This window comes from Pan paniscus, chromosome 16 (assembly GCF_029289425.2).
Source record: "Pan paniscus chromosome 16, NHGRI_mPanPan1-v2.0_pri, whole genome shotgun sequence".
NCBI lineage: Eukaryota > Metazoa > Chordata > Mammalia > Primates > Hominidae > Pan > Pan paniscus.
This window is the reverse complement of record NC_073265.2, coordinates 34,255,714-34,327,802: the sequence shown is the minus strand read 5'-3', so window position 1 is coordinate 34,327,802 and position 72,089 is coordinate 34,255,714. Positions and strand designations below refer to the sequence as shown.

The 72,089-nt window shown below is 45.0% G+C and overlaps 1 protein-coding gene and 1 pseudogene across 2 annotated transcripts; both read right to left on the bottom strand.

Moving 5' to 3' along the window:
• Nucleotides 1-12,502: 12,502 nt before the first annotated feature.
• Nucleotides 12,503-64,682, bottom strand: SORD (sorbitol dehydrogenase). Of its 2 annotated transcripts, none has more exons than XM_034938679.3 (9): nt 63,852-64,682; nt 46,901-46,934; nt 43,932-44,096; nt 26,127-26,286; nt 21,961-22,079; nt 19,091-19,156; nt 18,286-18,461; nt 14,905-15,026; nt 12,503-13,978 (listed from the first exon to the last, which is right to left on the bottom strand). In XM_034938679.3, the coding sequence occupies exons 1-9, from the start codon at nt 63,915-63,917 to the stop codon at nt 13,813-13,815; spliced, it is 1,074 nt and encodes a 357-aa protein (XP_034794570.1). In that variant the 5' UTR covers nt 63,918-64,682; the 3' UTR covers nt 12,503-13,812. The 2 variants fall into 2 exon arrangements, with proteins under 2 accessions (XP_034794570.1, XP_034794571.1); XM_034938680.3 differs by having other exon boundaries at nt 14,927-15,026; nt 63,852-64,400.
• LOC100974394 (14-3-3 protein zeta/delta-like) lies at nt 27,853-34,597 on the bottom strand (annotated as a pseudogene).
• Nucleotides 64,683-72,089: the final 7,407 nt, after the last annotated feature.

The window sequence follows — 72,089 nt, the reverse complement described above, 5'->3', positions numbered from 1 at the left end:
CAACACCCAGTGTGATATGGAAACAACACCCACTGTCGTTCTGGAAAACAAGAGCCGCACCTCATCAGGACTCAGAAGAGGCTGACATCTTTGGAAGGCATAAGCTTTGGGGAATGTGCTGGAGTGGCCCCAGATGGGGAAGGGAGGCATTTAGGGCTGAGTTCTCTGACGGACAGGAAGCCCATTACCTGGAGTGGTTGAAGCAGGGGCTAGGCAAAGGAATAGTAATGAAGATTTCCTCTGTGTCAGACCCAAGATCTGGTTTCCTAATAGCTCTCTCGTGTAATTCTCTCGGCAACCCCAGGAAGCCATAATTGTCTGGATGTCCAACAATCAGAGAATGATTAAGTAAACTATACAACCAAATGGAATATTATATAACCATGTGCGATGAAAATTATTAGATGAGCAATCTTACATTCAGGAAGTTTGGCAAAATATCTCAAGAATCTTAAAAGGTTTGTTCCACTAATTCCTCTTGTAGGAAACTGTCCTAGGAAAATAACCAGAAATCCAGACAAATATTTACTTTTATAGATGAAAATGCACCAAAATGGTAAGAGTGAGTATTTCTAGGTGATGATATATTTGATTTTATTTTCCTTGTTATACTTTTATACATTGTTCAAAAATATAAAATATTCATAATAAGAAATAAAAAATATACATGAAAAATTTGTTTTAAGTGTTGGGTATTGTGACTCACACCTGTAATCCCAGCACTTTGGGAAGCTGATGTGGGAGGACTACTTGGGAAGAGGAGTTTGAGACCAGCCTTGGCAACATAGTGAGACTCTCTCTCTACAAAAAATAAAATAGTTAGGTGTGATGGCGCGCACCTGTGGTCCCAGCTACTCAGGAGGCTGAGGTAGGAGGATAGCTTGAAACCAGGAGCTTGAGGCTGCAGTGACCTCTGATGCTGCCAATGCACTGCCACCTAGGTGACAAAGTGAGACCACGTCTTAAAAAAACAAGATTCCAATCCAAACAATAATCTTTTTGGAAAAACTATAATTACAAATATTTTAAAAGCATATAAGAATGGATAAGGGTGGCCCAGCACCGTGGCTCACACCTGTAATCCCAGCACTTTGAAAGGCCAAAGTGGGTGGATCACTTGAGGTCAGGAGTTCGAGAACATCCCAGGCAACATGTTGAAACCCCGTCTCTACTAAAAATACAAAAATTAGCCAGGTGTGGTGGCATGCACCTGTAGTCCCAGCTATTTGGGAGGCTGAGTGGGGAGGATGGCTTGAGCCCAGGAGACGGAGGTTGCAGTGACCCAAGATCATGCCAACTGCACTCCAGTCCGGGCGACAGAGCCACACCATGTCTCAAAAAAAAAAAAAGAAAAAAAAAGTTAAGATTTATCGTTAAGTAGAAATAGTACTTCTATTTCTACAGTATACAGATACAAATTGTATCTGTATTTTGATTATGACTATGAAAATATTTACTTATATATCATTAAGTAGGAATAGTACTTCTATTTATACTGTATACAGATACAAATTATATCTGTATTTTGATTGTGACTATGACAATATTTACTTATAAATTGTTAACAGTATTTATCTCTGTGGGTGGAGTAGAACTAAGAGTGACTTTTATTTTCTGTGTGATGCATTTCTGAGATTTTAAAATAACAAGTATATACTGCTTTCATAATCATGGATTAAAAGTAGAGATTTTTAAGATTTTGATTACACATGCATAAAGACTGAAGGCCAGCAGAGAAAAATCCAAAGTTGATGTGTTACAGTGATGACTGTTGTCAAAATCAAACTTTTATTGCTTTTTAATTTTGATGATTGTGTCAAAACAAAATTTAAAAGATCAACGTTTCACCATCAAAAGGAAAAGGGAAGCCAATGAAGGAAAAAACAATGGGACAAATACTGAAGAACAAATCTCCAACTCATTCAGTAGCATTTATTCTGAAAGAAAAAGAGAAAAATATTTTTGCCTACCCCCAAGGAAGCATAGGAGTGATGCTTGATAATTGTGTTAATATCATTCAGCATAATGGTCCTACTTCTAAGAATCCTATAGAAAAATTTGCACTTATATGGAAAGATTTATGTATAAGGAAATTCATTGATTTATAATAGCAACATATTGGAAGAAACCAAAACACCCTAACAGGAGAATGATGAATGATGCCTGATGATACATGGTGCATCCATACAACAGGTGCTATGTTATGTGCAATGGCTGTTATGTTGTATACATCCATTCAATATGTTGGCATGAAAAGGAATAAATATGATTCACATTTACTGACATGGAAATATATATGGCAATTTCTTGGTATCCATGGGGGATTGGTTCCAGGACCCCCTAAGGATACCAAAATCTGTAGATGCCCTTATATAAAATGGTGTAATATTTGCATATAACCTACGTACATTCTTCCATATATTTTAAATCATCTCTAGATTACTTACAACACCTCATATGACACCAACACATCACTTCGTTTGTGTGTATTCAACATAGTACTCAGTGCACAGCAAATCCAAGCTTTTCTTTTTGGAACTTGGTAGAATTTTTTTCTGAATATTTTCAATTCTCAGTTGGTTAAACCTATGGTTGCAGAACCTATAGATATGAAGGGCTGACTGTATAACCAGGATATAATCCCATTTTTGTAAAATTAAATTAATGTGTATGTATATGTATGTATGTGTAGTGTGTGTGTGTGTGTATATATAGAGAGATAGTATACATGTGTGGGTATAGTGTTTGGGGTATGTCTGCAAGGATATACTCTAAATTGTTAACAATGGAGTCCTCTAGGAAAATGGAGTTTGAGGTAAGGTAGGGACTTTTTATTTTTCCCTGAGTTAAAACCTCATTATAGAAGAGAGCAAATAATTAGCAATGCCAAGAACACCAGCATAGAAAGTCTAAATAGAGCCAAATTAAACAGAGTTGATCATAATGCAAAAAGAAAAATCCCTGATGGGTATAGCAGCTAAACAAAGAGATTACAAGGTACAAGGGCAACAGGGTGACCAAGAATATCATGAAGAAAATACAGAGTCATTGTGGTTGAGGGAATGGCCTTTGGAGCAACCAGCCTGGCGCTCAAATCCTGACATGCCAATTATCTTTATTTAGGTTCCATTACTACAATGAGCCTCAATTTCCTGCCGAATGTGGGGTAAAATGAGAGAATGTTTGTAAAGCTCAGAGAGCAATATGATCCTCCACGACATTTCTCTACATATCTACTTGCCAACTCTGAATTCAGAGATAAGATCAAATAAGATAATATAAATGTGGGTGTAGTATTTGTGAGTGGTTACAGGGGCTAAGAAGGAGATATTTTAAGAGGCTAGAATAAGATGTCTTTGGACATTATTTCTCAAGCCTTAGAAATGAGAACAGTTTGGCTGGGCATGGTGGCTCACACCTGTAATCCTAGCACTTTGGGAGGCTGAGGCGGGCAGATTGCCTGATCTCAGGAGTTTGAGACCAGCCTGGGCAACACTGTGAAACCCCGTCTCTACTAAAATACAAAAAATTAGCCAGGCGTGGTGGTATGCACCTGTAGTCCCAGCTACTCGGGAGGCTGAGGTAGGAAAATTGCTTGAACCTGGGAGGTGGAGGTTGCAGTGAGCCGAAATCGCGCCACTGCACTCCAGCCTCGGCAAGAGAGTGAGACTCCATCTCTAAAAAAGAAAAGGAAAGAAAAGAGAACAGTTTGAAAGGAAAGCCGTACAACCTGAAGGAAAATAAACTAGCAACATAAGGTAAGGACCCAAGTTTATTTTTCCCCTTTGGAAGAATATTTGAAGAAATGGAAGGCTTGAAAGAATTAATCTACACAAGTCCTCAGGTACAGAGCTAATCATTATGAACTGTGGGGATATGCACATGGAGAAGTGATTGGAAAGACTAGCTGAGACATGTCAAATGGCATGAGGTCTGATTAAACAGTGTTATCAGATATGATACTGTGAGAACTACCCAGGAGGTAAACAGGGAGATTCAGCAGTTTTTAGACAGGGATATAATACCACAGGGTGAGTAAGGCTGGAGGAGAAAACACTCACATCTACATTTCCTTAAAACAAAGTCAAAAGATAACCTACTTATTAATAGATGTCAATAGTAGGAATGATAAAAAATAGTGTATTAAAGCTTCGTAGGTTTTTTTTTTTTTTTTTTTTTTTTTTGAGATGGATTCTAGCTCTCTTGCCCAGGCTGGAGTGCAGTGGCGTGATCTTGATAGCGGCTCACTGCAACCTCTGCCTCCTGGGTTCAAGGGATTCTCCTGCCTCAGCTTCCCAAGTAACTGAGATTACAGGGGCACACCACCACACCCGGCTACTTTTTGTATTTTTAGTAGAAACAGAGTTTCACCGTGTTGGCCAGGCTGGTCTTTAGCTCCTGACCTCAAGTGATCCTCCCACCTTGGCCTCCCAAAGTGCTGGGATTACAGGTGTGAGCTACCGCACCCGGCCAAAAAATAGTCTGTTAAAGCTTCTTAAGGTAAAACCAGTTTAAAAACTGAAAAGATAAAATAATGTTTCCTTCTGACCTAATTTAAAAGGACCCAGGAAACAAAGTCCTCTACAGAAATCACAGGGGGTGATACAGAGGGAAAGAAAGCAAATGAAGGAAGTAATAAAGGTACATCCAAGGCAGGATGGACGTGTAGGCATCATAGTCACAGCCATAAACCAGATGAACTCCTCAGAAAAGTGGAAAGCTCGTAATCTTGATTCGAAAACAAAACTCAATGACTCAGCGTCCACAAAACATGGCTAAAACCAAAAATACAGGCACACAACCTAAAAGGAGGTGTCAAGGACTGCCCTACTGTTACTCTGCTGACCATCAGATAAAGTAGGTGGTTAGTTAAAAGACTGAGCGCCAGTGAAAGGAAGCAGCTGGCTTTTCGGAACCAGCGCTTTCGGGATCTGTTTAACTGTCCTCCCATGGTCCTTGAGGCCTCATAACAAACCTATGCGGTCTCTGGTATCACAGATCGCCCTGCCCAGGCTGCCCAGGGGTCTGCTAGGGTTGTAGTGGTGAGTGGGTTCTTCCCTCCCTTCCACTGCTCCTAGGAAATTGCTGCAGTCAAGGGCTTTCTGGAATGAAAATGTTGTAGGTGAGCCTGAAAGCCACAGCAAGGTGTGACATTCTTATTAGTTTTTCTTAACTTACAAAAATGATACATGAACATGCTTTTAAAAAATTTTTCAAATTATAGAGGAATTTATACAGTAAAAAATGAAAGTCCTCCTGTCCCCAACCACCCCACTGGGCAAACAACACAAAACCCCAAAGTGCTTTCTTCCAGAGCTAACTGCTATTAATAGTTTGGTGTCCATCAACCTGGACATTATTTTCTGCACATATTCAAACATATGTATGTAGGAAGTAGGCGAGATCTGGGGCAAATCATTTAATCCCTCTGTACATCAGTTTTCTCAGCCTTAAAATGGGGGCAATGATATTACTCTCAAAGGGTTATTGTGAGGGTTATATGAGTTAAGATATTTGGTATTCTCAGAATAGTGTCTGGTCTATAGTGGCCACCCAGGTTCAGCTGTTGTGATTCATTCCTTATTCTTGTTCACAGAAGCTTAGCATTCTATTGTAGTTGATAACAATTCTGAGGGGTTTCACCCACTCCTACCTGGATACTCAAGTACATAAACAAGGCCGGGTGTGGTAGCTCATGCCTGCAATCCCAGCTACTTGGGAGGCTGAGGCAGGAGGATTGCTTGAACCTGGGAGGAGGAGGTTGCAGTGAGCTGAGATCACACCACTGCACTCCAGCCTGGACAACAGAGCAATACTCTATTCTGTCTCAAAAAAAAAAAAAAAAAAAAAAAAGAACGTACTCACTATTAGCTTTCCTAAAATTAATGGGTTGGGGACCCTGGCCCAGAACTCAGAACTCTGCCTCTGGTCCGGTATTGTTTTCACCACACCACAGGGTCCCCCACAATTCCCCCTTAAAAGCCAAAACTGTCTGGATGCAGCAGCTGGTCCTACTCCTTGTCCCTCAGCGACGTCCAGCTCTGTTGTCTTATTTGCACCCTAGGCTGTCTCTGGTGGGTTTCTGGGGCAGGGGGCTCTAGGCAAGGTGAGCCCTCCTCTTGCTGCAGTCTCTGGACGTGCCTCTCCTGGTCCTTGAGGTTTGGCTTCCCCTTCCACACAGTGAGTCACTACATGTTGAGACTGCCGGCCTGAGGATTCCCAGCTGCTCTGGGTTTAGCTCAGGCTAAGGGGCACGATGGAAACAGCTGGGAGCGGGGAGTGAGGTCTGGTTGCTTATGAGGCTACAGACATTTCCAGAGCTCCTTCTACATGCCAGGCACTGTGCCAGCCAGTTAGGGACACCTCCATAATGTAGGTGTGAGACTTGGTCATAGCTTCTAGGGGTCCCCGTTCATGTGAACCAACCACCCAGAGCTCCTGGGTCCAGCGGCTCTTCAGGGGGGCATCAGGGGAGCAAAGCAGAGCAGGCCAGTAAGAGGCAGCTCCTAAGTGCTGACACCTGGTTCCTCTCCTCCTCCCTGCCTGGCCTCCAGGTCTGCTGCCAACTCTCTTTCCCTGGCAGGTTTGTGGAATTGCTGAGAATGCTGGGTCAAGGCCAGGCTGAGGCCTTTTCTGCCACCCTGGGAACTCTTCACGTACCTTCAAGCACCTTTGCAGACTCAGGGCTCAGAGCTGGAAAAGTCTTGAGGGTCATTCATCCTACTCATTTAACAGGTCAAGAGAGAAAATTTGGTGAGACAAGGGCAGGGGTACAAGCACTTAATAAACATAATCAGAGTGCCATTCACCAGGGGAAGAGCATCAAGCTTCTTTATTCTGTCCCTATGACAAGGCTGAGGCTTGTTTTAGTTTTCCCACTTGAAGGATGAGGAACCTGAAGCTCGAAGGAGTCAAGTGAGTTGCTCGAGGTCATCAGGAAGCAGAGTAGCCTAACGTGTACCCACCTCTTTCTTACTATAGGGAGCCCAAGACATCTACACAAGCCAGTGCCTCTTCCAAATGCCTCTTCCAGTGCCTCTTCCAAATGCAGCAGAGCTGTCCCTCCAGTCAGCCACAGGCCCATGGCCAGACACAGACTGGATGACAGAAACTTCCCCAGCCAACCACCTTGGCAATGTCTGTCTTCCCTTCAGAAGCATCATTCCCTCTGGAACCCCATTCCGGAGGAAGGCAGCATGGCAGGAGCAAGGGCCTTCCTCAGGTCCTAGTTTTGTTGGGTGTTCAGCAAGGGGTGGGGATTTAGTATGTGGTGCAGGGGAAGGCAAGTTGGGGTTGGCCCAGGAGAGCTCTGGCTAGAGCCTGTCTGTCCCTGTGCTATGCTGAAAGCCCAGCTGCTCCCCAGAACCAGCAGCCCCAGTCCCCAAAGGCCAGAGCTGAGTCACTTTCTTCAGTCTGCCCTGGATGACTAGTTCCTTGCCTCCCAGCTTTTTCCGCATTCACCTTCTCACAGACCATGTGTTGGACTCCTTCTGCTTACTGATAACAGTTTTTCCAGAAGTTCCTGAGAATCGTTAAACCTTAATACTGTCAGTGCTGGCAGCCCTATCCCATCTCACATGATGAGTGGCAAGAGATATGATTCCCTTTGGTATTCCTGAAAGCAGATAGCGCAAATATGCAAGAGCACTCGAAAATCTACACAGTATTGTTAAGCTATATAAGCACAGCGTTACATACACATATGTGCCCACAGAATGAAACAGCAATGTGACAAATGCTTTCAAATCACTCAGAAGGCAAAGTTCCTTAAGGGTTCTACAAATTGCCAAGTTTCTTGGGGTCTGAGCATCTAATATCTGCATATTAACACCTGCTATGGTTTGAGTTTGTCCCCACCAAAACTCATGTTGAAATTTGATCCCCAACGTGGCAGTGTTGGGAGCAGATGGCTAATGGGAGGTGTTTGGGTCATAAGGACAGATTCCTCCCAAATGGCTTGGTGCCATTTTCGCGGTAGTGAGTTCTCACTCTAGCAAGACTGGATTAATTCTCTCAGGAACGGATTAGATCCACAAGAGTGGGTTGTTACAAAGCCAGGATGTCCCTTGAGTTTGGCCTCTTCACATGTGTCTGCTTCCCCTTTGACTTTCTCTGCAATGTTATAGTGTAGCACAAAAGCCCTTACCAGAAGGCAGGGCCATGCCCTTAAACTTCCCGGCCTGCAAAACTGTGAGCTAAATAAACCCCTTTATTTGTAAATCACTCAGTCCCAAGTATTCTGTTATAGTAACACAAAATGGACTAAGCCAGTACCCAATCCAAGTCATTTTATGCCACATGGATTTGCACCTACTTGGAGAGGTCAGAACCAATAAGGAACATTCTACACACACCACCCTTACTTCTTCCTGGTGATTTGTTAAAGTTTGGTGAATGGGCCGGGTGCGGTGGCTCTTGTCTGTAATTCTAGCACTTTGGGAGGCCGAGGCGAGTAGATTACCTGAGCTCAAGAGACCAGCCAGGGCAACATAGTGAAACACGGTCTCTACTAAAATACAAAAAATTAGCTAGGCGTGGTGGTGTGTGCCTGTAATCCCAGCTACCCAGGAGGCTGAGACAGGAGAATCTCTTGGATCTGGGATGTGGAGGTTGCAGTGAGCTGAGATCACGCGACTGCACTCCAGCCTGGGCGACAGAATGAGATCCTGTCTCCAAAAAAAAAAAAAGAAAACTTTGGTGAATGGCCTTTCTTTAGAGTTGCAGGGGCTCCTGCTCTAAACTTCTCAGTGAAACAGATCTCAATCGTCTTATGCTCCTCCCTCTCCCCCATTGTTTCTTTTGCTGTTTCATTGCTGACAGTGTTCAACAGCAATATGCCCCATCTTTATATATCGTAAGAAACACTAATTCTAGGTTATTACAAGCAGAAATATTTTTGTCCTGAATAACATTGTTACTGGGCCAAAAGATAGATCAGGAGTCCCAGACTTTAGTTTCCTGAAATCGCCAGGTCAGGCACAAGGGGAAGGGGCTCCTGGATATTGACTAACTTGGGTGGGCCTAGCCAGGAGAAAGACAGCAACATGTGTTCTGTACTTTCTGGGAAGATCCCTGAAGCCATCACGGAGGCTCCCCAACTTCCGAGTCGCCCATCTGTTGCTGTGGCAGTGGGAATGGATTACTTAAGGAGAGGGCATTTTGCTCTCTGTAGGTGGGCAAGTTTCCTGGGCTCTCTGTTTTGCCTCCCTCTGGCTTCTTCCTCCTGTGCCCTCTGCTGTGTGCCACAGGGGATCAGGGATTCTCACCTTCCTGAGGACCAGTGGGGAAGAGTGAACATGGCAGCCTCAAGGTTAGCTGAAGCTGCCATTTGCCCAGCCTCTTCCATCCCAACCATGTCAGTGAGCTCAGGTCTGGTGTAACTATTGCAGAATGCCTGAAGTAGGGAACTCTGGAAGTGTATTGGGCTGAGGTGGGATTTTTCCCTCCCCACAATGCCCTGAGCAATGGAAGTGGTGAGGGGTGAGGGAGCCATGCTGCTGAATTCTGTTGGCATTCCCCCCTTGTGTAAAATGGGGTGTTGGGGTGGGACAGCCTCTGCTTGGATTTGGTTGTAAGATAAACCTGGAGGAGAAAAAAAAAGTCTGGTGAACGGTACCCAGTGTCCCCTGGAATTGAGGTGGAGGGGCAGGGGTAGGGAAGGCTTCCAGTATAAGTTCATTGATGGCGGCTCACTGCTCCACAGTATCTGGGCCACACTTCCCTGTGAATTCTGTGCCAGTCCTTTACAGGAGCTGTTTGTTGTCATGTCCTGGCAGTAGTCCCAGAGCTAAAAGGGACCACCAATTTTACTAATAAGGAAACTAGGGCCTGGAAAATGGCAATCTGTCCAAGTTTATGGGTCTAGGCCCCTGCTTTCCCAAGGGTGGCCTGAAGCCAGAGAGCCAGTGGCTTCATGGCCTCATCCTCAGCAGCCCCTGTGAGCTACCCAAGACCCCAGAGTCCTCCCACATCACACAAGGCCTGGGGCACCCCCAGAGATTTTCTTAGACAGTCTGAATGTCAATACTGTGTTTTCTTGTCTAACCAGGTCACCTTAAAAATGTGTGTACCCTTAACCCCAGCTATTTTCATTCTAAAATATAACTTCAAGAAATAACATATTAATAACTTCAGGAAATAATGAGTCAGGAGCACAAAAATATGCAACAAGGGTTGTCATTGCAACTTTATTATTAGAGCAAAACTCTGTAAACTATCCAAACACTCAAAATACTGCAATTTGCTTTATAAATGATAGTCTATCCACACAATGGGATGTGGTGATTTAAAATAATGATGTGTATAATTATTGACATAGAAAGAAATTTAGCCATTTATTAAATGAAAACAAGTACATTTGTAAAATGGTATCCAGAAGACAAAGGACCCAGTTTCTTCAACATAACAGTGGCATGTAAACCAAAATGTAGGGGGAACTATAATAAAGAGGCTTAAGAAAGAAGAAAAAATAAAAAATAAAACAGGCTTAAAATATCAACCACATGCAATATGTTTAGATCCTGATTCCAGAAAAGCAAGTATAAAAAAGTAAAGTTTTGGCTGGGCATGGTGGCTCATGCCTGTAATCTCAGTGCTTTGGGAAACTGAGGCAGGAAGATTGCTTGAGGCCAGGAATTCAAGAACACCCTGGGCCACATAGTGAGACCTTTTTAAATTTTTTTCTCTACAAAAAGTAGCCAGGCATGGTGGTGCATGCCTATAATCCCAGCTACTCCAGAGGCTGAGACAGGAGGATCACTTGAACCCAGGAGTTTGATATTGCAGTGAGCTCTGATCAAGACCCTGTCTTTGGGGAAAAAAAAAGTAATTTTTTCTGTTTTTTAGATGAGGGAAAATATGGCATGGATTGACGGGGTATTAGCTATTATGAAATTATTATTAGTTTTGTCAGGTATAGTAATGGGATTTAATAATTGTGATTTTTTTCAAGTCCTCATCTGTTTACGAGTAAAATGAAAAAAGTAAAGTACACTCCCATTAACGTTTACAAATGCATGCACATGTTTGATATGTATAGATTCATGGAAAGGGGCTGCAGGAAGCCCAGGAATTCATTCCTACCACCACCACAACCAACTAAGTTCTCAATCAATATTGATTGACTCAGTGAATCAGTCCCGGAACCAAGAATGTGAATTCCCCACAAGCTCCCTGACCTTGGGAGGCCCAGCAGCCTCTGTGTGCTCTGTCACCAGTGCCTGGCACTTGATTCACGCTTTCAGTCAACACTGAGGTCCCCACCCAGTCAGCACCACGAGTGCTAGGGAGTGAAGACGTGTCAGGGCGGAGAGCTGGGAAGGACCCTACAGGCAACCTGGAAGGTAGAAAGCAGCGGACTGCTCCATGGACCCTAAAGGAGAAAGGGGACATGTTGGCTCCACTAATTCCCTCTTGCAGCCCACCTCTGGCTACAGCAGATGCTGGTGTGAAGTCACCTCTGCACTCAGTCACTGCTTCTCTGACATCTTCCCCGCCCAGTCTCCCTTGTGTAGCACAGTCCTGCCTCCTCCCTCCTGGCTCCTATTGTGTGTGCAGGAGGCCTGTTGGGGAGTTGGTGGAGCCAGAGGTTAGGAGAAAGGGAGGCAAATAGGATTTATGGGATATTTGCCTTTCCTAAGAACTGTCCTCTGCTCATGATGTCAACCTAGGTTCAAGGTACAGAGGCCAAATAACAGGGATGCAATGCTCGGAAATTAGCAGCCAGCTGGGACAGAGGCTGGGTCTGGCTACAGGCGGTGGGGCCTGGTCAGGGTCATCTTTGGGTGGCCTCCTCCACACACTGACTTCTACCTAGGGCTCAGGGAGGAGGAGGATGAAGGGGCAGCAGTGAAATGGCTTCACAAGAAGTGCATAGGCTGCAGGAAGTGCCTCCAAGACACCAGCAGACATTCTCTGGTAGAGCCTCTGCCCCTCACTCCCAGCTTCCTTCTCTCTTAAAGCCCTGGCTGAAGCAGACACTGAGCTCCTTCTCTGGGCACCTAAAAGCGGGCACAGGGCGTGAGGATGATGTTCCACCAAGACTGCTTAGGGCATCTTCTCATCAGTAGGAGCTGCTTGGTGGGGGTGGTGGCATGGGGAGCATCATTTGTCCTCTAGGACTGGACACCTCAGGCCTATGAGAGGCAGCATGTTGTAAAGGATTTGATGTCAGGATTCCTGGGTTCTGTCTAATCCTGGGCCATTGACTAACCCACTGTGTGATTTGCCAAGTCACTTCCCCAATCTGAGCCTCAATTTCCTCTCTTGTTAACTGAAGGGTTGTGTTGTAAGACAATCTTAAGGTCTCCTCTGGCATTTATATCTTCTTTATCTACAAAATGTGTATGTGGCTTGTCATGAGGATTAGAGATAATTCATGTCAATGAAATTATATTTGGTACAGAAAATATGTGACCTTCAAAAATCCTGGGATCCCTCCCTCTGGGAAATGGGTAACCTGAGTCCATTCCCCACTAAACAGGGCCATAAACAGCAGCATGAGTCAGATACCACCACCAATATTTATTACCCAAAGCAATCTGAAAGAATCGGGCACAAGGTCATGGCTTTCCCAGGTTACAAGAAAATCAGAACCTCTTCAAACTCACCCTCCACCCATAGCCAAAGTAAGGAATTAAAGGCTATAGCTCAAGCTATGTCATGGCTACTATATCCTCATTCTTGATGAATAGTCTCAAAGTCACAAGTTGGCATGATGCGACTTAGGTCCAAATCTTACCAGAAAAAAAAACCCACCATTAAAATAAGACAAGTTCATAGAATCATTCCAACAGAAAGATACCAAGAGCCTTTAGTGGTAATGAGAAGAGGAAAGATTTTCTGTTTATAATAACCAGAAAGAAATGGAATTATCTAATACCATCAATTGAGTATGAGCCTAGTTGAGTTGAGTATGAGCCTAGTATGGGATGCTAATCTTCTGGGGTGGGGGAAGTCTTGTGAGCTAACCAAACCCTCCTGGTCTCTGGTGAGGTCCACAGGTAGCAGTTTCCTGGTTGCCTGGTGAGAAGGGACCGTACTTAGGGGTGGGGTGGGGCATGTTGGGGAGGGGGTCCTTCACTTGGCAAGTGAAATAACACAATTCTCAGGAGCTGAAGAAGAGGCAGTCTTCAAACAGTGCTGAGAAGTCCTCTTACTTTTTCCACATTAGGGGAATGCAAACTGGTTTAACCTCACATGACATTTCCTTTTTTGTTTGTTTGTTTTTTTCATTTGATTGGTTTAAAAATTATCCTGGATCCAGGAAAGTGATGCCTTTTCTTATTCTCCTTTTATCATCAAAACAAACAGCCAATATGTCTCTAGAAACACTGCGTTCTAAACTGAAAGTGCTGACAAGCCTTCATCCCAGACCCTGAGTGGCAGATTTTCATGAAAATCAGCTTCTGGGCCAGTTAAGTCTTCATGAAGTTATCTTTTCATAACTCAGCTCTTATTCCCCTCTGGGTCAGTAGCAGTGGAACCAGGAAACCCAAGGGCCAGATTTCCTTCTTCAATGAAGGCACTCCAGGAAGAAGGGGAGTTTCTGGCACCTGCCTGCCAAACTCTGCTCTACTTGCTGAACTTTGCTCAGCATGAACAGGGCATTCTGGCTACAAGTTCCCCCAAACTATCCCAGATTGTATCTTTAAGGCACACCAATTCCTCTGCATAAGGACTTCTGTTCACAATGAATTGTATTAGTTATTCTTAACATTCAAAAGAGAAAGTTCTGCATCAGAGCCCACCCGTGTCCAGCCATTGTGCCCTGAGATCCCGAGACTGTGGGGATGAGGGCAGAGCCCATTAACATCAGGGATTCTGGTCACTGGGGTCACACTTGATCATGATTTTCAACCCCAATCCCTTTTTAAATGTTTCAAAGGCCTCCAGAGCTTTCTCCAGAGGAAACCTATGGGTGACGAGGGGTTTTACGTTCACAGACTTGGACGCAAGCATCGAAATCGCCACTGGCCACCTGTAAAAGAGCACGAGCATTATATTCAACCTTCAAGAGGAAAGAGCCAGGTGCCCCAAACTACCAAGCACTAGATCAGCTTGGCCGTATTTATTGATAGCACTGTGGTTCTGCAAAGCCAATTTTACAGGCCAACAACCCAGGAAAGGACCTTATGGCTTATGATTCAGGGGTACAGAGCCTATTTCCAATTGCCCCCACCCCTCACCCACCCGCTCACTCTGCCACGTCTGCCATGGAGCCTAGAATTCCTGTGGCATGAAGGTACAAGGCACATGGTTGAGGCCACTGGGAAAAGGCAGAGAAGCCGTGGGGAGGCAGCCCAGGACAATCCAGTCACACCCACTAACAGCTCAGCTTACGGGAAAACTGGCGCCCTGATGAGGGCATAGAGTTACAGCCTCTAAAGCCAGGAGTAAGGGACACTGCTGGGGAGAGGGGTCCCAGCCAGAGGGCCCCAGCAGGGGAGAGGGTGGAGCTGCAGAACATGGGTGGGGCAAACTAAGACCCTTTCGCTCCCCAGGGTGGGCCCTAGGGCTCAGAAACGGAAGCCACAGGACTTGATTTCTTCCTTTTGTCCTCCTTTCTCTCCTTCTTCCCTTTAAAGGGAGAAAATGGAGATCTGGTAACTTAAGAAAATGGGGGGAAAAAAGGGGCCTGGAGGGGATAAGCAGCAGACACTCAGTAAGAGTATGCTTCAAAATCCCCTCCTTCCTTCCCTCCATCCATCCTTCTGTCCCTCCCATTCTTTAACTGGCAGTGAGTGTTCTCTCTTTGGATCCCTGTTATATCACACAGCTATCAGTGTGGCCAGGGAGTGCCCCCCATGAACAAACAGGCAGATACTCATGGGCCCAGAGGCTGAGTGGGGCCTGCCATGGTCTTGCTGGAGGCTGGGCATCCCGGCTCACCCACAGCATACTCACGTGTTGCAGTATCGAAACACACCCTTGATATCCACCTCCCGGACGGCTGCATGCAGTAGGGGTACGGTGGTCATCTCAGAGCCCAGCCCCACAAGCACGAGGGTCCCACCAGAGCGTGTGGCCTGTAAAGGAGGTAAAAACAAGAAAGCTCAGAAGATAAGAAATACTGACTTCCCACTTACAATAACATATTGTCATCACACAAGTATCTTCTGGTTGCATCAGCTGAGCATCCAAAAATTCCTGAGAATGTGATTTGTGTACACTGCTGAACTGCTCAACCTGCCAACCAAACTTAACTGAGCGGGAGAGTAAACACGGTTTTCTTTAAAGTGTATTCTGAAAAAATACACTTAACCCATGGAGAACCAGGCACAGTGGGAACATCTTCCAAAGCTTTACAGATTCGGGACCCAATATTGGCTTCAGCCACCTCCACAGTCTAAGCACCTGTTCCTCCCCCAGAGCGCCCCTCCACAGGCAGCACTTTCATCAGAGCTGGAAGGAACCACTGGCCCTCTAAGCTCACCGGTGGTGAGAAAACTATAAACATGAGACAGATGGGCCACTTGTATTCTGTGGCTTAAAAAAGGCTTCATACATGCGTGCAGGCTGGCAGTTAGAAATCTTTTTGTTCCAGAGATGTTTACCTCAACAGTATGAGCCATAATGGGTTTTGTCTTCCTTGAATGTTTATCTGCCTTATCAGTTCCCCACTTGGAGTGGGTCACAGGCAGCAGTGAAATTTCTCCTGAAAATTTCCCCAGAACTCCCTGTGAGTGCTGTGCTTGTTCCAGAGCTTTCTGGGGATCACTGTGCTCAGTGCGGTGAGAGACAGAACAATGGATAATTCAGTCATGCTGGTTGTTCATTATAGTCAGCAGCAAGCATTTATTGGGACCATTCTAGGGCTAAACAGTGGAACTAGAGAAAGGCACACGTTACAGCCTCCAGTTCTGAGATGAAGGATACACCACAATCACAGCCTCCACTTCTGAGATGAAGGATACACCATGGAGAGAGGCCTGTGGTGCCGTGAGCAAGAGGTGAACCCAGGGTTTGAGTGGTGTGGGAGTGACTCCCAGCGCTGCTGCTTCAGAGCTGTGGCACCCTGGACGTGCCCTCTCAGCCCATTTTCTAGGGAAACTACTTCCTCATCAGCACTTCCTCTCTACCTGGTGGTGAGGAGGAACACCAACTGGCCATTCCAAGCTGCCAAGATGCCAGCAGTTTGCTGACCCCAGGTCAAGGAATGCTGGAACCACCTGGACACTATCCTGTAGGTATGGCATCTGCACCAAGGATATGACATCAATTCTACCCCAAGGCATCTGCCACGTCTCATCACAAACACTATCCAGTCATAACCTGGCAGGAAGGCGATGCTCAGATTTGTCCATATTTGGTCCAGCCACCTAGCCTGCTCGTTGGCGGGGTGGCCTATAGCATTCTACAGCACCCGTCATGCGTGACGTCAGGAGAGACACTGCTTCAGGCCTGGTGAGGCCCATGGGTCACATTCACCTCCATGCCTGCCTCAGGTAGCCTGGCAACCAGGCCCCCACCATCAACAGCTGGAAATGCCAACTGTTCCAAATGCTCTAAGGGCAGGGCACAAGATGAAGGAGAGCCATGTCCTTTAAGTCCCCCAGCTTATACTGCCTCTCTGTGGGGTGGAGGTCACTTACCTGCTGACAACTTGAAGACAGCAGATGCAACCTACTCATGTCTTAGCCCTCAAAGTGCCCAGCACAAAGCCTGGCACATGGTAGGTACCCAAGACGTACCATGGGTAGATCAATCACACACAGATCCATTGTTCCTCTCTGAGCTTCGGCTTCTTTTTGCCCCTTCCCACATGGTGACCACTGCCTATGACAGTGAAGCAGAGGGCTGGCCGACTCCCGCTGAAACTCAGGACAGTGCCAAGGTGGCACCCGCTCCTCCCTCTCCCCTACTGCTTCCTCAGCTCCCAAGGCCACTGGGCAACTTAGTAGGAGGAGGTCTAGGCAGCTCTACTACTCAGCTTGGTGGGTCAGCCTTCCCTAGAATGTCTCATGTGATGCAAAGTGCCCTCCTGCTGTGAGTCTCAGAAGGAAGGAGGAAGCCCACGCTACCGTGGGGAGGCTGTCTGGGAGGCAGGGACAGGAGTCCCCTGTGGTGGCGGCTGCCTGCTACCCTCTCCAGCCCTGGCCCTGTCCCCCCACCCTAGCATGGTTGTTCGTGCCCTCCTTCCCTTCCTCTCCTGAGCAGCGGGGCAACTCAGGCACTGGGGCCTGGCAGGGCTGGGCCTGGGCCTGACTTGGCTTGCCTCAAACAAACCACAAATCCCTCAGCATAAAACGGTAACTGGTTTTCAGGGCTATTGTGCAGATTAGGCCTCATGTTTATAAAGTACAGCAGAGAACCTGGCATACAGTAGGGCTTGGAACCTGGAAGTTGTTATTTTCCCTTCGTTTCCTCATACTTTGATCTGTCAATGCCACTCCCTCCCACCACCTCCAACTTCCTGCCAACTTCCCATAAGTGGCTGGTGGGTCGCTGAGGGGCGAGTTGGGCACTGGCAGCTTATCTGTTCCTAGGTCTGGGAGACAAAACAAGCAGTAGTCAGCTGTGACCCTGGAAAATCACCTCACCTTCATGACTAACTAAATGACTGTTATTTTATATAAGTGACTAAAGACTGCAGTTTTCCTCAATAAAATAAGACGGGGATTTCCCACATGCAATTAAGGCATGGTTCCCTGTTTTTCTTCTTGATCTTTTTACCAAAACGACTGCACTTTTAACACCACAGATATGATCATGAAGCCAACCCCATCCCCAAAGTGTGTGTCCTTAACATTTTTCAAGGCCCGTGTATAGCTGTTATCTTGTGTGAACCTCAGATGGCCCAATAAGGATGTAAGGCAAGTTCAAGTACAGTCTCCGCACTAGAGATACAAAAACAGAGATAGCGCCTGTAATCCCAGCACTTTGAGAGGCCGAGGAGGGCGGATCATGAGGTCAGGAGATGGCGACCATCCTGGCTAACACGGTGAAACCCCATCTCTTCTTAAAAAAATACAAAAAAATTAGCTGGGCATGGTGGCAGGCGCCTGTAGTCCCAGCTACTCGGGACGCTGAGGCAGGAAAATGGCGTGAACCCAGGAGGCGGAGCTTGCAGTTAGCTGAGATCGAGCCACGGCACTCCAGCCTGGGCGACTGAGTGAGACTCTGTCTCAAAAAAAAAAAAAAAAAAAAAAGAAAACAGAGATGGCAAAAGATGAATAAGTTTGGCTTGGGGCTCACACAGCAAGCTGGTAAAGAAGTTTGACTCCATACTTCTGCCTCCTTCACTCCCCTACGCTGATTCCCCAAAGCTGCCCTCAGCCCACTCACGTAGATGCCCGCCTGGATGGAGGTCTCTGCCCCCGTGCACTCGATGGTGACTTCCGGCTTGCACCCCAGCAGACCTTCTACTTTCCTGGCGATTTCCTGAGGGCTCTCCTTGGAGATCTGGAGGACTAAATCAGCCCCAATCTCCTTGGCTTTGGACAATCGGGTAGCAGACAGATCTGAAGGTAAAAAAAAAAAAAAAAAATTCTTTCAAACAAGAGAAATCTGATGACTCATTAGGAAGAAAAGAAAATGGAGATGTAAGATCTGATGGCAACAAAGCTCTCGTGCAATGGGTGGTGGTGTTGAGCCCAACACACATACTCTTCACACCAAGCTTGTCCAACCTGCAGCCCACATGCAGCCCAGGATGGCTTTGAATATGGCCCAACACAAATCCATAAACTCTCTTAAAATATTATGAGATAAAAGAAAATTTTTTTAAGCTCATCAGCTATTGTTAATATTAGTGTATTTTATGTGGGGCCCAAGACCATTCTTCCAATGTGGCCCAAGGAAGCCAAAAGATTGGACACCCCTGCCCTACACCCTCATACACCCCCATATCCACCATACAGCTACACACACACACACACACACACACTCTCTCACACAAACTCTCTCTCTCTCTCTGATAGCTTCTCCTAACACAAAACACACACTCACACTCTTCTATATCTCCACAGTCCATATGACACTACACACTCACCCCCTCCACACTGTCACAGATAACCTCTCCTCACACATGCACATATAGTAGGACCAGCTGTTTCCCAGTCAAGGAGATTGATAAAGAACAAAGTCTTACCAGTCACCACTACTTGAGCTGCTCCCATTGCTTTGGCCACGAGCAAAGTGACCATCCCGATTGGCCCTAAACAAAGCAGAAGATGGAATATGTTTGTGAAATATTAAACATCTGCTCTCCCACTTGTCCAGGCCATGGATAGGAACCATATCTTTTGTGTGTCTCTAGCATCTATCCCAGTGCCTGGCATGATAAGACCTTAGCGGCTGTTTGTTGAATGAAGAAGTGAATAAATCCATGAAGAATTATTCTCTACATAAAATACGCTCCTAGTGCTGGGTTCTATTTAATCCTCTCAAACCTCAGAGCTAAAATTTTCCCACTTACTCCTGGGCACTAGTGGAGATAATCTCAAAGAACCACGGGATTCAAGGAAACACAAACTTACTCAGAAAATAAGAAATCTCAGAAGGTCTGGACTTGTTTTCCTGTTCTTTCTTTGCCCCTACCTTCGTGAGAACCCATCACACCTCCCCCAGAGAGAGACATATTCCTTTTAGGTGCCCTCTGAGGGCCACCTGGAGAGGGTCGTTAAGTGAGCTGGCTCCCTGGGTTGGCCCAGGTGCCCAGATAGCCCCAGGATACTCAGGTATCCAAGGATTTGCCTGAGACACCTGCTTCCCCATGGTATCTGCATGCTATGTGACACTATGGTTTTAATATAAAAATCAGACCCACAGAATGAAAGCAATGCAGACTATCTTTGGGGATTTACTTTTTGTACACACCCCCGAGAACAATTTTGTGAGCTCCCTCAGAAAACAAAATACTGAAAAATAATACCTGAAATGTCCAACAAAGCATGATTTAAAAACTACATGGCTACTAAAAATTACACCATAACTCTTTATCTATTGACATGGAAAAATGTTCACAGTATTTTTTTTGAGACAGAGTCTCGCTCTGTCACCCAGGCTGGAGTGCAGTGGTGCAATCAGCTCACTGCAACCTCCGCCTCCCGGGTTCAAGCAATTCTCTCACCTCAGCCTCCTAAGTAGTGGAGATTACAGGCACCCGCCACCACGCCTGGCTAATTTTTGTATTTTTAGTAGAGACGGGGTTTCACCATGTTGGCCAGGCTGGTCTCAAACTCCTGACTTCAGGTGATCCAACTGCCTCAGCCTCCCAAAGTGCTAGGATTACAGGCATGAGCCACCGTGCCCAGCCTGATTTTTAAAAAAGAGTAGGTAAAGGAAGCGTATTTAGCATGGTCTCAGAAAAAAACTAACTAACTAAAAGATTCTATACCCAAATATTAACAGTGGTTCTCTTGGGCTAATCGGTGACGGGATTGCAGGTGAATTTCTGTGTGTGTGTGTTGGGGGCAAGGCATGCATGTGTGTGGTATGTGTGACTTATTTTCCTTTTCTATGGTAAAAAGGTACTGGATCCATGCAGATTTTTATAAGAATCTGTCACCTGAGTCCCGCAGTCTGCTAGCCCATTGTGGCAAGTCTATTCTACATCCATCACCCCTCTTAGGAAGCCGTGTGATCACTTCTTTGGCCAGCCAAAGAAAATCACAAACAAGTATGAGGAACACCAGATCACACCCACAAGGAGTGTGAGCGTACTGTCTGGGTCACCAGAATGATTTGGTCTGAGGCTGCTAGGGCCTGTTCCAGATGGCTTGAAACAGGGGATGAGAGAAGGCAGCTAGCTACAACCCTACTGCAGGCAGATTGCTGGCTCACAGTGGTGTGGGAGCAGACCACTGCTCACTCCTCCCACTGGCCAGGAGCCGGGTCTACCTTATTCATAGATGGGACTAGGCCATCACTTTGCTGGTATAATATGAAAGTTCCAAGAGTTGCCCTTCCCTTTACTATCAAAAATATTTCTCTAAGGTGGAGGTTGCAGTGAGCCAAGATCGCGCTGCTGTACTCCAGCCTGAGCAACAGAGTAAGACTCTGTCTCAAAAGAAAAAAAAAAATTTCCCTAGTTTCCCATCAAGGGTTCAAAAATAATCGCCAGATTAATTCCTTTTTTTTTTTTTTTTTTTTTTTTTTTTTTTTGAGACAGAATCTTGCTCTGTCACCTAGGCTGGAGTGCAGTGGCACAGTCTTGGCTCACTGCAACCTCTGCTTCCCAGGTTCAAGTGATTCTCCTGTCTCAGCCTTCCAAGTAGCTGGGACTACAGGGGGCGCACCACCACGCCTGGCTAATTTTTGTATTTTTAGTAAAGTTGAGGTTTCATCATGTTGGCCAGGCTGGTCTTGAACTTTTGGCCTCAAGTGATCTACCCGTCTCAGCCTTCCAAAGTGCTGAGATGAGCTACCCCGCCTGGCCCAGATTCATTCTTTTTGTTTGTTTGTTTTGAGATGGGGTCTTGTTTTTTTTGAGACAGGGTCTTGTTCTGTCACCCAGACTGGAGTTCAGTGGCACAATCATGGCTCGCTGCACCCTTGACCTCCCAGGCTCAAGTGATCCTCCCACCTCAGCCTTCTGAGTAGCTGGAACTACAGACACACACTACCACACCTGCTAATTTTTGTATTTTTTTGTAGAGACGGGGTTTCACCATGTTGCCCAGACTGGTCTCAAGCTCCTGGGCTCAGGTGATCCACCGGCTTTGGTTTCCCAAAGTGCTGGGATTATAGGCAGGAGCCACCGTGCCCAGCCAATTCATTCTTTAAATGAACAAAAAGGGCTATGTTGCCTAGGACATATAACCCTAGTTAATATCATGTCTGCAGATACTCATTTATTTAGCAAAGTGCTAGTCACTGAGGGAATGGGACACTGCAATCCTCCCTTACCCAGAAGGATTCTAGAACAAATCTCAAGCCTTGGAGGGGGAATGAGATGGGCAGAGAGGTCCCCACATTCCCAGTCAATGAACCCGCAACAGGGTGGCTTCTGTTTCTTACCAGCTCCACACACAAGGACCTTGTGTCCCAGGGTAACTCCGCCTCTCCTGCAGGCATGGATCCCCACAGAAAGTGGCTCGATCAGGGCGCCTTCCTCAAAGGTGACATTGTCAGGAAGCCTGAGGAGTCAATTGACACACAGAGATCCTCTGAGTTAACTACAATGCTAACAATAGTATTATATATGCCCAACGTCACTGTAATAACAACCATAGCTAGCATTTATCGAGCATTTATTTATGTGCAGAGCAATGTGCTAAGCAATTTATATACATTAACTCATGTAAATCCCTGGAATAGTTCTGTGGTAGGTACTATCATGCCAATTTTACAGATGAGGAAACAGGCGTGGTGGGTTAAATGACTTGCCCCAACCATCCAAAGCTAGTGAGGGGCCCAAAGGGTTCAAATTAGAAGCCAGATATGTTCTCATCACAGAACCCATGCCACAATGTCCCCATCTGAAGAAGGCAACATGGTTTTCTTTGGAGAAATCAATTCAGTGAAATGAACACATTATGTTTTCTTTAATGTGCTATCCAAGCTATGGTATGGTGGTTATCATTAATAAATGAAAAGTTTATTTAACAAGGAGTTAACATGGCCACGTTCCAGCATCTCATCTGCTTCTCAAACTTACAGCCTTTTTAGTTTCACTTTAGCAAACAATCCTGACTATCACCAGTTTTGTAGAACAGTGATTTAGCAATGGGCATCACTCTGATAGTCGCCTCCCATATTATACATTCCAGAAGAACCACATCTGAGGACAGTGGCTGCCCTGCTGACCCAGGACCAGTCAAGAAGAAAAAAGGACCTGTTCCACACAGCTGATTAAATGCAGTGTCACCTTCACTCTGGGTTCTAGGTTTTCACTTCCACTGGTATCTTGACCCTATCAATAATACAGCTGATGACGACAGCAAATATTTGCATAAAGCTTTACAGATTAGGAAGCACGCTCATCCATTATCTCATTTAATCCTCATGAAAACCATGTTAGGCAGGTAGGGCAGGCTTTTTTAGAAAACCTTTAGTTTACAGAAGAGGAAACTGAAACTCACTGACATTAAGAGAATTGCCAAGGTTATGAAGCTAGGGAATGAAGGCCAGACTTAACCAAGGTGTCCTGATTCCACATCCTCTGCCTGTCCCATATCAGCTCCATCCTGGTATGAGCAGCTGTGTAGCTAATATTAATATCCAATTTCTGCTAGTTCCTCACTGCCCAGGATTTACCCAGCACCCCAAATCTCCACTCACAGGAACAGAAAAACCCTCAAGTTCCAGAAAGAAATAAATGTGGCAGCCAAACCATGTGCTCATCCCCATGATCCTTTCAACACTGTCTCCAATCTTCAACAGAATAACTCGGAGTCCTCCTGTCACTGTCCCTGATCCTTGACAGAACTACTCACCAGGCCAATGGAGGCCCAGCTGCCACCCACCACCCCCTTATCCCTTCCCCTCGGCTTCTTTCCCATCACTTCCCCTACTCCAATCCACTCTCCTGCTCTGACTGCGGTCACACTCCTTCTACTCCCCCTAGAAGTATCCCTTCCATATAATAGGAAAAAGGTGAAAATGAAATCATGAAGATTCCTAAACTCTCTCAGGGACTCCACAGGTTCCTAGACACGCCTGCCCTTCCACATCTGGGCCTCCTGAGGAACTTATAAGGGCTCTATGCAGAGGGTGGCTTGCGTGGAAACTACATCGAGGAGAGATGGGATTGGGGAAGGTGATGAGGGAAGATTGTTATCAGGAAGAATACTCTATTGATTAAGCAGATGCTGCCTCATCCGCCTGCACCCAACACAGCCAACCATGTTGGAAAGCCACCTGGTGTGGAGGCAGAAGCATGCACAAGGAGTCCTGCAGGCCAGCCCCGCTGCCACTGACCTTGGGAAAACCACTGACTCCACCCTCCCCAGTCTTGTCCAGTGGGGGTTGATGGAGAACAAGGATGAGAAGACTCCAAGTTTCTTCCCAGCCCCAACCTTTCATGCTTTATAAACACCAGAGAGTGATGAGGCAACTTGGTAGTTTTTACAATGCGGTTCAGGGAACAGTCCAAATTGGGTAACGGATGATCAAGAAGCCAAGGAGAAGCAGGAAAATAGAAAGAAAATAGATACAAAAATAAAGAGGCTGTGGTAGTATGGGAATCCTAAAAAGACATCAGAGAGGAGGGCTTGGGTCTAGGGAAGAACTGGGGACACAGGCAGAAAGCCCCCTGGGAGGAGAAGAAAGGCAGGGCTGTAGGACTCCCCAGAGACCTTCCTCAGTACCCCCACTGCCACTGCCACTGCCAACCAGAGCCCCATCATTCCCTATAAACCACCAGCACAAGGCTCTCTTTCAGGCCTACTCCTGCACCTCCATGCCCAGACCACTAGGCCATGACTATGGCATAGCTTGGTACCATTTACTGAGCATTTACTATGTGCCAGACCTCATGCTGGAGACTTGATATGCTTTTCTCATTGGATCTCATCAGTAATTCTGTGAGGGAGGTACCATTACTATTTCTATTTTACAGGCGAGGATATTGAGGTTACAAAATTTAAGTGACTTGCTCAAGGTCACACAGTTGTAATTGGCAGAGACCAGTGGGCTTCACCACTATGCTCTTCTGCCTTCCATGAAACTTTTGTTTGGTGTCTTGACTTGGAAAGGGCCCCAGAAAGATGGGCCCATTCAGGAACCACTTGCTGAAAGGTGTACTCTGCACATGTAACCTGCTTACTTCTAGAGCAGGTTCAGGTGTTGACTTAAACCCATTACAAGGTCTCTGGCCTGTGACTCCTCTCAAGGCTCCCAGTGGGCCCTAGAAAAACTCAGATCTGTCAGACTGCTCCTGTGACTGGCACCTGGCCTCCATCAGACAAGCCCCATCCTGGCTGAAAACCACCACTGGGGCCAGGCTGCGGTGGGAGAAGAATGCATCTGGGTTGGGTCAGGGGGAAAGCGGCACTTCGGCACCCTAGAGCTCCATGGCTGGGGCCATGGGGGGCCATGCAGAAAGGGAAGCACTTTGCTTCCTCCAGACTCAACTTCACAATTTCAGGGGTGAGAATTGGAGTAGGATAGGGGAGTGGGCACAGGGCAGGAGCTTGAGACTCACAGAGACCCCAGTTTGACTCTTGGTTGTGCTCTGTGCCCAAGTCAATGAGCTTCCTTCTGCCTTGGTTGACCCAATAACGGTGCCCACCTCACCATTATTCTTGTGGAGATTAAATAAATTAAAGCATGCAAACCACTTATTAGCACAAGGGTAGGCACATAGTAATAATAATTATGACTCTCCATGCATCACCTTATTTAATATTTTGGCGATTAAATGAAACTGAATCAGAGAAAAGTGAAATAATTTCTCCAAAATCACTTGCCAGGAGGGAGTAGATCCAGGATCCCAGAGCTCAAGCCCTGGCAGCACACCACGACACCTCAGGAAATGTCAGCCGTTGCTGTCATGGTGTGTTGTTGTTATTGTCGAGGTCATTGTTGTTGTTTTTCTTTTTGAGACGGAGTCTCGGTCTGTTGACCAGGCTGGAGTGCAGTGGCGCGATCTCGGCTCACTGCAACCTCCACCTCCCGTGTTCAAGCCATTCTCCTGCCTCAGCCTCCCAAGTAGCTGGGACTACAGGTGCCTGCCACCAGGCCTGGCTAATTTTTTGTATTTTTTTAGTAGAGATGGGGTTTCACCGTGTTAGCCAGGAAGGTCTCGATCTCCTAATCTCATGATCCACTGGCCTTGGCCTCCTAAAGTGCTGGGATTACAGGCATGAGCCACCACACCTGGCCGAGGTCATTGTTGTTATGACCTTCCTGGTGGTTGCAGTGGAAACTAATAACAGAGGATGAACCACAGGAATTCCCTCCAGGATGTCTGCAGAGGGTGAGTGATTTCAGCAATAATTTTCTATTATTGCTCTAAGTAAGGGAAACTGAAACTGAAAGACTAAAACCAACCACTGTGAGTCAGTCTTATTCCTAGGGAGGCTACCCTCTCTCAATGCCACCAAGAAGAGTAGCCTGCCCAGGTGATGCCTCATGTTTGGAATTAGGAGCTGAAAAGAATAAAGAAATAACCACAGGAAACAGCACCAAGCTAATGAAGGGAAAGAGGTCCCAGGTGACCCAGTGGGACTGTGGACACTAACTTGTAACAAAAGGCTGCATTGTGCTTATAGAACCGGCAGAGGTTCCCGTCATCGGGGGGTGTGGCACAGAAGAAGATGGAAGGTGACAGATTGTATCGGCCCATCTTGCAGAATTCATCATTTTCTCGGGGAGCACCAGGCTCGATGGCAACACGATCACCTGGAGAGGAAAACAAAGATGGCACCATGTCCGAGGGTGGGAGCAGAGTCTGCCCGCTCTTTGGTCTGGTTCTTTGTTTTCCAACCTTTGAAAACAGCAGAAGCAGAGATGTTATGAAGGCTTGCATGCTCATGGGCAGATGCCAGATGAGAGAATCTAGCTTAACGAGCCACCCTCCTCCCTGGGGACCCAGGGTGTCCTAGGCAAGTGAGGAAACTTGGGATGAAGCACAGAGTCACTCTGGGGGAAAAGGACCAGCCCCCTCCTCCACAGCCCAGTGTGGCCTGCCCTTTTTCCAGCTCCTGCAACAAGCCAAGCCACCCCTCTATCTCCACAGCCACTTCCCAGCTAAGGCAAGCCAAGTATATTCCCATCTCACACTGCTGGAAAAGGGGTAGCTAATACATGGAGTTTGTGGGCATTTTTTCTTCATCTGCTTGGAAGATAGAAAGCAAAGCCTTTACAAAGACAAGAGCTATAATTACAGCATGTTTTATGTCCAGTCTGGTCATTTTTAGACAATAATTAGGAGTCAACTGATTCCTGGTAGTAGAACTGCAAAGGCCAATGACCTGCAGAGGACTCTGGTACAGTAGAGAGTAATACTTGAGGCTTCTGAACAGCCAGCTCTATTATATTTCTATTCTATGCCTCACTACACCTGCTTGGAAACCCAGCCTGAGAACTGCTCTCTAATTGTTTTTTTCTATCTTTTTATTATGAAGAATTTCAAACATACAGCAAAATTCAAAGAACTGTATAGCGAACACCTGGATACCCTCCTCCTACATTCTTCAAGGAACATCTAGCTATGTTCACTTTATCACATATCTATCCATCTACCCCTCTGTCTCATCTCTGTCTCCTTCCATCAGTCTATCTTCTTTTCCGATGCACTTCAAAGCAGGCTGCAGACATCAGTATACTTCACCCTGAAATGCTTCAGCCTGCATATCATTAACTAGAGTTCAGTATTTGTTTATGGTTCTTTTTTAAAGGTATCACCTAGGAATGCAAACCCCTTTTATGATACAGAACACTACCACTACCTCAGAAATCTTATTCCTCTGTATCTGTTCCCAGTCAATCCCCAGCCCCATCCCCAGAGGACACCAATGTTTTGACTTTTTTTTGTACCACAGATTAGTATTGCCTGTTCTAGCACATCACAAAAATGGGATCATACAGTAGATACTCTTTTGAATCTTGCTTCTTTCAGTTAGCATAATGCTTTTCAGATTGATCTATGTTGTTGTGATATTAACTGTCTGGCCAGGAGTGGTGGCTCATGCCTATAATCTCATAATCCCAGCACTTTGGGAGGTCAAGGCAGGAGGATCACTTGAACCCAGGAGTTCGAGAGAAACACAGGAAGACCTCATCTTTACAAAAAAATTTTTTTTAATTAGCTGAGCATGGTGGTGTGTGCATGTGGTCCCAGCTACTTGGGAGGCTGAGGTGGGAGAATCACTTGAGCCCAAGAGGTTGAGGCTGCAGAGAGACATGATCACACCACTGCATTCCCACCTGGGTGACAGAGCAAAACTGTCTCAAAAACAAATGACAGTTTGTTCCTTTTCATGGCTGAATAGTGTTCCAATGTAAGAGTATACCACAGTCAGTATCACCATTCTCTTATTGATGGAAAAAACCTGGTTGTTTCCAGTTTTCTCATTGCTGGTTTTTTGGGGTTTTTTTTGTGCATGTTTCTTTGTTTTTTTTTGTTTGTTTTTTGAGACAGGATCTCACTCTGTCACCCAGGCTGGAGTACAGTGATGCAATCACAGCTCACTGTAGCCTCAACCTCCCCAAGTTCAGGTGATCCTCCTGCCTCAGCCTCCCAAGTGAGGAAGGAGAAAGAAAAAAAGCAGGCAGACAGTTAGGGCAGGTCCTCGGTGAAATTCTTTCAAACAAAACAGCAGTCTGGAAAAAATCAAGCTGCAGGCACATAAAGAGCAGCTTGGAAAAATCAAGCTACAGGCACAGATAAGGGAGTGAGGCCCAACATAGAAATGCCTTGGTTCTCTGTGTAATCAGTGCACTCCCAGGAAAAAGTTTCCTCCCCTTTTTGGGCATGTACACAGTGGGCTCCATGAGAACTTGCATGGGGTGGGGTGGGGGCTTGCTTAAAACATGCCCGTAGTTGCTCAGGCAAGAGAAGCTGCACTCTGTGCTTGCCTAATACATGCTTGCAGCTGCACAAATAAGGGAAGCTACACAGGTAGCTACAGAGAAAAGGTAAGTTACACAACACCTAGACAGATAAGGGAAGTTTTTTATAAAAACCTTCGTATTTAACTGTAAAACAAAAACCCTCTTTCAGGTCTCCCGCTCTGCTGCTGAGAGCTTTCCTCTTTCACTTATTAAACTTTCACTCCAACCTCACCCTTGGTGTCCATGCTCCTTAATTTTCTTGGTAATGAGACAAAGAACTCTGGATAACACCTCAGACAAAGAGACTGCTACACTGACCCTAGACTGCTTCACCTGCAGGGGGTCATCTGGGATATGTCAGAAGGGTGAGTAGGAGCAGCCCCCCAGTACTTTACTTTCTGCAGTTTCTTATCCATAGTTTTTTTTTTTTCTCTCAAAATCAAATACCAGGCCTCTGTTGGTCAGTTAAGAGTGGTTAGTGCAGCCACCAGATCTGTAAGACTCAGAGGACAGGCTTGCTGGAGAGGATTTTGTCAATCCCCCATCGCCCTTGGGTGCTGGGAATGTCAGCTGTGTTCCAATCCAGTTTCCATTCATGGAAGACCTAGCCATCACATAGGGTTGGAAGGAGGTCCTGGGACAACTGAAGGTTTCTGGTTGAGGCTACACCTCAGTGTTATCTGAAGGCCCCCGAACTAACTCCAGTTCCTGACAGCCCATCACGGTGTTGGCACCAGGACTTCCAGTCTTTCCTATCACATTTTCTTCCATTCTCTCTTTTGTGACTATCATGTCTCCTATCCCTTCTTTGTATGCTATGCTGAAGGTGTTTTTACAACCTGGGAATATAATTTTGTTGGATAGAATCAGCCAGTGCCTTAGTAACCAGGAAAGTAACTCAAAGAATTGCTGTTTTTGTGATTTCCTAGAAACAGGGAGAATTCAAGATTTCAGTCTAAATTTTCACCTAGTAAGGACCTTTTTGTCCCCCAATGATAGGCATTCATGGCACTGTATGGGAGGATATTTCACCCTCAGTGAATACCCTCCTCTCCATTTGGGCTTTGCGCCCAGCACTGCCCAGTGAATCTTTTTTTTTTCTTTCTTTCTTTTTGTTTTTTTTTGAGACAGATTCTCACTCTGTTGCCCAGGCTGGAGTGCAGTGGTGCAATCTGGGCTCACTGCAAGCTCTGCCTCCCAGGTTCATGCCATTCTCCTGCCTCAGCCTCCCAAGTAGCTGGGACTACAGGCACCTGCCACCACACCCAGCTAATTTTTGTATTTTTAGTAGAGACGGGGTTTCCCCATGTTAGCCAGGATGGTCTCCACCTCCTGACCTCATGATCTGCCCACCTTGGCCTCCCAGAGTGCTGGGATTACAGGTGTGAGCCACCACGCCCAGCCAAATCTTTTTTTCTATTCATAAAACTTTTATTCTACTTAGATGAATTTAATACACATGTTCTTAACAATTATGCTTGGATTGTTCATGAAAATTTCATAAGACATTAAACAAACCTAGCCATCATCTCAAGTTGTTTTCCTGTTAACTATTTTACAGCACATGCATGTTAGGCAAGTATCAAAAAAAAATCACAAAAGCAAAAAACCTAAAAATCACAAAAGCAAAAAACCTAAAAAAAGGTTAAATACATGGGTTTTTGTTTTACTGCTGTGCTTGATATACATAAGTAATGAATATCAGCCAATTCAGTTTTACTGCATCTTTACTTTCACATTTGTTCCTCAGTTGTCTAAAACATTTAAATACAAATAAAATGAATGTAGCAAAAATAATGAAAGCTAACAGCAGGTAACTTTACAAATAATGGAATGTGAACTGTTTCTGCCCTTATCCAGAGTAAAATGGGTTACGACTGTCTAAAGGAACACTTCTGCAGCTGTAGTCAAAGGTGTGCGCGTTGAGATTGAGTATTCCACAGATATGCATGGTTTAACACGTGGGATCCATGGGATAATTGTTTCTACCACAGCCTTGTAAGTGCTCCAAACCTTAAAGTACCCACAATTACTACACCTGTGACTGGAACCAATGATCCCTTTTACTCCCAGCAGGACAAACCAATACGTAGGCAGTTTTCTTTGCTTAAATATGGAAGTTTCTTTGCTTAGATATGGAACACTGGCCCTTGTGAAGCCACAATGTACCAAAAGTACTATGCCAAACATTTATAACTTGTATAAAAATTCCACATCCCCATAATGGCCACTTAAAACGAAAACAGGTAACTCCCTAAATGTTAACTGGCTCTACTCCCCTACTATTAAACATAAAAACCACATGGGAAATATAGAAATTCAAATAGAATCTATAAGTTACCTTGGGCAGTATGGCCATTTTCACGATATTGATTCTTCCTACCCATGAGCATGGAATGTTCTTCCATTTCTTTGTATCCTCTTTTATTTCATTGAGCAGTGGTTTGTAGTTCTCCTTGAAGAGGTCCTTCACATCCCTTGTAAGTTGGATTCCTAGATATTTTATTCTCTTTGAAGCAATTGTGAATGGGAGTTCACTCATGATTTGGCTCTCTGTTTGTCTGTTATTGGTGTATAAGAATGCTTGTGATTTTTGTACATTGATTTTGTATCCTGAGACTTTGCTGAAGTTGCTAATCAGCTTAAGGAGATTTTGGGCTGAGACAATGGGATTTTCTAGATATACAATCATGTCATCTGCAAACAGGGACAATTTGACTTCCTCTTTTCCTAATTGAATACCCTTTATTTCCTTCTCCTGCCTAATTGCCCTGGCCAGAACTTCCAACACTATGTTGAATAGGAGTGGTGAGAGAGGGCATCCCTGTCTTGTGCCAGTTTTCAAAGGGAATGCTTCCAGTTTTTGCCCATTCAGTATGATATTGGCTGTGGGTTTGTCACAGATAGCTCTTATTATTTTGAGATACGTCCCATCAATACCTAATTTATTGAGAGTTTTTAGCATGAAGAGTTGTTGAATTTTGTCAAAGGCCTTTTCTGCATCTATAGAGATAATCACGTGGTTTTTGTCTTTGGTTCTGTTTATATGCTGGATTACATTTATTGATTTGCGTATATTGAACCAGCCTTGCATCCCAGGGATGAAGCCCACTTGATCATAGTGGATAAGCTTTTTGATGTGCTCCTGGATTTGGTTTGCCAGTATTTTATTGAGGATTTTTGCATCAATGTTCATCAAGGATATTGGTCTAAAATTCTCCTTTTTGGTTGTGTCTCTGCCCGGCTTTGGTATCAGGATGATGCTGGCCTCATAAAATGAGTTAGGGAGGATTCCCTCTTTTTCTGTTGATTGGAATAGTTTCAGAAGGAATGGTACCAGTTCCTCCTTGTACCTCTGGTAGAATTCAGCTGTGAATCCATCTGGTCCTGGACTCTTTTTGGTTGGTAAGCTATTGATTATTGCCACAATTTCAGAGCCTGTTATTGGTCTATTCAGAGATTCAACTTCTTCCTGGTTTAGTCTTGGGAGAGTGTATGTGTCGAGGAATTTATCCATTTCTTCTAGATTTTCTAGTTTATTTGCATAGAGGTGTTTGTAATATTCTCTGATGGTAGTTTGTATTTCTGTGGGATCGGTGGTGATATCCCCTTTATCATTTTTTATTGCATCTATTTGATTCTTCTCTTTTTTTCCTTATTAGTCTTGCTAGCACTGCCCAAGGTAATTTATAGATTCAATGCCATCCCCATCAAGCTACCAATGACTTTCTTTACAGAATTGGAAAAAACTATTTTAAAGTTCATATGGAACCAAAAAAGAACCCGCATCGCCAAGTCAATCCTAAGCCAAAAGAACAAAGCTGGAGGCATCACGCTACCTGACTTCAAACTATACTACAAGGTTACAGTAACCAAAACAGCACGGTACTGGTACCAAAACAGAGATAGAGATCAATGGAACAGAACAGAGCCCTCAGAAATAATGCCGCATATCTACAACTATCTGATCTTTGACAAACCTGAGAAAAACAAGCAATGGGGAAAGGATTCCCTATTTAATAAATGGTGCTGGGAAAACTGGCTAGCCATATGTAGAAAGCTGATACTGGATCCCTTCCTTACACCTTATACAAAAATTAATTCAAGATGGATTAAAGACTTAAACGTTAGACCTAAAACCATAAAAACCTAGGCATTACCATTCAGGACATAGGCATGGGCAAGGACTTCATGTCCAAAACACCAAAAGCAATGGCAACAGAAGCCAAAATTGACAAATGGGATCTAATTAAACTAAAGAGCTTCTGCACAGCAAAAGAAACTACCATCAGAGTAAACAGGCAACCTACAAAATGGGAGAAAATTTTCACAACCTACTCGTCTGACAAAGGGCTAATATCCAGAATCTACAATGAACTGAAACAAATTTACAAGAAAAAAACAAACAACCCCATCAAAAAGTGGGCGAAGGACATGAACAGACACTTCTCAAAAGAAGACATTTATGCAGCCAAAAAACACATGAAAAAATGCTCACCATCACTGGCCATCAGAGAAATGCAAATCAAAACCACAATGAGATACCATCTCACACCAGTTAGAATGGCAATCATTAAAAAGTCAGGAAACAACAGGTGCTGGAGAGGATGTGTTGAAATAGGAACACTTTTACACTGTTGGTGGGACTGTAAACTAGTTCAACCACTGTGGAAGTCAGTGTGGCAATTCCTCAGGGATCTAGAACTAGAAATACCATTTGACCTAGCCATCCCATTACTGGGTATATACCCAAAAGACTATAAATCATGCTGCTATAAAGAGACATGCACACATATGTTTATTGCAGCACTATTCACAATAGCAAAGACTTGGAACCAACCCAAATGTCCAACAATGATAGACTGGATTAAGAAAATGTGGCACATATACACCATGGAATACTATGCAGCCATAAAAAATGATGAGTTCATGTCCTTTGTAGGGACATGGATGAAATTGGAAATCATCATTCTCAGTAAACTATCGCAAGGACAAAAAACCAAACACCGCATGTTCTCACTCATAGATGGGAATTGAACAATGAGAACACATGGACACAGGAAGGGGAACATCACACTCTGGGGACTGTTGTGGGGTGGGGGGAGGGGGGAGGGATAGCATTAGGAGATATACCTAATGCTAAATGATGAGTTAATGGGTGCAGCACACCAGCATGGCACATGTATACATATGTAACTAACCTGCACATTGTGCACATGTACCCTAAAACTTAAAGTATAATAATAATAAAATAAAATAAAAAATTTAAAAAAGAAAGAAATTCAAATAGAAGTAACATAAGCCTGTCATAAATTGTAAACAAAAACTATTTGTGGGACAGCATGGATGACAAATGGTCTACTGTGTAAATTTTAGAATGAGGCAGAAAAAAGTTGGAAGGCTGGTTAATTTTCCCCTCCTTCTCCTGCTTCAGCTTTGTCTCCTTAGGTATCTGATGTCCACAACATCAAGTTGTCTCTCAGTAATTGCATTATTAGTGTGCTGTCTTTGTATGACTCTTCCCTTAATGTATCAAGTTCAGCAATGGCTCCATCAAAAGCTGTCTTTGGAAGACAGCAGGCTTTCTCTGGGGAGTTCAGAATCTCATAAGAGAACACAGAGAAGTTAAGGGCCAGACCCAGTCTGATAGGATGTGTTGGATGTATTTCCTTTTTGCTGGTTTCAAAGGCTTCTTGGTATGCTTGTTGTGACTGATCGACAATCCCTTACTTGTCATCATCAGCGGCAACCTCAGCCAAGTAACAGTAGTAATTGCCTTTCATTTTCAAATAGAAGACTTTGCTCTCTGCTTGTGAAGCACTAGGGATCAAGAACTTTTCCAAAAGAGACAGTATCCTTTAGCTCTGTCTCAATTTTCTCTCTGTATTCTCGAGCCAACTGCTGTTCTATCTCAGCACCTTCTGTCTTTTGTTCAATACTTGAGATGACCCCCCAAGATGACCTACGGGCTCCTACAACATTTTTATAAGCAACTGAGAGGATTCCTCTCCTCATTGGATAATTCAGCTCCTTGCTCAGTTACAGACTTCATGCAGGCTGCCATGTTAACATATCGCTCAGCCTGCTCAGCCAGTTTGGCCTTCTGAACCAGCTCATTTTTATCCATGACTGGATGTTCAGTGTCTGAAGTGGGTGGTGGCGGTGGATAGACAGGGGCTCAGCAGTCTCTGGGTGGTGGGGGCAGCAGTGGCAAGGCTGAGACTCTGTCTGCCCAATGAATTTGAACAGTTCCTTTATGAGACAATTTTCTTTTGCTAAGAGGCATACTGTGGGGGTAGACTATCAAACCCCAAACCTCTTTCTAACCTCTGCCTGGAAAAAATTTAGTCAGAGTTTTTACCTAACATTTCAGTCCCTACCATGCCACCTAGTGAAATGGGATTTTTCTCTGTGGAGGGCACTATTGGCCCTTTGTCCAAGGCCTCTAGTTCCCCAATTTCTCTCCCTCCTACATCCCTCTATTAGGGACCAGGCTCCATGCCCCATCTGTAAACAGCAAAATTCCACCTTCAATAGTCAAGAGGAAGCCACCCTTGAGAGACAACTTTTAGCCTCAGTGCTGTCCCCATCACAGGGAGAACAGCCATTCAATCCTTATGTTTGAGGCACCTGTTCTGCATCCAGCTACATTGGAGTCTCTGGCTAACAGACAATTGCTTCTTCACATATCAGGCTTTGCTGCTGGAAGGATCTACAGTCCACTTAACTGCCTAAACCCAGCCACTTTCCTCCCAGAGGAAATTAGAGACTACTGAAAATAGATTTACATGCAAGGTGTGTAAGGAAAGTAAAATGTGTTTTGGTAAAAGATTATAAGAAGACATGGAAATGTAAATTTTGCCTGGAAATAAAGGATTGTTTTGAATTAGGTTAAGATAAAGCTGAAGGTTTGAGCAAGTTGTGGAAGCATTATAAAAATTAATCTTGCAAAGGAAATTCTTTGTCTGAATATATTGACTAAATTCAAAAGGGTATTCTATGTTTTTTACATAAATTGAGCATTGAAATAAAAGCACAACAAGGCTTTCTCGAGGCACTGATCTGCTCCTTAACAAAAATTTGTAGAGAGTTATAAAAGGTTTACAAGAATCTCACCTCATGATCAAACTGGGTAAGATTTGATAGAATTATCTCTAAGGTTTCATTTAAAAAGTTGGGGTTGACATTAATAGTAGACTAATGCAAGGGTGAAATTTGGCTTTCTCCTCTTGAACAGGATTTTCATGTAACATTAAAGACAGATTGTTTGGAAGCTAAGTCCTCCCTCTTAATGAGTGAAGGTTTTTGCCTTGTTTTAAAATGTTTTGGTCATGACTTTGGCTAAAATAAATAGTTTATAGTAATCCGTAATTGTACTTCATAATATCAGGTGCTTTGAACTGCTAACATATTTAACAGGCTCCCCCAAATCAAACTTCAGTTTCAAGGTTGTCTTTTCTAATCCCAAACTTTTGGGTACTATAGCGGGCCCCTGGAGCATCCAAAAGAGAGGTAAACAGGAGTATTTGACATGTTTAGTTACGTGGGATTGCCAAAGTCATGTTTAATCTTCTTTAGGTTATATTTTAGTGAATAACATTATGTTCCAAAATTGTATAGAATATCTAAAATTCTAATGTCTGAGTATTTGCTATCAATCATAATTAAGGTTATTGTGTAAATTATTGTAAACCACAGAGATAACCAAATTTCTTTGTCAATTGTGTTTTTAACTGTAGCTACCCTGGATATTTTGTCATTCACAGACAATTGTTGTCTTGTTTTAATCATCTTCAAAAGATAGTTTATAATCAGCTATAGGACTTTAATAGGTGCTCTCAAATGCAGGTTTCTGATAATCTTGGAGATTGTGACATTGGAATAGAGGAAAAATGTATAGGACTCATGAAGAACTGAAATGTTCATGAATATCATGCAGAGCAAGTATTAATGGAATGGACTGAACTAATAGAAAACTGAAGTAATCCTTTTTAACTTTCTGCTTAAAACATTGCTAATCCTTGTTTTTCAGAGTCAAGGGATTTTTTCTTTTGAGCTATCTACAGCTTTTAACAATTCAGTAATGTATACTCCTGTGAACAAAATTTGGAGTATGTTTGTTTCTTTCTGCCTGTTTCTCTAGACTTTGGAAACTATTTGTGAGTATTCTTGATTTATGGCAATATAGTTGTTTCCATCAGTGCAGTAAGAATCCATCTTCTTTTACAACAGGACACAACTAGAGAAACTAGTTGTTTTACCAAGGCTTTGACTGGAACAGTGTGCTTCCCTTTAAAAAATCAAGCTGGAGTTGCAGAGCCAATAAATGCCCCTTGGGAAAACTGGCTTCACATCTTGTCTACACAGTCCCTGTACAGGATTCCTAAACTGTGGTGAGTAAAGAATGTCAGTTTCTAACAGGCTCCATGTTCTTTTGACCTCAAGAAGAGAGGAATTTGCCCAACTCATAGGTATGTGAGTATACAAATCCATGGCTGGGCTCAGCTTTGAAAAGTAGGGCCAGGCGCGGTGGCTCATGCGTGTAATCCCAGCACTTTGGGAGGCTAAGGCGGGTGGATCACAAGGTCAGGAGATCGAGACCATCCTGGCTAACGTGGTGAAACCCCATCTCTACTAAAAATACAAAAAATTAGCCAGGCCTGGTGGTGGGTGCCTGTAGTCCCAGATACTCAGGAGGCTGAGGCAGGAGAATGGCATGAACCCAGGAGGCAGAGCTTGCAGTGAGCCAGATGGCGCCACTGCACTCCAGCCTGGGCGAGAGTGCGAGACTCCGTCTCAAAAAAAAAAAAAAAAAAAAAAAAAAGAAAAGTCCTATCTGAAGTTCCTCGCAAAACAGAGTTTCATCAAAGCCAATTTTAAAAGCCTATGTAGAAATAATTATTCTTGCTGTACTTTATGCAAATAATCAGGCCAAGTATAAGACTAAAGTTTATTTTGCAAACAACTCAGTCTTACTGTGATTTGTTTTTGACAAAAGTGAGGACTGGCAAGAGAAAAATATGCTTCAAAACTTATCATACATTTGTCCATTAAATTCTAATCTCATTAGTTGTTTTAAGTTTTTACTTAAAAACTTAGCCTACATTTTAGACTAACCATGCTTATTCCTGTGAACCAATCAGTGATCTCTGGCTGCAACTCAGAAGAAACAAAAGAGATCAGTAATATAAAAAATCTGGATCAATATTTTAATTCTGAGCAATTATCCTGCAAATCCTGCCAGATGATGGGAATGAATGGGCGGCCCATAACTCAGAGGTTTCCTTGTTTGGGAAAATAAGACCAAGGGAGCTAACCAAAGCCAAGTCCCATGCACCCAAATCTTGGCAGGCATAACTATAGCTGCCAGTTATCTGGGCACATTGTCAGCTTTGGGATTTTTGAGCTTTTCTTACCCCCTTGTCTTGTTTTGATATATGTCTTCTAATAACCCACATTGTTTTTTCTCACCTAGAGGTTATCAAACTCCAAATGGTGATGCAAATGGAACCACACATAGACACACCTTTCTTCTGAGGACCCTTAGATAAGCCCCAGAAGGAACCCTGGCTGCTGTCCCCCACACAACCCCCACCTCCAGCAGAAAGTAGCCAGAGAGATTATCGCCCTACCTCCCTAACAGCAGTTAGAGTCTCCACTCCTGAGGTGGGAGATGAGGAAGGAGAAAGAAAAAAACCAGTTAGGCACACAGTTAGGGCAGGTCCTTGGTGAAATTCTTTCCAACAAAAGAGCAGCCTGGAAAAATCAAGCTGCAGGCACAGATAAGGAAGCAAGGCCAAACACAGAAATGCCTGTGTTCTTCGGGTAATCAGTGGGCTCCCAGGAAAAAGTTTCCTCCCCTTTTCAGGCATGTACATGGTGGGCTCCATGGGAACTTGCAAGGGGGTGGGCAGGGGCTTGCCTAAAACATACTCGCAGTTGCTGAGAAAAGAGAAGCTGCACCCTGTGCTTGCCTAAGACATGCTCACAGCTGCACAGATAAGGGAAGCTACACACGCAGCTACACAGATAAGGGAAGTTACATAGGCAGCTACATAGATAAGGGAAGTTTCTTATAAAAACCTTTGTATTCAACTGTGAAACAGCAACCCTCTTTTGCTGCCCCCTCCCTCCACCCCCGCTGCTGCTGAGAGCTTTCCTCTTTCACTTATTAAACTTTCGTTCCAACCTCACTCTTGGTGTCCACACTCCTTAATTTTCCTGGTCATGAGACAAAGAACTCTGGATAACACCTTAGACAGTGAGATTGCTATGTTGACCCTAGACTGCTTTACAAGTAGCTGGGACTATAGGTGCATGCCACCATGCCTGGGTGATTTTTGTTTTTGTTTTTGCAGAGACAGGGTTTTTCCATGATGCCCAGGTTAGTCTCAAATCCCCAGGCTAGTCTCAAACCCCCAGGCTCAAGCAATCCTCCTGCCTTGGCCTCCCAAAGTGCTGCGATTACAGGTGTAAGCCACCATGTCCATCCCTAGTTATTTTTCATGACTATTTTGCCTCCTCATCAAGGATGGGAATGCCTCAGGATCAGTCAGTCTTCTGCTCCATATTTATTTTTCCATAGTGTCTACTGTTGTGCTAGACAAATTTTTATTGCTAAACATAGAATTTGTGGATTAGGGGAAAACAAACCATGGGACACAAATGTCATTAGTATCTAGAAGGGCGTTACTTATTGGCAAAAATTTCCCCTGGAATGTGACAAGTAAAACCTGTTGGTTAAAGACAGTAGCACTTTTCTGTTGTAAAGGAAAGGGAGACAGGTAGGAATAATTGAGGACAGATAGTTATCCTGAGGTTTGGGGATGGTTTAGATGGTTCATCTTCATGCAGATACCCAGCCCTGTGTAGGGGAACTCCAAATACACTGTCAATACAGCAATGGCCTCCATGTTTGAGAAAATAGAAAGCAGATTTACAGGGGATTTTAATATCACAGGTATTGCTACACATCAAAGTTACAATTGGATTTAAACTCCATCTGAATTTGGGGAGTGACCCATACCAGCGAATCAGAGACCAAACTAGAAACCCTGGCAGACCCCCTGCCTGAGCTCAGACACTAACTCCACAGAGAACAGCAGAAATCTCCCCTTCTAGCAGCCAGGAACAAGCTGGAGACCAACACGGCTGAATGCCAGTGAGGCAGGAAGCCATGTGGCAGGAGCCCAGGAAAGGACCCACAGGCCTTATCCTGCCTCAGTACCTGGTTATTCAGGAAAGGTCTGACGGACAGACTCCACTGGGAAGAGGTGCTTAAACCTACTACACAGAATAGAGTTTACCAATAATGGTGGGATCAAGTCCTGCCATTTACCAAATGCCCATTGTGTGCCAGGTACCAGGAAAGGCACATCACAAAATCTCCCTTCCCTCACCATAAACCAACAAGATGGTGTTATCTCTGCTTTAGCAATGAGGAAACAGAAGCTCAGGTGGTCACGCAGTGATAAGCTGTGGAGATTTGACTGTCTGCTCACCTCTGTACTAGTGTTCGGGCCCTCTGGAGCCTGAAGAGGATGTTAGGAACCTGGTGAGGCCTGCTGAGGCCATGGAAGGTCTGGCCTTTATTCAGCAGGGAAATAATAAACAATTTTTCCTAAGTCTTTTTGTGTTGAAAGTACTCACAGAATAGTGTAGAGTCCTGGTACATAGTTAGTGCTCATTAAAATAAGTGGTAAAGGCTGGTCTGAAGGTAGTGCATCATCTTAATTGGTTGTTCATACTCAGTTACAGATAATACTCCTTGTTCTACTCTTTCCCCACTTCTCACTACTGCACTTGACTAGTCTTAAAAAAAAATAGGAATGCTTCCATGCCTTAGAGTTATTGACTTATATGTATGTATGTCTGTTTGTTTGTTTATTTATTTATTTATTTGAGACAGAGTCTTGCTCTGTCACCCAGGCTGGAGTGCAATGGCATGATCTCAGCTCACTGCAACCTCCACCTCCCAGGTTCAAGAAATTCTCCTGCCTCAGCCTCCTGAATAGCTGGGATTACAGATGCATGCCACCACGTCTGGCTAATTTTTGTATTTTTAGTAGAGATGGGGTTTCACCATGTTGGCCAGGCTGATCTTGAACTCCTGACCTCAAGTGATCTGCCCGCATCAGCCTCCCAAAGTGCTAGGATTATAGGCGTGAGCTATTATGCCCGGCTGACTTATATGTTTAAATTCTGTAAATGCGCATTAGGAAATATTTGATGAGTTGTGGTCTTCTTTCTAGATTAGTTGATTAGAATTTTAAGTCAAAGTTAACATATGAAAGACTTTAAATCCAAATTTTGTATCCTAAGGAAAGAAAAGGACCCACAGAAATCTTTATGACCACCAAAATATGTCTGTATTTAGCTGGGCATGGTGGTTTATGCCTATGTAATCCCAGCACTCTGGGAGGCCGAGGAGGGCTGATCACCTGAGGTCAGGAGTTTGAGACCAGCTTGGCAAACATAGTGAAACCCATTCTCTATTAAAAATACAAAAATTACCCAGGCGTGGTGGTGCGTGCCTGTAATCCCAGCTACTCAGGAGGCTGAGGCACAAGAATCACTTGAACCTGGGAGGCTGAGGTTGCAGTGAGCTGAGATGGCACCACTACACTCCAGCCTAGACAACAGAATGAGACTTCATCTCGAAAAAATAAAATGTCTATATTTGTCTCTTCCTTCTGTCTCCTCTGACTCCCTCTGCTTTCTCTCCTGTCCAGTGAACTTTCTGCAAATGATGCCTATGTCATTAAGGATGAATTCTTCCACCTAGCCTTCAAGATCCTCCACAATCAGGTGGAGTTTTCATATTATTCAGTTTTACCTTCTAATTATGATTATATTATGATAACATGACATTTCACAGTTTTACAGTGCTTTTTAAATTTTATTTTATTTTATTTTTTTGAGATAGAGTCTTGCTTTGTCACCCAAGCTGGAGTGCAGTGGTGCAATCATGGCTCACTGCAACCTCAACCTCCTGGGCTTAAGTGATCCTTCTGTCTCAGTCTCCTGAGTAGCTGGAAATGCAGGTGCACACTACCACACCCAGCTAATTTTATTTTTTGTAGAGACAGGGTCTCCCTCTGTTGCTCATGCTGGTCTCAAACTCCTGAGCTCAAGCAATTCTTCTGCCTCGGCCTCTCAAAGTGCTGAGATTACAGGTGTAAGCCACCATGCCCAGCCAAGTGCTTTTTAAAGGGGGACTTTTATAAAGATTATGCATGTTTATCATCTCCAATAACTCCCCAACACAAAACCTCTGCTCTGAGCAGCACAGACTTATCTGCACCCAGATGTGTTACTCTCACATCTGTAATTTTGTTGTTCACTTCCTCTTTTTTTTTTTTTTTTTTGAGGTGGAGTCTTGCTCTGTCTCTCACCAAGGCTGGAAAGCTGGCATGCAGTGGCACGATCCCAGCTCACTGCAACCTCTGCCTCCTGAGTTCAGGCAATTCTCCTGCCTTAGCCTCCCAAGTAGCTAGGACTACAGGCGCGTGCCACCATGTCTGGCTAATTTTTCTATTTTTAGATAGAGTTTCACTATATTGGCCAGGCTGGTCTCAAACCCCTGACCTCAAGTGACCTGCCCACTGCAGCTTCCCAAAGTACTGGGATTACAGGCATGAGCCACCGCACCCAGCCTATTCGCTTCCTCTTAACTAGAATATTAGCTCTGACCTCTTCAATAACTCAAATATAAAACCGTTCTCAAGTATGAAGATGCTGGGTAGCCCAGTGGTTCTGAGCACTTGCTCTAGAGTCCAAAAGACCAGGGTGGGTATCCCAGTTCTGAGACCAACTAGTGAGTGACCCTGGGCAATAACCAGGCTTCAATTTCTTCTTCAATTAATGAAGATAATAATGCCTATCTCACAGAGTTGTTTCAAGAATGAAATAAATAGCCCAGGTGCAGTGGCTCAGGCCCGTAATTACAGAACTTTGGAAGGCCAAGGTAGGCAATTAACTTGAGGTCAGGAGTTCAAGACCAGCCTGGCCAATATGGTGAAGCCCAGCCTCTACCAAAAATACAAAAATTAGCCAGGCATGGTGCTGCATGTCTGTAATCCCAGCTACTCGGGAGGCTGAGGCACGGGAATCACTTGAACCAGGAGGTGGAGGTTGCAGCAAGGCGAGATCGCACCACTGCACTCCAGCCTGGGTGACAGAGCGAAACTCCGTCAAAAAAAAAAAAAAAAAAAGAAAGAAAGAAAGAAAGAATTGTACATCTAAGTGTTTAACATGGAGACTAATGTAGCAAATCAATAAATATTAGCCACCTTCTTATTAATGTTACTACTGTTAGATGTCTAGCTCAAAGACCTATCTCCTCCATGAACTCTTTAACCACCTCTGCCCACAACAAATGCCCTTTGAACTCCTAAAGCCTATTCTTTCCCACACCTAATTGTACCCTATGGGCTTGCTGTCTAATTGCTGGTATTTATGAAGGGCCTGACATCTAGTGTTTCCATATAGATCTAAGCATCCAGGGATCATATCTGCTCATTTTTCTATATCCCTCAAGGCTCATGGCATAAGACTGAGCTCATTGTGGACAACTGATTAAACCCTTGTTATAATTTACATTTAGAGAACCCCACTCTTTGTTATAATTTATAGTCAGAGACTTTGTCCCACAGGTGAGAACCAATCATCAGTGGCTGTTGGAAGCTATAAACATTCCACTATGAAATAACCTCATAACACCACAGGAGCCTTCTTGACTTCCACTAATGATGAATGACTTAACATCCCTAAACAAGACACATGCCTGACTGCTTCACAGCTGGTCAATCCCTCTCCATGTGGTTGGGCTCAGAGAACTTTATAACTAACACAGGATGGTGCCTCCTGTCAACCTCCACCTTCCCCCAAATAATGTGACCTTATTTCCGGGCTGCACAGCAGCCTCACCGGTGAAGGAAGGTTAAAGCCAACAGCTAACTATGCCAAGACAACTTGGATTTAATTCACGGTATCAGGGAACAACACAGCCTGCCACAGCTGAGAATTCCTCCCTCTGGAAAAATGAATTAAGTAAATCGAGGAAAAATAATGGTGGTTTCCCAGCCATCTAATAAAAATCAAACATGATATCCAAGGCCGTGGTTCACAGCATGTAAAGGTAGTTTGGTTTCCTGTGCCTCAAATGTTTTCTCCAGCCCTTTACCTGGCTTATTTCTTACTTGGCTCCAGATGTTGGATTAATTGTCCCTTCCTCAAATGAACCAAGGGTCTGGGTAAAATACACTAATCACACCCTGCATTCTCCTCTACTGCCGTTAACACATGATGACTAAGTAACTATCTGTCTGCTCCAGGTCCCTCTTTTCTTGTGTAAGTAAGATCCATGTGAGTATGGACCAAGATTGTCTTGTTCCCTGCTGTACCCAGAGCTTAACAGAGGGCCTGGCCCAAAGAAAGCATGCACACATATTTATGTTGAATGAACACATAAGTCGAAGGACCTTGCTGACCTGGTTTTAGGTGCTTTACCGATGATCCCACTTTTTCGACTGTTCCCGAAGCTTCATGTCCCAGCACCATGGGCTTTTTCACAATAAAATTCCCAATTCGACCATACTCCCAGTAGTGGACATCTGAGCCACAGATTCCAACAGAATGCATCCTCAGCAAGACCTCTGATAAAAGAAAGGAAGAAAAAAACAGTGAGAGAGGGAACAACCCCTATCACTCTGAGGTGACCTAGTGATTTCCCTTTGCCCAGGGGAGAGGGCTGGGTTACCGGGCCAGGTACACAATTTAGGCCACAGAGGAAGTCAAGCTCCATAGCAACCCTGATTAAGTCTCGCAAGGCAAACAAGCTTCCACATGTGGTGGCTAATTTTATGTGTCCACTTGGCTAGGCTATAGTGCCTGGTTGTTTGAAGATACGTGTTGGGCATGGTTAACTTTTAAACCAATAGACTTTGAGTAAAGTAGATTACCCTCCATAATGTGGGTGAGCCTCATCCAATCAGTTTGAAGGTCTTAAAAGCAAAGACTGAGGTTTTCTGAAGGACAAGGAATTCTCCTCAAGACTGCAACATCAACTCTTACCTGAATTTCCAGCCTGCCCTTTGTACACATACACACATACGTACATACACATATATCTTAGTGGTTTTGTTTCTCTGGACAACACTGACCAATACACTGGGTAAACAAGATATCATTAGTAGGATGAAATGTACCAACCACTTAAGAGAACAAACTATTTTCCAAAAGATAACTTTCCAGACAATTAATATGCTACGCGTGATTCGTAGATTCGTATCTATTTATGAGAAAAGGTCTGGTAGAATCTCAGCTTGGCAACATTTTGTGAACTATCAAGTTGAGTTCTTCATGCCTATTGTTTTCTTTCCTTTATTTACTTATTTATTTATTTTTTATTTTTAGACAGAGTCTCCCTCTGTCGCCCAGACTGGAGTGCAATGGCAGGATCTTGGCTTACTGCAATCTCCACCTCCCCGGTTCAACCAATTCTCCTGCCTCAGCCTCCCAAGTAGCTGGGATTACAGGTATGCGCCACCACGCCCGGCTAATTTTTGCATTTTCAGTAGAGACGGGGTTTCGCCATGTTGGCCAGGCTGGTCTTGAACTCATGACCTCAGGAGATCCGCCTGCCTCAGCCTCCCAAAGTGCTGGGATTACAGGCCTAAGCCACCGCGCCTGGCCAGTTTTCTAAGTTTAAAATAATGATGGTACTGAGCCCCTTTGGTGAAATAAATACCAATAAGTACCATCATCTCTGACTGAGATGATGGTTATGAATACCTCCCTGAAAAAAACACTCTGCCTTAGAAAGACAGAGACCCAAATATCTGCTATGCACTGCACTTGCCACAGACTGCCAGGGGTGGCTCTTCAGAACTTTCTTCCTCCTTAGTTTTAGTGAAGAGTAAGGAATGGCAGGGTGAATTCTCAGGTCAAATGCAGGGAAAAGGCATTTGAGTTAGGAAAATCATCTCAGAATTTCCTCTCTTGAAGTAGCAATTGGTAGCGAGAGATTAGATTTGACTTGCTAGAACACTCGCTGAAATGCACTCTTTTCCCTTCCAATGCAAGTGTAGCAAGAGACGAGAGTGCAAGCAGAATGCTGCTTCAGGGAGAAAAACTGTACCAGGAGCCAAGCTTGTACTCTGTGTCCAAGACAGCCCTCGTTTGGCCACTTCTGGAATCAACGGTCAACTTTTCAGGACACAGTGAGGTAACTCTTTCACTTCTCTGAACATGGTATCTTGGTGAAAATCCTTGAACCCTAACTATACAATACTTACTCAGCACCCACAGAATGGCTATATTCTATCTAGTCTGTATTCTTACCACTTACAAGTCGATAACACAACTGACCTTTCAGTAGCAAAGCTGTGGATCTACCAGGAAAGCTGTCTTTGATCTGACGTTCACCCAGAAGCTGCGGTTCTGGTGTGAGGTAGGACAAAGTGGGAAAGGACACCCCCAACTCCTCAAGGGCAGAAAGGGGACCTGACTGTCTAGGTGTGAGAGGGGGAGGGTGAGTATCTACAGACACTCTGCCCCTTGCCCCCAGCCTCACTTCAGGGTCCTGCACGATTATGACAAAGTGGAATTCCAGGCATGGGAGGGATTAGAAAGCTGTCAGCAGGGATCTCCCCGAGCCAATAGACAAAAAGAGATGGAAATGTTCACAGCACCTGCCATGTGCAGACGGTGGGCTGGACTTTATCCTCACCATAGCACTCAGTTTGTACATGAGAAACCCAAAGCTGGGAAGTTGCAGATGCCACCTTGGGCGTCAGCATGTCAGCTAAGCCCCACAGGCTTAGCAAGTGAGAGGCCTAGAAGGAGTGGAGTAAAGGTGTTGGAAACCGTGCCCCAGTGTGCTCACTCACTTTCTGTGCTTGGTTGATTAGGGCAGGGGACAGGGCCCCATGCAGCACCTCCCACCCCCACTGGACAGTAGGTCCTGGGCTGCCCCACACTTTGGTGACTGGCCTTCCTGGGGAGTGGGGAAAGCTGGCATGATGCTCCCTTTGCTAAAGATTAAGTTCTGTAGACTCACTCCTTTTCAAAGTTTGCTTTAGGGTTAGGACACTTGGCCACTCCAACAGCAGCTTCTGGTAGATAGGGTACACTGTCATTAGGTCAAAAGAGGAAGAATTCTGTCATTGGTCCATATACTTCACATCAAAAACTCTTTGGGACAAGTCAGCAGTCTGGTACGGTAATTTTTCTGATTCTATCCCTGTTCTTTTATTTCATGTAGCAGCCAAGATAAACTTCCCACCAGGTCATGCTGTGGGCAGTAGACTCTGTTCTCAGCGTAACAAAAGCATAGTTTTTTAATGGACGCAAAAGTAATAAACAGTTGGAAAAGAGAGGTAAGGGAACAATATACATGTGACTCCAAAGGAAACAACAGGAAATAATAAAATATAAGTCATGTTTCCCAAGAACTTACCATTTGGGCCTGGTTCAGGGATAGGATAGTTCTCCTAAAAGAAACAAAATTGAAAAAATCATTTAGCATGCATAATAACTTCACCTTATGAACATTTTCCATTAAAAACAATTAGAGTTTCATCATTAGTTTATTTCTTCTTAGAATTAACACAAGCTCAGACCACACTGCTCCTGGGTGCATGCCTGAGGGGATGCGCTAAATGGCACGCTGCACACACCTGCCTAGCCCTTCGTCACTTTTCTGCATAACACAGTGACGGACCCAACAGCAGCATGCCCAGCATACTCACAGAGCATACAGAGGACCACACTTGTTGTCAGTAGTGACATGTCACAGGGTGAGATGAAGTTCTGACGCTGGGTTCCCTCCCTGGGAAACAGCCTACAAGCTGAAGGCCAATCCTAACTGAGGAAGAGCTGACTCTAATTGCTGACCTCATCCCACCCACTGGTGCAACTTCGCCAGGACTAAGGAAAAAGCACAGTCCATGTAACTCTAGGCAGAAGGGATCTTTGGGTTTCTAGATCTGCCGTCCATATCAGATCCTGCCTTCCTGGAAAAACATGTTCTTAGATACAGATTTGTTTGGTCTGACAAACTCCTCCAGGGAAAGGATGCAGGCGTTTCTGACAGTTGCACGTGAGGATGTTTCCCGCTAGACAGGTAGGAGAAAGTGTCTGTGCTGCCAACCTCTTTCCTTTACATCAGCACAAAGACTGATACCTGGTCCTCTTTTCCTAAACTTCCCATGTGGCATTTGAGGGGCCTCTTGGGAACACATAAGACCTGCATTTTGGCCCCCCTCACAAGTTCAAAAGCAATCTGAGCTATTCTGGTGTTCACAGCTAGTAGTAGTAGCAGTAGCAGCAGTAGTTGTAGTAGTGTTGGTTTACTAAGCCTTCTTTCCTCATTGTCAATGGGCTAGGAAAGTCCTAGTGACAAGGAAGGCCACTGAGTGGCCAAATCCAAGTGTTCATTTTATTCTTTGAAGGTAATCAAGAAAAGAGATGTACCCGGGCACAGTGTCTCATGCCTGTAATCCCAGCACTTTGGGAGGCTGATGCGGGCGGATCACTTGAGGTAAGGAGTTTGAGACCAGCCTGGCCAACATGGTGACACCCATCTCTACCAAAAATACAAAAATTAGCCGGGCATGGTGGCACGCGCCTGTAGTCTCAGCTACTCAGGAGGCTGAGGCAGGAGAATTGCTTGAACCCAGGAGATGGAGGTAGCAGTGAGCCCAGATTGTGCCACTGCACTTCAGCCTGCGTGACAGGGTGAGATTCTGTCTCAAAAAAAAAAAGGAAGAGAGAGAGATGGAAATGTTCACAGAACCTGCCATGTGCCAGACAGTGGGCTGGACTCTATCCTCACCATAGCACTTAGTTTGGAAATGAGAAATTCGAAGCTGCGAAGTTAAATAACTTGGTCAAGGTCATGCTACCAGAGAGTGGATGAAGCCTGCTTCCACTGTACCCTACTGTAGCCCCAAGGTGGAATATGTCTTTTCTCCTTCAGGGGTGGTGCAAAGAGATGCCAAACAAGTGATGAGAATGTCAGAGCTGGGCCCCATGAAGAAAGCTCTGGGAGGAGGCACTGTCAAAGCTTACCTCCTTCCAATAGGGCCTATCTAGCTACTTTCATAGGCAGCCCCACCACACTAAACAACACCAAAGGGCACTAGACAAATGCTGCTCAGTACTATCACTGTGCTTAGTGATCAGTGGCTTTTTACTTTTCCTAACAAGATAATAAATACCTTGAAGCCAAAGACCATGCCTTCCATCTCTTTAGCATCAGGTACACTGCTTGTCCCTGAACTCAAGTGTTTGTACTTGTTAAATAACCACTATCCAAACTAGTGTTTCCAAGGAAGGTCAGAGGTTTTCACTTATGTCAAGTTACCAGCCCTTTCTGTTCAAGAGGCTCAGTGCTAATTTGAACCTCTTCTCCCGTGAAACAAAGCTCAAAACTTTAATGCTATTGCTGCCTAGCTGACATTGCTCAATGGCTTCTTTGTGTCAGGTACTGTGTGCTTTATAGGCATTACCTCATTTAATACTCGGAAAAACCCTACATGGTACATCCTACTATTGTCTCTTTTTCATGTGATGAGACTGAGGAACCCACCCATGGTAACACTAAGGCAGTAAACGGTGGAGCTGCATCCAAAGCAGCCTGATGGGGGCAAAAGGGCTTAAGGGAGTCTTTTTATCTTTTAATAATTTAGACTGGCTACGTCGGAAGGAAGGAAGGAAGGAAGGAAGGAAGGAAGGAAGGAAGGAAGGAAGGGAGGATGGGTGGGAGGGAAGTAATCAGTCTAGAAATAGCCACCTCAAGATAGCTGATTGTCACCAAAACCTTCCTCAAAGTTGTTGCTGGTCCCACATCAGACATCAGGGACCGCTGTGTAAAGTGATGCTTCTGTTATACCACGTGGATTTTTTTTTTTTTACTTTAAGTTCTGGGATACATGTACAGAACCTGAGGTTTGTTACATAAGTATACATGTGCCATGCTGGTTTGCTGCACCTATCAACCCGTCACCTAGGTTTGAAGCCCCACATGCATTAGGTATTTGTCCTAATGCCGTCCCTCCCCTTGTCCCCCACCCCCTGACAGGCCCTGGTGTGTGATGGTCCCCTCCCTGTGTCCATGTATTCTCATTGTTCAACTCCCACTTATGAGTGAGAACATGTGGTATTTGGTTTTCTGTTCCTGTGTTAGTTTGCTGAGAAGGATGGCTTCCAGCTTCATCCATGTCCCTGAAAAAGACATGATCTCATTCTTTTTTATGGCTGCATTATACTGCATGAAATGTTAAACTGCAGGTTAAATTGAAACTAAAGACTAAGGCCTTTATTTCAAACATGGGAGAGCACCCCACCCTCCCTGCTAAAGGCACTAGTAGGCAAATTCACAGACACTGAAAGACAGTTCCACAGCATACAATTCACAGCCTTGCCTCCAGCCAGGCCAGACCTGAACGCCCCATTTCGAGGTGGAGAGGTGGTAAGACTAAAGCTTAGAACAACAGTCAGGCACACCAAATAGGCCCTGGGTCACTAGAGAGAACACTACTGTAAATATTTGTTCAAGTTAACGGAGCTGAACAGCTGTGCTCCTACCACACAGCAAAGCTGCAGTGACTCTCCCAGACACTAGAGGGTGCTGTGCCCACAGCCTGTGCTGTGCCTGTAGCAGAACACGCTTGATGGAGAAGTTCAAATAAATTCCTCTCCTTGCACACCAACTTTCTTTTCCCATTCTTTTTCTGGCTGATTCTAATTACCCTTACAACTCAGGTTTGTCTCCTGCCTCCTGTCTCTGTAGGGGACATGCTACCTGAGCACAAAACCATTTTAACATCAGCCCGTAGGTTTGTAAATATTGCCCAAGCACACTGTGGGGACTACAATGTTTTAGAAAGTTATTACAGCATGGTTGCTCAAAACCTTGCTTTTCATGTTTCCTTGCCATGATGTTGGCCACAATCCTCTGTTTGCTTAATCTTTTTCTGTCTCAGATACTCTTCCATTTATCCTATTTCTCATCTACCAAAGTTTCTTAGTTTCTCTGAGATCCTGAACTTTCACTTTTATCTCCACAGCTCTTTTTTTTTCTCATTCCCAAAGGTTTTGTCATCTCAATCATATTAAAGGTTTCCTAAACGAATTTCTTTCATTTGTTTATTTTTTGTAACTCATCAGCAGTCCCTGATGTCAGATGTCACTGCACTCAGGCTACAGTGCAGTGGCACGATCTCGGCTCACTGCAGCCTCAACCTCCTGAACTCAAGTGATCCTCCCATCCTCCCACCTCAGCCTCCCAAGTAGCTGGGATTACAGGTGCATGCCACGCTGCGTGGCTAATTTTTTTTTATTTTTGGTAGAGACGGGGTTTCACCATGTTGGCCAGGCTGATCTCGAACTCCTGGCCTCAATTGATCTGCCTGCCTCTGCCTCCCAAAGTGCTGGGATTACAGGCGTGAGCCACTGTGCCTGGCCGAATTTCTTATCTTTTAATGAGTGACTACAAGAGGACTAAAAGGAATTGAGTAATTCTTCTTTACCATAGTTGTGTGAGTTTTCCAGAATATTTCACTTCAAGTCAGAAATACATATCTTAATCACATATATACTCTCCCTTTGTGTCCGGAATTGGTGGGTTCTTGGTCTCACTGACTTCAAGAATGAAGCTGCGGACCCTCGCATTGAGTGTTACAGTTCTTAAAGGGGGCGTGTCCGGAGTTTGTTCATTCTGATGTTCGGATGTGTTCGGAGTTTCTTCCTTCTGGTGGGTTCGTGGTCTTGCTGGCTCAGCAGTGAAGCTGCGGACCTTCGCGGTGAGTGTTACAGCTCTTAAGCCAGCGTTTCTGCAGTTGTTTGTTCCTCCCGGCGGGTTCATGGTCTCCCTGGCTTCAGGAGTGAAGCTGTAGACCTTCGCCGTGAGTGTTACAGTTCTTAAAGGCGACGTGTCCGGAGTTTGTTCCTTCTGATGTTCAGATGTGTTCGGAGTTTCTTCCTTCTGGTGGGTTCGTGGTCTCGCTGGCTTCAGCAGTGAAGCTGCAGACCTTCGCGGTGAGTGTTACAGCTCATAAAGGCAGTGTGTACCCAAAGAGTGAGCAGTAGCAAAATGTATTGCAAAGAGCGAAAGAACAAAGCTTCCACAGTGTGGAAGGGGACCCCAGCGAGTTGCCACTGCTGGCTCAGGCAGCCTGCTTTTATTCTCTTATCTGGCCCCACTCACATCCTGCTGATTGCTAGAGCCCAGTGGTCTGTTTTGACAGGGTGCTGATTGGTGCATTTACAATCCCTGAGCTAGACACAAAGGTTTTCCACCTCCCCACCAGATTAGCTAGATACAGAGTGTGGATTGGTGCATTCATAAACCCTGAGCTCGACACAGGGTGCTGATTGGTGTGTTTACAAACCTTGAGCTAAATACCGAGTGCCCATTGGTATATTTACAAGCCCTGAGCTAGACATAAAGGTCCTCCAAGTTCCCACCAGACTCAGGAGCCCAGCTGGCTTCACCCAGTGGATCTCGCACTGGGGCTGCAGGTGGAGCTGCTTGCCAGTCCCGCACCGTGCGCCCACACTCCTCAGCCCTTGGGTGGTCGATGGGACTGGGCGCCGTGCAGCAGGGGGCGGCACTTGTCGGGGAGGCTCAGGCTGCACAGGAGCCCACGGAGTCGGGGGGAGGGTCAGGCATGGCGGGCTGCAGGTCCCGAGCCCTGCCCCGCGGGAAGGCAGCTAAGGCCCAGCGAGAAATCGAGCGCAGCGCCGGCGGGCCGGCACTGCTGGGGGACCCAGCACACCCTCCGCAGCCGCTGGCCCGGGTGCTAAGCCCCTCATTGCCCGGGAACCGCAGGGCCGGCCGGCTGCTCCGAGTGCGGGGCCCGCCAAGCCCACGCCTACCCGGAACTCCAGCTGGCCCGCAAGCGCGGCGGAAGCCCCGGTTTCCGCTCGCGCCTCTCTCTCCACACCTCCCTGCAAGCTGAGGGAGCCGGCTCCGGCCTTGGCCAGCCCAGAAAGGGGCTCCCACGGTGCACTGGTGGGCTGAAGGGCTTCTCAAGTGCCGCCAAAGTGGGAGCCCAGGCAGAGGAGGCGCGGAGAGCGAAGAGGGCTATGAGGACTGCCAGCACGCTCTCACCTCTCACCTTCTATCCCCTTCAGCTGCTCCCGCTGCCCTACCAGCCCACTCCTGAAGTAACTCATGGAAATACTTCAGGAAGTACTCTCTGCGGGGACATGGAATCATCTCAGGTACCTCTCACATACTAAATGTTATCTTGCTTTTCCTAAATACATTTTTTTACATTAGCCTAAATATATATTTCCTAGCTATGTCGTCCTTGGTCCCTTTTCCTCTACTTCCACCTGCATAACTGAGTTGATTCCCTCAACACGTCTTGCTTGGGTTGTAGCAACGGCCTCAACACAAGCAGAAATGGAAGGAAGATGCCTTTTCCCTCCTCCAGCCAACCTGAGTGGCACAGTGAACTCAGACTCTAGAACTGCCTGTCTACATGCAACCCAGGCTTCCCCCACCAGCTGCGTGACCTCAGGGTAGTTATGTAACCCCTGTGTGCCCCAATTTCCTCCTTCATATAATGATAATCATGAAAGGGAATGCCGACTCAGTAAATACGTTCACGCTTATTACAAAAGAAGTAAAATCAAAGTTCTTTTTCCATAATTAGCTCACACTATGGTTGAAACAACGCTGGACAATCTTGTCCTTCTGACGAGAGTAAAGCATGTTAAATAGAAATTACAGGAGGCCACTGTTTTGCTCCTGCACAGCGCCCCAAGAGAACAGAATTAAAAACCCAAAATGGAGCCACTCATACTAAAGTTCCACATCATCAAAGCAAAACTAAGTTCTTATATGACCTTCAGAGAAATCAGGAGAGATAATAGCCAAATGTCCCAAACAGGCCAGTTTCAGTCAGCATGATAATAAAGTTCCCTCTACTTTAATCCTTACCAAAAAATAAAAAATAATGACCTGAAGAAACCTGATCTTAACCAATCAGTTATTTTTCTGTTGTTCTGTTTCCCTGTTCCCACCTTACAAGGAAAATAACTGAAATGACCAATCTGCTTTTTCTTGTGTTTCTGCTTTCTTTAGCTCTTTTCTGTTTGTAAAACCAACCTCCTCTGTTTACCTCACTGGAACACAGGCTATTTTATGGAATGAAGTGTTTCCCAATTCTAGAATTGCAAATAAAGCCAAAGAAAATCTTTTAAATTAAATTTCAGTCATTTTATCTTTTGACAAGTGTTTTAAATCATTTTGTGGAAAAGTTGTGTTCTGCATCCTGGATTCAACCAAACCTCAGGCCAAAAATATTCAAAAAATAAAAAACAGCAATACAACAATAAAAAATAATGCAAATGAATAATATTGTATAACAATTATTTACAGAGCATTTACATTGTGTTAGGTATTAGAGGTAATCTAGGGGGATTTAAAGTAGATGGGAGGATGCATGTAGGTTATATGCAAATACTACACCATTTTATCACATACAAGGGACTTGAGAATCCTTGGATTCTGGCATCCACAAAGGGTTCCTGAAGCCAATCCTTCCCCTACTCCAGGATACCGAGGACAACTGTATTCTCATGGTTTTCATATCAACATTAAGAAAATCTGACCACTCTACAAGGCTGGCATTTGGAAGAAAGTGAAGGGATTCTAGCAGTTTTTAGGCTTGACTCTGCCAGTTGTGGAAAGAGTGCAATGTGCTCCCACTGTCTTAGGGTTGGGGACGGCTAGCAGTGTGTGGGGAAAGTGCTGGTCTCATCCCAGATGCACAGCAGTCACCTGCTCCCTGCTGCCAAGCCTTCTGTGGGCCTGTGGAGGGCTGCCCTGCACACCTGCAGAGCGCAAGAGACCCTGTTTTTCTTCCTTTCCTCTTCCATTTTCCCTTTCCCTTGAGTGCCTGAAGGGTGTTTTAAGGGTGGGAGGAAAATTCAAAGGTTTCCCAATTGGCTATTTTGTCATGAGAGGCTTTGTTCTAGCCGTGTTGGTCCTGGCAAACTTGAGGTCAAAGTAGGAGGTAGAATGTCCTCACAAGGTCCAATGAGCTGGTCTCCAGCCCAAGCTCTCCTGGCTCCATTCAACTTTGTTCTGCTGATAACAATCTTGCTGAAATGCAAATCTGTGTCAAGTCGCCAGTGACCCTGGAGACTCCTAAACCCCTCACCTGGTGGTCACCACACCCCCATCTCACCTCCAACTACACCCATTTCCCATTGCCTAATCCCTCTCCTTCTTTCAGATCCCGCAGGAGGTGGGAACTGAGGCATCTGGGATGACTTCTAAATTCCTACGAGAATTACGAGACACTTAGGTTTGGACATGCTGGGACTGAGGTGTCTTGGGACATCCAGGTAGGGCTATTGATATATAATAATGTTTTGTGATTCTAAATGTCTCAAAATGGAGTCTTCTTTTTCTTCTAGTTATTGTTTTATAAAAATATATTGTGGTAAAATACATAACATAAAATTTACCATCTTAAATCTTTTTAAGTGTATAATTCAATATTGTTGTCTATATTCACATTGTTATACAACAGATCTCTAGAATTTCACATCTTGTAAATCTGAAACTGAATACCTGTTAAGTAACAACTGCCCATTTTACCCCCTCAGCAGCCCTTAACAAACACCATTCCACTTTTTGTGAGTTTGGCTACTTATTTCATATAAGTGGAATCATATACTATCTGTCACTTTGTCACTGGCTTGTTTTTATTAACATAATATTCTCAAGGTTTATTTTTAACACAGCATGTGACAAAACTTTTTTTCAGGGCTGAATAATATTCCATTATATATCTATATGCCACATTTAAAAAATGTTCATTACTTGAATAACATCTGGGTTGTTTCCACCAACAAAGTGGAGTCACAATGATAAGTGACTCAGCTCACAATGAAACTGCTGACTGCTCAAAGTGATAAGCATATGTTTGTGGGACTGAGATGACAACACCTGCTGTGGCCAGGCAACCCCAAAACTTGATAAGAAAGTGAAGCCAAGGCCAGGCAGGATGGCTCACACCGGTGATCCCAGCACTTTGGGAGGCCGAGGCAAGGTGGATTGCTTAAACTCAGAAGTTCCAGACCAGCCTGGGCAACACAGTGAAACCCTGTCACTAAAATTAATTTTAAAAAATAAAATAAGAAAGTGAAGCCAAAAGATGGCTAAGTTATGACAATGGACATTCCTATGCGGGGTATAAAAACAGCAAAGAAAGTGACCATGGCCAAGAGCCTGTAGAAGCTCTGCCCGTGAGAACTCTGAGGCCTCCTCACGAACAGAGGCTGCCATAAGTTCTGCTGGGAGAAGAACAGCAACAACACTCCTCCCACTTTGTTGTTTCAAGGGCAATCCAAATCTGTTCATCAGTCGGCGTGCTGGTCTCTGGAGCTACTTGCCACGGTTCATTCCCTGTTTTTTTTTTTTTTTTAAGAGATGGGTTCTCATTCTGTCGCCCAGGCTGGCACATTAATAGCTCACCACAATCTCGAACTCCTGGGCTCAAATGATCCTCCCACTTCAGCCTGCTGAGTAGCTGTGACTACAGGAGTGTGCTATCACACCCGGCTACTTTTTACATTGTTTGTAGAGATGAGGTCTTTCCCAGGCTGGTCTCAAACTCCTGGCCTCAAGTGATCCTCCCACCTCAGCTTCCCAAAGTGCTGAGATTACAAGTGTGAACTACCATGCCTGCCCCGACCTCCCCTATCACTGCCTGTGTGTGTTGAATATATTTGCATAATCATTGGTATGTGAAAGCCTCACATTTAATTGGCCATTGAGTTATTGTGAAACCTCTGGGCTCCTGGTCGGAGTCAGCACAAGTAGGCTGGAACCTGACATGACAGCTGTTCAACAGGCAGTTGGTTACTGGGACTGATGCTCAGGCATCACCTCCTGCAAGAAGCCTCCCCTGTCCTCACCAGGCTGGAGAGGTGACTCCTTTCTCTCCTTTGCACTTCTCCAGCACCTAGCATTGAATCCACACAGGATAGTTAAGGACTATTTAATTTTCATTAGGGATAAATATATTAAAATTTCCTCCTAATTCAAAGTGTATGAACATAACCATACATGATCTTATTAAATGGTTCTATATATGGAGCAAAAATTCTAAGTCTCTGAGCTTTGTCGGATGCTCTAGTCTGTTCGTGATCTTGATAAGTGCTCACTGTGTTCAGGTCTATGTAACTGAATATTTCTGTGTTTTTTAAAATTGTTGAGTTGAATATTACTTTGCAAAATTTGAATGTATTTTCCCTGGTAATTAATGTTCTTAGTGCAAACCTGATTTGGGGAAAACTGCCAGCTTCAACAGCCACACTAAAAGACTTCTAAGTTAGATGCTAATATTGTATCTACGTGTACATATTTCTCCTCCTTCTTAATTTCTGTTGTGCAGTTTTAAAGAGAAATTTCCCCTACATCCATAATTCTAGGGTCTCCCCTTAGAATAGGGCTGCTTTTATGGAATGGTAAAATCCTATTTGTGATATTGCTTGCTTCTTCTCCTGCTTTTGATAGTGAAAGGAGGTGGCCAAATGCCTAGGCAGATAGGGGTGGGTACCCAGTGAAATTCCACCTCCAAGTAGAAGACAGTTTAAAGCCTGAAAGCCAAGCTACAAGTTAAATCCTGGGACTGGATCAAGAATTTGTCTTCCTCTTTGGATGCTTTCCTCTGATTGATCCCCACCCTTCACCTATTTTACATATACCTAACCTTTCCTAAGTAGTTTTCTACACTGTTTTGCCCATCTTTGCGTGGTGTCTTCACGTTAACCTTTTTTGCATACTCACAAACCCATCAATACGCGCTTCCTATCCTGTGCCTATAAAGATCCCAGACTCAGTTGGTAGAGGGGAAAATGACCTGACTTCGGGGAGGAGACAACCTGACTTCTGGGAAGATGACCTGCCCTTCCCATCCCCTCTCCAGTTCCCTTCTCTGCTGAAAGCCATTTTCATTGCTCAGTAAAATTCTCCACCTTCACCATCCTTCAATCATCTGCGTGACCTCATTCTTTTTGGACACTGGACAAGAGCTCAGGGCCCACCAAGTACAGGTACCCAGAAAAGGCTGTCAAACTGGCCCTTTGCCCCTCACCAGTGGCATGCCCCGTGCAGCGAGGCAAGGGGCCAACTGAGCTGCTAACCTGACACCATCTGCAGACGGTGGAAATAAAGGAGCACTGTAACAGCCCCTCTGGGGCTTCAGGGTCATGGACACCCTTACCTGGGTGCTGCTGCATTCCCCTCAAGGAGCTTGCTCCTGTGTCAGTGCCTGGAGCAGCTGGCCAGCTGGATCCCGCACTCGCTCATTCATGTGCTCCCTCCCACAAGAGGTTGAGCACGGTAGGCCCAGTACTCCACAGCTCTGGCGAAGGGGCCAAGAAAAAGCTTGCATCACTTTGAGAGGAAAATGCTACCTTTGTGCCTCATGGTCTTTCACAGACAAAGGCATTGCCTTTCCAGAGCTGTTGGTGGAGGTGGGAGTGTTTACTGGATTTAATTTCCTGTTTTGAATCTGAAATGGTATGTCCAGTTTGGGTTTTGTTTTGTTGTTAAAACATAATTAAGATAAAAGCAAGAAAGATGGTTCTTTGGGCTACTTACTGCTACCCAATTTCTCTTTTTCTGGAGGATTTTCACATTCTCTTTTCACTCTCAAGTGTCTCTGACTTGTAAGGGTTAAGTAGCCTGCATCTCATCACTATCAGGGTAATCTGGTTTAATCCAGCTCCTGCTTCATGACTATCAGCCCCTTTAATCTGATCACATAGAAGCAGCTGGCTCAGAGAAACAGACATGATGCCCAGGACCATCTGAGCTGCCCATGTTCATGCCCTCTCATTATACCATCCGCTTCTCACCCCAAAATCTTAACAGTAAAGTATAGACATTTTGAATGTGCTGTATTACAGATATAGATTTATCTTATTTTTAAAAATAAATAAGAGTATTTAAAAATGCTTAGGTCAAAGCAATTCTTTTGACCTAAGGTATAATACGTTGCCTCAATGGACAAAAACTCAAGAAATATCTTCATGGACCTCCGAGTAATGTTTAAACTTGATGCCAATATATTATTTTTTCTGCCCTTTATAATTAAACAACATTAACCCATCATTCTGAAATTATTATTTTTCCCTTTAATTTATTGTCTCCTCATATAGCTGATCATAACAAAAATCTGACTACATCCCCTCCACGGTGTTGTTTCCTGGAAATGGAGCCTGTTTTGTTCCTATACTTCTCCCTGTTCAGATGCTCCTGCCTGAAGGAAGAGCCAGCTTTCAGGAAGAAGGGAGATAAAGTGCACTCAGAGGGTGATTGATAAACTGATTTGTAATGCAATGTACAGAAATTGAGAGGAGCACTTAGAAATGTTTATAGAATTTTTTTGTTTGTTTTTGTTTTGAGATAGAGTCTAGTTCTGTCACCCACGCTGGAGTGCAGTGGCATGATCTTGGCTCACTGCAACCTCTGCCTCCCCATTCAAGTGATTCTCGTGCCTCAGCCTCCTGAGTAGCTGGGATTACAGGTTGTGCACCACCACACCCAGTTAATTTTTGTATTTTTAGTAGAGACAGGATTTTTGCCATGTTGGCCAGGCTGGTCTCAAACTCCTGGCCTCAAGTGATCTGCCCGCCTTGGCCTCCCAAAGTGCTGGGTTTACAGGCGTGAGCCACCGTGCCTGGCTGTTTATAGCATTTTGACATGACACAGCATTCAAATATATTGATGCAAACATATCAGTCCATGGCCGACTGGAAAAAGTAAAATTGGTCCTTCATTGTGGACAGTTTGTAAAGCCCTGTATTAAAGTACCCAGCACATGCCTGGAATGCAGTAGGCAGTCAACGTATTAATTCCCCTCATTTCCTTACCATTCGAGTGAACCCTACATTGTAAAAACAAGCTTCCCACCACCCCCACCACCAAACATAGCTTCTATGGGGTAAAAACTAATTTGACTATTTTATATTCTAACTTCATGAATCCATAATTCATTTCCTAATTAAAAGCTTCTGGGTCTCTATAGACTGATCAAAGGGGCATACAGTAATTAAACTGGTAAATACAGTGGAAAGCAAGACTATTGCCTGGGCCCACATTATAATAATTTGGTTAGGAAAACTGTTCATGTCTTTGAAGGCCCTGGTCTCCATCCACCTCTTTTTAAGCTGATATGGTTTAAGTGTCCATCCTCAGGGGCTCTGGCTTCCTGCTTATCTCCACAGTTAGCACATACCATTAACAGTGTGCTGGATGCTGTGCTAGGCCTTTCACACGCACGATTGGTTCCACTGAATCCTCATACAACCAGAGATGAATACTACCATTATCCCCATTTCACGGGGAAGTTGAAGTGGAAAATAATTTGTTGAGTCATACAACTAGCAGCACTGGAAGGGGACTAAACCCCACTCTGGCTCCCCAGCCTGGTTTGGGAACTTCGTACTATTTCCATTTAGAAAGAACCCCAGCAAGCTGACACTGTTTGCTTCTTTATACATCAACTTGGTCATCAGTCCCTTTTCCTCCCTCCAACTCTCAAACTTTCTCTATTCAAAATGAAGGGAAAAGCGAAAATCCTTAAGTCTCAGATTGTTGTTTCGTTTTGTTCTCCTAACTATAAAAGAAAACCACTGGTCTTAGTGTGTGTCTGACTTACCACCCAATTTATAAATGCTCCTCCTTGCTGTGGTCAAGGTGATCATTAACTAATTAGTAGGTGAGGAGTTTAATTTTTTGTTCCCTGCAGCCATACATCAAGAAAGAAGAGAATGGTGCAGTCTCCTTAGGCAGTAGGGAGGCTGTGGGTAGGTTTCCTTCCTGCCAGTTAAAGGACAAGTAAAGTGGACTAGATCGCATTCCCCCACAGAACCACTGCCCCGGACGCTGGCTGGTTCCTGGCCTTATCTCAAGTAGGATGGCAGCAGTGGGAAAGGTTGAGACATTGCTTCCTGCTTCAGAACGCTTTGGAAACCTGCTTCAGATTTTAGGAATGATTTATACACTTTTTGGAAAGCAAATAATGATGTAAGTTAAATGATACACTTTTCCCTTGAAAATTTATACATTTTTTGAAAAGATTTTAGGAATGAGAGTTTCCCCAAACAACTCCCTTCATAGGAGTTCCTGAGGCACTGAACCATTTTAGCAGCAGACCCTGCCCCCGGTATACCAAAACCGGCCACAGTTTGCTGGGCTGCATTTCCCCAGCCAGCCAGAAATGGAGGGGTTTTTAATCTGTGGCTGGTGGTCTTACATCAAAAGAAGAAAACGGTCAAATTCTCCCCACTTCGTCTTATCTTTTTTGTAGTTCATATCCAACCAAGGCTTTTTTCCCCCCAAAATGCATCTGCTGACAATTTATTAAGCCCAGGAAATTCTGGGTTTCATTTTGGTCCTCTTGCAGAGAGGAAAATGGGTGGTTCCCCTCAAAGCTTCCCCAGGATTGTTCCTCCTAGTTGCTATCTCTGGTTTACTACTGACCCCAAACCCAAGCCACTGAGCCTATTTGTCTTAAGGAAAAGATGGAGGAGCAGTGATACCACACTCGGGGTCCGGGTTGGGCACTGTGGAGGTGCTGGTGGAAGACCATGCCTGAGAAGGAGTGGTGAGGGCCCAGAAGTTCTGTGTTGAGCTGCAGGTGCACCTGAGGCAGCACAGTGGGTCTCCTCTGCTGACAACTCTTTCTGCCCTTTCCCCTCCAGTGTTGGGGCTCTCTCCAGGGTAATGTCCTCCTCTTCTTTCCTTCTCACTCTACATGGTTCACTCAGCCCAGGCAAGCTCAGCCATCCATAATTCCCCATAGGGCACTATTTGGGACAGGACAACTCTTTGTTGTGCAAGATAGCGCTATGAACTGAATAAAGTCCGCAGTAGTGCTCCTCAGTCATTGTGACAACCAAGCCTCCCTGACACATTTCCAAATGCCTCCTGGGTGGCAGGGCAGTGCAGTACTGCTCAGTAGAGGAGCAAAGGACTCCTGAGTTTACATTTCCACCCCAGATAGGATCCCTGCACTCCAGACCCCTGCACCCAAGGAAATTTCTCAAAGGCACCTTGTGTCCTGTCCCAGAGACATCTTTTTTTTTTTTTTTTTTTTTTGACAGAGTTTTGCTGTCATTCAGGCTGGAGTGCAGTGGTACAATCTCAGTTCATTGCAATCTCTGACTCCCAGACTCAAGCGATTCTCAGCTTCCCAAGTAGCTGGGATTACACGCATGCTGCACCACACCCAGCTAATTTTTGTATTTATAGTAGAGACAGTTTCACCGTGTTGGCCAGGTTGGTCTCAAACTCCAGACCTCAAGCGATCTGCCTACCTTGGCCTTTCAAAGTGCTGGGATTACAGGCATGAGCCACCACACCTGGCCTCCAGAGACATCTTAAACTCAACTTTTCAAACCTGATCTCATCATTTTAATCTACTCTGACTAGTAAATGACGCTACCACTTCCCATTCTCAAACTGAGCCTAGGTGTTTTCCTAAATCCTCCTCTGAACTCTTTTACCCAGCTAGTGTTCCAGCACACAACCAAAGGTGAAATTCTCTAGCCCATCATATTTTCTAGATACTTCAGGTTACAGCCACCCCAACCTTGCCCCTAATCCAGTCAGAGAGTGGGTTCTGATGCAAAGCTGATGACATCAAGGTTAGTTCGCTGCTGCTCTAATCTTCAAAGCTTTGTCTACGGAACCATAGTAGAGGTAGTCTGCCTGAGCAGTGGAAGACCATGAGTTTTAGGTAAGATGAAGGAGAATTTAACTGTGTTTCTGCACCTTAGGTGCATGACTTTTAAGCAGGCTCTGAGCAGATAGAGGGCCAAGGGCCCCTCCCTGTGGGGTCTTTTCTCTCTGAGGCCTCCATCAAAGCCCTCGGGCTCTGTCATAATGGTTGACTTTATCTGTCTGCCTCCCTCAGTAAACTTGGGAGCAGGGGCTGTGTCCTCCTCTCTGGGCCCTCAGCCCAGTGCCTGGCACATGGCAGGCACCCTTTCATGAGTGAATGTTTGTGGAATGAAGTACTGAGTTGGAAATCACTCTGCAAGCTGGGTAGAGCTGGACCACTTTCCCTTACTCATAATACCATCTGGCATTTGCAACAGTAAACACTAACAGCCTCACTTTAATTCAGGACCTTGGGTGGAGGGTCCAAAGAGTGGAATGAGCACTAGAATGGGGAGTCTGAACATCTGAGTCCTTGTCGTGGCTCTGTTAACTAACAAAACCTATCACCTTGGGTATGGCACTTTCTTCAACTGAGGAGATGGAGAGTCAGCTGGGACAAGGGTTCTATAGAGGGGCTTAGAGCGACTTAAAGGGAGTCCTTGAGCAATCTGAAATTGTTGCCAAACTCTGTCTGTTTGCATTCTGTGGAGGGGACACCACAGATTCTTAAATAGTCAAGAACTGCTAATCTGGATAAGCTTCTGAATTACTGCAGTTTACATACTGACGCATGTACTTTGAGGGAAAGGAGGTACAGGGGAGCAGAGATGGCTGGCACTCGTCCCACATACCCACTGCCATCCCAGGCCCATCTGAGAGGGACTTTGTCAAGGGAGCCTTGGCATGACTAGGCTGCTGACTCAGCCACTTCCTAAACTTTGGTGCCACAAGCCAGGGAGCAAAAGGCAGGGTCTAAGGCAGAGGACACACATACAGAATGCTCCTAAAGGGACAGAGGCACGGGATTGGAAAGAAAAACTGCTGGAAAGTGAACCAGACAGGGTCTTAGGGAGAGAAGGAGCCTTACAGACAAGGGAGCTATCAAGATCCACAAGCCTGGCACAGGCAAGGGGAACAGCAGGGGTTCTGGAGATGGAGGCCTAGACTGGAAGGAAAGGAGAAGGAGCTGGCACTTCCTGAGCACGTACTAAGTGCTGAGTACTCTTGTGATCATCATAATCCTGCAAGGGAGGTTTATCAGTCCCAAGCAAGGGAGTTAAATACAAGTTCTGCTGTTTCTAAGTGTCCTCTGGCCCCCCTTTCTCTGCTCTGCACGGTCTGCCCCGATAATTCAGACAGCCTTAGCATTTTCTTTGGAAAGGTCAATGACAAGAGGCTGGACTATGAATCTGCAGCTGGCAAAGGAGAGAGAAAGCTTCATTCAAACAGTTTGCAACCGTCCTGGGCACCGGCCACGTGCCAGCCACGGGGCTAGGTTCCGGGAGGCACACGACTAGATCCCGGCCCTTTGCAACAGCCACTACCTGCCGCCCCCACACCCCGAGGGGAACCAGCTGGGATCTGGGCCGCCAGGGCGCTTAAGGTGCGGGGCCGGCGCCAGGCTGTAAGTGGGAAGCCAGGACTGTGGCTGGGCTCAGAGGAGAGTGAGTCAGGGTCGGTAGGCTTCCCACCCTCCTTCCCAGCTTACCAGGCGCAAGTCCCCCGGTCCGTGCACCACCAGGGAAAGGTTGTTGGGCTTGGCCGCCGCCGCCATGGAGCTCTTTTGGCTCTGGAGTGCGGCCTGGAAGGCGCGGGACGTTTGGTCGCTCTGGTGGCGCTACCCAGCCGAGGGTCCAGGGCACTGGATGGAAGGTGGGGCCTGGGAGAAGCGCCGCACGCAGGGGCGGGACTAGGCTTCCTCCTTTGTGCCAGCCTGGGCGGCGCTAGCGTGGAGGGGCGGGGCTTCCCGGCCTCCTCCAGACCGGGAGGCGGGCGGGGCTTCCGGAGGGGGGTTGGGAGCGAGAAGCCCGGGTGCTGGCTCCATCTACAGCGCGCTGTTTTTTTTTGTTTGTTTGTTTGTTTGTCGCCGAGGCTGGAGTGCAGTGGTGCGATCCCGGCTCACTGCAAGCTCTGCCTCCCGGGTTCAAGCCATTCTCCTGCCTCAGCCTCCCGAATAGCTGGGACTACAGGCGCCCGCCACCACGTATTTTTGTTTAGTAGAGACGGGGTTTCACCATGTTAGCCAGGATGGTCTCGATCTCCTGACCTCGTGATCCACCCGCCTCCGCCTCCCAAAGTGCTGGGATTACAGGCGTGAGCCACCGCGCCGGCCCTGCAGCGCGCTATTTTTGCCGCCTCACATCCAAGCACACACGGCTGCCCTGAAAACCGCCTGCGGAGGCAGTAGGCACCAGACCAGCGCTCTAACATTAGCTGCAAAAGAATTGGGGTGGGGAATGTGAGGAGCTGTTGATAATGCACATTCTCAGGACCAGCACCGAGATTCTGATACAGTAGGTCTAGGTCTGAGGTGCTGCCCGAGGGTCCATATTCCTAGCAATGAGAATGCTGAGGCTGTGGGTGGGGCACGGTGTGCACTTTGCGAGACAGATGCTACCATGACGCAGCGTCCACGTCGGCCCTTTGTCTCCAGCCCCCAGCAAAGGGCCTGGCACGAGTAGGAGTGAATGAATTCGTGCATCATTACATGGGCCTGGTGCTTAAGTATAAAAAAGACATGAGGCCGGGCGCAGTGGCTCTTGCCTGTAATCCCAGCACTTTGGGAAGCCGAGGCAGGTGGATCACCTGAGGTCAGGAGTTCGAGACCAGCCTGACCAATATGATGAAACCCCGTCTCTACTAAAAATACAAAAATTAGCGGGGCATGGTGGCATGCGCCTTAATCTCAGCTACTCGGGAGGCTGAGACAGGAGAATAGCTTGAACCTGGGAAGCAGAGGTTGCAGTGAGCTGAGATCGTGCCGTTGAACACCAGCCTGGGCAACAAGAATGAAAATCTGTCTTAAAAAAAAAAGCCATGAAATGGAATTTGTGAACTTCTTTCTCTCAACTGGATCTGCTGCTTCTATTCAAAGCAGAGTTTCTGCCTAAACTCTTCCTTCAAGCCTCTCAGCCCTCTGAGAAACAGTGAGGTTTTACTCTCTGAGGAGAGAGGCACTTCTAGATAGGCCTAAGTCTATAAGGCCCCTCCCTTCTTTGAGGATAATGCTCAGGATTTCATTCCCTTACAGTCCCCCCTCCCCAATATGTAACCGCCCAATGGATTCACCTTGCCTGCTGCCTAGACAAAACTAATTTATCAGGACAGGGGAACTGCAATAGGGAAAGAGTTCATGCAGAACCAGCTATGCAGGAGACTGGAATTTCATTATTGCTCAAATCCGGCTCCCCAGGCATTCGAGTATACAGGGACTCAGAGTTTTTAAGGATAGTTTGATGGGTGGGGAAAGGCCAGTGAGTCAGGAGTGCTGATTGTTTGGGTCAGAGATGAAATCACAGGGGATCTAAGCTGTCTTCTTGGACTGAGTCAGTTTCTGGGTGAGGGCCACAAGATCAGATAAGTGAGTTTATCAATCTGGTTGGTGCTACGCCTTGAGGGACTGGTGCCAGTATAGGCTGTATTTGTTCCTTGCTGAGGGCCCTGGTTCCTCTGGCTAAGATTAGGCCTAGATATTTGACTTGTTGTAGGCAGAGCTGGGCTTTCAGTTTAGACGCCTTGCCCGCTTGATTACCTAGAAAGTTCAAGAGATCTAGAGTAGCCTGCTGGCATGAGGCTTCCAAATTGGTAGCCAAAAGTAAATCATCCAGATTCTGTTCCAAGATGGCCAAATAGGAACAGCTCCGGTCTGCAGCTCCCAGTGTGATTGATGCAGAAAACGGTGATTTCTGCATTTCCAACTGAGGTACCTGGTTCATCTCATTGGGACTGGTTGGACAGTGGCTGCAGCCCACGGAGGGTGAGCTGAAGCAGGGAGGGGCATTGCCTCACCCGGGAAGCGCAAGCAGTCAGGGGATTTCCCTTTCCTAGCCAAGGAAATCTGTGACAGACTGTACCTGGAAAATCAGGACACTCTCACCCAAATACTGCACTTTTCCAACGGTCTTAGCAAATGGCACACCAGGAGATTAAATCCTGTGCCTGGCTCAGTGGGTCCCATGCCCACAGAGCCTTGCTCACTACTAGCACAGCAGTCTGAGGCAGCAGCCTGGCAGGGGAGGGGCATCCGCCATTGCTGAGGCTTGAGTAGGTAAACAAAGCAGCCGGGAAGGTTGAACTGGGCAGAGCCCACCGCAGCTCTGCAAGGTCTGCTGCCTCTGTAGACCTCACCTCTGGGGGCAGGGCATAGGTGAACAAAAGACAGCAGAAACTTCTGCAGACTTAAACGTCCCTGTCTGACAGCTCTGAAGAGAGCAGTGGCTCTCCCAGTACAGTGTTTGAGCTCTGAGAATGGACAGACTGCCTCCTCAAGTGGGTCCCTGGCCCCCATGTAGCCTAACTGGGAGACACTTCCCAGTAGGGGCCAACTGACACCTCATACAGGCGGGTGCCCCTCTGGGACGAAGCTTCCAGAGGAAGGATCAGGCAGCAACATTTGCTCTTCTGCAATATTTGCTGTTCTGCAGCCTCCACTGGTAATACTCAGGTAAACAGGGTTTGGAGTTGACCTCCAGCAAACTCCAACAGACCTGCAGCTGAGGGACCTGACTCTTAGAAGGAAAACTAACAAATAGGAATAGCATCAACATCAACAAAAAGGACATCCACACCAAAACCCCATCTGTAGGTCACCAGCATCAAAGGCCAAAGGTAGATAAAACCACGAAGATTGGGAGAAACCAGAGCAGAAAAGCGGAAAATTCTAAAATCCAGAGTGCCTCTTCTCCTCCAAAAGATCACAGCTCCTCATCAGCAACGGACCAAAGGTGGACGGAGAATGACTTTGACGAGCTGAGAGAAGTAGGCTTCAGAAGGTTGGTAATAACATACTTCTCCCAGCTAAAGGAGGATGTTCAAACCCATCGCAAAGAAGCTAAAAACCTTGAAAAAAGATTAGACGAATGGCTAACTGGAATAAATAGTGTAGAGAAGACCTTAAATGACCTGATGGAGCTGAAAAACATGGCACAAGAACTATGTGATGCATGCACAAGCTTCAACAGCCAATTCGTTCAAATGGAAGAAAGGATATCAGTGATTGAAGATCAAATTAATGAAATAAAGCGAGAGGAGAAGTTTAGAGAAAAAAGAGTAAAAAGAAATGAACAAAGCCTCCAAGAAATATGGGACTATGTGAAAAGACCAAATCTACATTTGATTGGTGTACCTGAAAGTGACAGGGAGAATGGAAACAAGTTGGAAAACACTCTTCAGGATATTATCCAGGAGAACTTCCACAACCTAGCAAGACAGGCCAACACTCAAATTAAGGAAATACAGAGAACACCACAAAGATACTCCTCGAGAAGAGCAACCCCAAGACACACAATTGCCAGATTCACCAAGGTTGAAATGAAGGAAAAAATGTTAAGCGCAGCCAGAGAGAAAGGTCGGATTACCCACAAAGGGAAGCCCCTCAGACTAGCACTGGATCTCTCAGCAGAAACTCTACAAGCCAGAAGAGAGTGGGAGCCAATATTCAACATTCTTCAAGAAAAGAATTTTCAACCCAGAATTTCATATTCAGCCAAACTAAGCATCATAAGTGAAGGAGAAATAAAATACTTTACAGACAAGCAAATGCTGAGAGGTTTTGTCACCACCAGGCCTCCCTTACAAGAGCTCCTGAAGGAAACACTAAACATGGAAACCAACAACCAGTACCAGCCACTGCAAAAACATGCCAAATTTTAAAGACCATCAATGCTAGGAAGAAAATGCATCAAATAACGGGCAAAATAACCAGCTAACATCAAAATGACAGGATCAAATTCACACATAACAATGCATGATGGGTTCAAACATCCTTCTTTAGCTGGGAGAAGTATGTTATTACCAACCTTCTGAAGCCTACTATATTAACCTTAAATATAAACGGGCTAAATGCCCCAGTTAAAAGACATGGACTGGCAAATTGGGTAAAGATTCAAGACCCATCAGTGTGCTGTATTCAGGAGACACATCTCACCTGCAGAGACTCACATCGGCTCAGAATAAAGGGATGGAGGAAGATCTACCAAGCAAATGGAAAGCCAAAAAAAAAAAAAAAGCAGGGGTTGCAATCCTAGTCTCTGATAAAACAGACTTTGAACCAACAAAGATCAAGAGACAGAGAAGGCCATTACATAGTGGTAAAGGGATCAATTCAAAAAGAAAAGCTAACTATCCTAAATATTTAGGCACCCAATACAGGAGCACCCAGATTCATAAAACAAGTCCTTAGAGACTTACAAAGAGACTTAGACTCCCACACCATGATAATGGGAGACTTTAACATCCAACTGTCAATATTAGACAGATCAACAAGACAGAATGTTAACAAGGATATCCAGGACTTGAACTCATCTCTGCACCAGGCAGACCTAGTAGACATCTACAGAACTCTCCACCCCAAATCAACAGAATATACATTCTTCTAAGCACCACATAGCACTTATTCCAAAATTGACCACATAGTTGGAAGTAAAGCACTCCTCAGCAAATGTAAAAGAACAGAAATCACAACACACTGCCTCTGAGACCACAGCGCAATCAAATTAGAACTCAGGATTAAGAAACTCACTCAAAACCACAAAACTACATGAAAACTGTACACTGTTCCTGAATGACTACTGGGTAAATAATGAAATGAAGGCAGAAATAAAGATGTTCCTTGAAACCAATGAGAACAAAGACACAAAGTACCAGAATCTCTGGGACACATTTAAAGCGGTGTGTAGAGGGAAATTTATAGCACTAAATGCCCAGAAGACAAAGTAGGAAAGATCTAAAATCAACACCCTAACATCACAATTAAAAGAACTAGAGAAGCAAGAGGAAACAAATTCAAAAGCTAACAGAAGGCAAGAAATAACTAAGATCAGAGCAGAACTGAAGGAGATAGAGACACAAAAAACCCTTCAAAATAATCAATGAATTCAGGAGCTGGTTTTTTGAAAAGATCAACAAAATCGACAGACTGCTAGCAAGACTAATAAAGAAGAAATGAGAGAAGAATCAAATAGACGCAATAAAAATGATAAAGGGGATATCACCAACGATCCCACAGAAATACAAACTACCATCAGAGAATACTATAACCACCTCTATGGAAATAAACTAGAAAATCTAGAAGAAATGGATAAATTCCTCGACACATACACCCTCCCAAGACTAAAGCAGGAAGAAGTTGAATCTCTGAATAAACCAATAACAGGTTCTGAAATTGAGGCAATAATTAATAGACTATCAACCAAAAAAAGTCCAGGGCAAGACGGATTCACAGCCGAATTCTACCAGAGGTAGAAAGAGGAAGTGGTACTATTCCTTCTGAAACTATTCCAAACAATAGAAAAAGAGGGACTCCTCCCTAAATGATTTTATGAGGTCAGCATCATCCTGATACCAAAGCCTGGCAGAGACACAACTAAAAAAGAGAATGTTACACCAATATCCCTGATGAACATCGATGCAAAAATCCTCAATAAAATACTGGCAAACCAAATCCAGCAGTACATCAAAAAGCTTATCCACCACGATCAATTCGGCTTCATCCCTGGGATGCAAGCCTTGTTCAACATATGCAAATCAATAAACGTAATCCATCACATAAACAGAACCAATGACAAAAACCACATGATTATCTCAATAGATGCAGAAAAGGCCTTCAACAAAATTCAACAGCCCTTCATGCTAAAAACTCTAATAAACTAAATATTGATGGAACGTATCTCAAAATAATAAGAGCTAGTTATGACAAACCCACAGCCAATATCATACTAAATGGGCAAAAACTGGAAGCATTCCCTTTGAAAAGTGGTACAAGACAAGGATGCCCTCTCTCACCACTCCTATTCAACATAGTGTTGGAAGTTCTGGCCAGGGCAATCAGGCAGGAGAAAGAAATAAAGGGTATTCAATTAGGAAAAGAGGAAGTCAAATTGTCCCTGTTTGCAGATATTGTATATTTAGAAAACCCCATTGTCTCAGCCCAAAATCTCCTTAAGCTGATAAGCAACTTCAGCAAAGTCTCAGGATACAAAATCAATGTGCAAAAATCACAAGCATTCCTATATGCCAATAACAGACAAACAGAGAGCCAAGTCATGAGGGAACTCCCATTCACAATTGCTACAAAGAGAATAAAATACCTAGGAATCCAACTTCACAAGGGATGTGAAGGACCTCTTCAAGGAGAACCACAAACCACTGCTCAATGAAATAAAAGGAGACACAAACAAATGGAAGAACATTCCATGCTCATGGATAGGAAGAATCAATATCGTGAAAATGGCCATACTGCCCATGGTAGTTTATAGATTCATTGCCATCCCCATCAAGCTACCAATGACTTTCTTCACAGAATTGGAAAAAACTACTTTAAAGTTCATATGGAACCAAAAAAAAGCCTGCATTGCCAAGACAATCCTAAGCAAAAAGAACAAAGCTGGAGGCATCATGCTACCTGACTTCAAACTATACTACAAGGCTACAGTAACCAAAACAGCATGGTACTGGTACCAAAACAAATATATAGACCAATGGAACAGAACAGAGGCCTCTGAAATAACACCACACATCTACAACCATCTGATCTTTCACAAACCTAATAGAAACAAGCAATGGGGAGGCCAGGCACCATGGCTCACACCTGTAATCCCAGCACTTTGGGATGCCAAGGTGGGCAGATCATGAGGTCAGGAGATCGAGATCATCCTGGCTAACACGGTGAAACACCATCTCTACTAAAAATACAAAAAATTAACCGGGCATGGTGGTGGGTGCCTGTAGTCCCAGCTACTCGGGAGGCTAAGGCAGAAGAATGGCGTGAACCCAGGAGGTGGAGCTGGCAGTGAGCCAAGATCGTGCCACTGCACTCTAGCCTGGGCGACAGAGTGAGACTCCGTCTCAAAAAACAAACAAAACAAAAAACAAACAAACAAAAAAAACAAGCAATGGGGAAAGGATTCCCTATTTAATAAATGGTGCTGGGAAAACTGGCTAGCCATATGTAGAAAGCTGAAACTGGATCCCTTCCTTACACCTTATACAAAAATTAATTCAAGATGGATTAAAGACTTAAATGTTAGACCTAAAACCATACAAACTGTAGAAGAAAACCTAGGCAAAACCATTCATCACAGACTTCATGACTAAAACACCAAAAGCAATGGCAACAAAAGCCAAAATAGACAAACGGGATATAATGAAACTAGAGAGCTTCTGCACAGCAAAAGAAATTACCATCAGAGTGAACAGGCAACCTGTTGTCTGACAAAGGACTAATATCCAGAATCTACAAAGAACTTAAACAAATTTACAAGAAAAAAACAAACAACCCCATCAAAAATTGGGCAAAGGATATTAACAGTCACTTCTCAAAAGAAGACATTTATGTAGCCAACAGATACATGGAAAAATGCTCATCATCACTGGTCATCAGAAAAATGCAAATCAAAACCACAATGCGATACCATCTCATGCCAGTTAGAATGGCAATCATTAAAAAGTCAGGAAACAACAGATGCAGGAAAGGATGTGAAGAAATAGGAATGTTTTACACTGTTGATGGGAGTGTAAACTAGTTCATCCATTGTGGAAGGCAGTGTGGCGTTTCCTCAAGAATCTAGAACTAGAAATACCATTTGTCCCAGCCATCCCATTACTGGGTATATACCCAAAGGACTATAAGTCATGCTACTATGAAGACACATGCACACGTATGTTTATTGTGGCACAATTCACAATAGCAAAGACTTGGAACCAACCCAAATGTCCATCAATGATAGAC

What these genes read in the sequence shown, in the direction of transcription:
- SORD (XM_034938679.3), bottom strand. Translation starts at nt 63,917, where the DNA reads ATGGCGGCGGCGGCCAAGCCCAACAACCTTTCCCTGGTGGTGCACGGA. An exon ending in GGTAAAGCACCTAAAACCAG is followed by an intron (nt 26,287 to 43,931) that starts GTCAGCAAGGTC and finishes TTTCCTCTCCAG; the next exon opens with GTGATCGTGTTGCCATCGAG. An exon ending in CCATCCAGGCGGGCATCTAC is followed by an intron (nt 15,027 to 18,285) that starts GTGAGTGGGCTG and finishes CCTCCTTTACAG; the next exon opens with GCCACACGCTCTGGTGGGAC.